Source organism: Martes martes (assembly GCF_963455335.1).
Source record: "Martes martes genome assembly, chromosome: 12".
Lineage (NCBI taxonomy): Eukaryota > Metazoa > Chordata > Mammalia > Carnivora > Mustelidae > Martes > Martes martes.
This window is the reverse complement of record NC_137900.1, coordinates 3,551,745-3,623,083: the sequence shown is the minus strand read 5'-3', so window position 1 is coordinate 3,623,083 and position 71,339 is coordinate 3,551,745. Positions and strand designations below refer to the sequence as shown.

Genomic DNA, 71,339 nt, shown 5'->3' with positions numbered 1-71,339 from the left:
GACAAAGGACAGAGTGAGATCTTGTCATCCCTCCTCCTTCAGCCCACTGAGGGGCGTCTCGGTGTGGTGGCCAAAGTGAACCGGTACGCACGGTTTCCATTCCATCGTCCTGGCTGCAGCTGTGGAAACCACTTCCCACATCCTCTCGAAGCTAGGTTCTCAGTGTAAATTAGGATTATGGGATTTGGAGGAGAAGTGAGCCTGGGGCACAGCTACCAGCTGTGTCTTGGAATCACAACCCTAGTGTGTCTCCAAGGTCGTTCTGTTTCCTTCTGGTGGGAGGCTGCAACAGTTTTAAGCCCTTAGAAATTTACAAACCTAAAGAATTTATGTGTAATATAAATAATGCAGTAGCCATGTTTCCACTGGAGAAACTTGTTTTTCCGTGGAAACCCCATTCCTTTCACAATGTTACTATATTGCTTGGCCGTTGACCATATTTTTACATCGGTATCTTATGTGAGGTCTGCTTCTTGAGCTAGAAGAGTGGCCTTGTCCTCATCTTGTTACTGTTGTCAGCCCTACAGCAGCGTGACCCTCCTCGATTTAGCACACAAAATTATAATCCTTAGTCTCTGTGCTTGGGACGCCGCACAGCAGCTGATACCAGGTCCCTGGGTAGATCTCTAAGCCCTCTCCGTTCTGGTTTGCCACCAGGTATCTGCACCGCGGGGCTAGTAATGCCTGTCTCGGGCTTGTTGGGAATTCATTAGGAAAAGACACGTAAAGCATCTAGTACGGGGTCAGCCACAGAGCATGCACTCTCCCAGGACGTAGTTCAGCACGTGCCCGAGAAGGGCTTGTTTGTACTGGGCTGCGAGATCCGGCACCGAACAAACAGCCCCACGAGACCTAGCGATCCGCTACTCGTCTGTCGACCGCATCCTTCCCTGCTTTTCTGGAAGATTTCCCTGAGGGCAGAAACGTGCTCGGACTCCATTTCCCAGCTGAGTGAGGCGCTAAGTCCGTAAGATGTGGGTAGAGGCTGCCCGGTGGGGCTTCCGCAAGGCCGAGCTCCCAACGTCTCACCCCAGATATGCGGTGGGAAGCCCAGCCGGGAGGCCCGAGCGGGGACAGCCCGGGTGCCGGGGTCCCTGGCTGACCCTTCCTCTCAGGAGGGGGAGAGGCAGCTTGCGGTAAGGCTCGGCCGGGCGTCCGGGGGTTCTGTGACACGCTCCCGCGTGTTGGGCAGCAGGTGCGGGGCCGACGGCCGGGCCCCGCCGGGTGCCAGGACTGCCGCCCGCGCGGGGGTCCCCGGGCACACCGCTGGCCAGTGGGAGCGCGGCCGTCGGAGCGGGATGGACCGAGAGCGGGTCCCAGGTCCCGGCTCCCCGTCCCGCGGACACCGAGGGCCGAAGCCCGGACCCCCCCTTCCTTTCCTTCGGCCGCCGCGCTGCCGCCGCCGCCCGCTTTGAAAGCGCGCAGAGTCGCTGGCCGCCTCCCGGGCCGCCTTGGGCTGCCATTGGCTGGTGCGTCTCACGTGCGGCGGCTCGCGGCAGCGATTGGCTCGGGGTGGCGGCGAGGGCGGGGCGGCGAGTGCGGCCCGGGAGCGACTCTCAGCCCCTGCGCCGGCGGCTGCCGAGGGGGGCGACGGCCGTTGAGGGGCGCGCTGGGGGCGCGGCGCGGGGCGGCGGCGCCTGCGGCTGCGGGAGCGTCCTCTGTGTGTGCGGTGAGTGCGGCAGGGTGGGGAGGGACGGCGGGCGGGCCTGGCGGGTCTCCGGAGAGATGGAGGTCGGCGCTGTGTCCCGCCCAAGCCGGGATCCCGACGCGTCAGCCGCGGGTGGAAAGCGGGTGAGGAGCGTGGGGCCTGACGTGGGGCGGGGGTCGTTCCGCCATCTGCACCCGGCAAGCTGACGCCGGGATAGAAACCCAAGCCCGCCGTCTGCGGCCTCGGAGCCCCCTGCGCGCGACCCCGCCGCGGGCGCCTTGGGACCGCGCCGCCCCTCGCCCCTAGTGCTGGGGCCCTCAGGTGCAGGGGCCCCCAGGTGTGGGTGATCTCAGGTGCAGGGGTCCTCAGATGCGGAGACCCCCAGGTGTGGGAGTCCCTAGGTGTGGGTGTCCTCGGGTGCGGGGGCCCCTACGTGTGGGAGTTCTTAGGTGCCGAGGTCCCCAGGTGCGGGGGTCCCCAGGTGCGGGTGTCCTTAGGTGTGGGTGTCCTCAGGTGCGGGGTCCCTCACCCTCGAGGGTGAGGCACCCCAGAAGCGGGGACCTCAGCTCAGGGGCTGCATCTCTCCCCTGGCCTGACAGGGACACCGCTGCGGGCCTTGCGGGGGTCCCGAGTAGGCGCGCCAGGTCTGGGAAAGCGCTCAGGGTTGCTCCCCTCCTCCCTTCTCTTCGGTCTGTGTAGCGCTTCCTTCCATGCTCCTCTGACCCTCATAAGAAATCCAGGTCCAAGGCGGTTCTTTTAAAGTTCATATTAGACCTCAGCACGTCGTGGAAAGGCGTCTAGAAGCCACCGTTCACCCCCGAGGCCGCCAGTCTGGCTCAGTTATTTGCACGCCCTGCCGCCTCGCTCTGCTGTAACGAACTGTCTCCCCGCTCTCGGTCATACAGATTGTTCAGGGTCACAGGAAAATTCCAGCCAGAAATCTGGAAATTGGGATGCCTGGGTGGCTCAGTGGGTTGAGCCTCTGCCTTTGGCTCAGGTCATGACCTCAGGGTCCTGGAATCGAGCCCCGCATCGGGCTCTCTGCTTGGCGGGGAGCCTGCTTCCCCTACTTGTGACCTCTGTCTGTCAAATAAATAAATAAAATCTTTAAAAAAAAATTTGGAAATTATCCTGCAGACAGACCCTAAATTACGGTTTTCTTAAAGGCACAGCTCATCCTTTTTGCCAACTAAAAATGCCTCAGAATCTGAAGATTTTCTGTAGCTTTAAGATAAGCTGGACAGTAGGTGTGAAAATGTACACGTTGGAATGTTTCTTTTCTAGTGACTTCAGCTATTCTTTCTCACATCATTTCAGTCTTACCAAAAGATACATTTAATTATTTAGTTTACTCACCTTTTCTAAAAAGTTGAATAATCAAAATATTTCTTTGCAAATATAAACTCTGTCATTTAATGCACTTGATGTGTTGTTACTGAAAAAGAAATAGGTATTTTTTTTCTGGTTCCTGTGAGGCAGCATGGAGTAGAGGAAATAATGTGGGTTTTGGTTTAAAGAAGAACTGATATTCTAATCCGAATTCCAACACTTTCTTGACTTTGGGCCTCGGACTTCCTGGAGGATTCTCACTTTGCTTCTCTTGAAGATGGGGCAGTGCCTCCAGGGTTTTATCTGAGACAGTGGGTAGATAACCCTTGGAGAATACTAAGATGACTGTTTTTCTACTGTTCTCTTTCTCCTTCACTGTTTTGTGTGTTTTTTTTTTAAGATTTTTATTTAATTATTTTGACAGGCAGAGATCACAAGTAGGCAGAGAGGCAGGCAGAGAGAGAGAGGGAGAAGCAGGCTCCCCGCCGAGCAGAGAGCCCGACATGGGGCTTGATCCCAGAACCCTGGGATCACGACCTGAGCCGAAGGCAGAGGCCTTAACCCACTGAGCCACCCAGGTGCCCCTCTCCTTCACTGTTTTTAGAGCAGATTTGTGAGTTCCAATCGTGCTATAATATTCAATGTCATTTTCATTTCCAAAAAATAAGCAATTTATTTTTGAGAATCTACTCTGTGTGAGGCAGTAAAAAATCCATAAAAATAATAAGGAGCCACCTTTTACATTTTTTGATAAATTTGAGGGCATGGACTATTTAACTCCTAATCGCTTCCCTTTCTATGACCAAAATCACCCATTTTTTAAGTCAGTAAATACATATGAACACTTTTTAGTATCGGGTCTTATGTTAAGTGGAGGGGATATACCAATGAGGAAGGCAGAGAATGTCCCTGATCTTATAGAAATAGTATAGGAAAAAAAACAATAAAACAAGGTAATTGCAGATTGAACAATAAAACTGTACAGCCTCTGAATGTTAACATGAGGAGGAACTGTGTTTCTCACTGAGTTTAATTTGTAACAAAATAGTGGTTGGAAAATTCTCCTAAAAACTCTTGAGTCTCAATTAAGCTTGTTATAAGTACTTTGTGTGGGATGCCTGGGTGGCTCAGATAGTTAAATGTCTGCCTTAGGCTCAGGTCATGATCTCAGGATCTGGGATGTAGCCCCACGCTGGGCTCCCTGCTCAGAGGGGAGTCTGCTTCTCCCTCTCCCTCTGCCTCTCCCCTTGCTTGTGCTGTCTGTCTCTCTCCCAAGTGAATAAAGTTTAAAAAATCTTTTTTAAAAATTGCCATTAAAAATATAAAAGTAGTTTGTGTGTCAGAAAATAGGAAACTCCAGGAAAATAAATGAGCACAACTGAAGATTTTGCAGGTCTGAAGTATTTTTACAGTTGATCTAAGAGATGTAACTTATGCTTGTTCCATAAGAATGTCAATGCTTTGATAGTTCTTTGGCTTAATTTCTAAGAAGTTATGATGTTATTCTCTCTTGGAAATCATTTCCTTTAATGGCAATTAGAATGGACACCTAGTTTGGTTGAAAATTGTGACCCCAAAAATCTATCTTTGTGGTCTCTAAGATTATCTTGTTAAAGATTTATTTATTTATTTTAGAGAGCATGTGAGCAGGAGTAGGGGCAGAGGGAAAGGGAGAGAAGCAGAGTCTCTGGATCTTTTTACTGGAGAATGGTATTAAAACCCAGGATTCGCTCTGATGTGCTCATTGCTACTGGAGTCTCATTGTTTTTAGGTCCTGTGAGTGAGCAGAGCTAGGAAATAAATATATGTATATTTATTTACCTGTGTATGCATACATCTCTATTATTTTTACTTTTACTCATCAGTTTCTGTATTAAGCTAAACAGAAGTTCCCAGTGATGTCTCAGACTCTAATTCAGAACTCCACAGTTCATTCTAGCCTTTGCCCCTTTACTTACCTGTTATCTGTAACCTCCCACTCCCAGCAGTGAAAAACCTGGCTTCTGCCATTCACCATGTTTTTACTTATTTTTTCAGCCCCATTATATTGTTCACTATCAAAATCATTAACCAGCACCTCCGTGAGAAACAGTGTTTCCAACTATAGTGGGAATGTGTGGTTCCTTTTGTTTTGTCTTTCAGTTTCCAGTCTTTTCCAAACTACACAGGTCCCTTTCTCCTAACCTCCCTGTGGGTTTATGTCATATATTCATATATTTGAAATACAGTTAAATTCTTTTTTTTTTTTTTAGATTTATTCACTTATTTGAGAGAGAGAGAAAGCGAGCGAGTATGAGCAGGGGAAGGGCAGGGTGGGAGAGAGAGAATCTGAAGCAGTCTTCACGCTGCATATGGCACCTGACTCAGGTTCAATCCCATGACCCTGAGACTGGCCTGAGCTGAAATCAGGAGTTGAACACTTAACTGACTAAGCCACCCAAGTGTCCCATAATACAATGAAATTCTTTTGTCATAGTCTGCATCTCCCTTCTCTTCACTCCCCAGTTGATTTTTTAATTTGCATTTTAAAATATTGCATTTAAGTTTATTCTTTAGGCTCTAAAATAGTTCTGGGGGTTTTGACATATGGATAGCATCATGTACCCATCACTATAGCTGCCTTCTGAATGGTACTACCACACCGCACTCATTCCCACCAGCAGGGAAAGAGGGTTCCTGTTGCTTTCCACCGTGACAGCATTTGATATTGGTGGTTTTTCCTGTGTTTTTGTTTTTTGCTATTCTAATAGATGTATAATGGTATATCATTATGCTTTTAATTAGCTTCCCCGTAATGAGAATCTTTTTATATGCTTATTTTCATCTGTAGATCTTTAATAAGGTATCTGTTCAGATCTTTTGCCCTTTTTTTTTGTTTCAGTAGAATCTAGAAAATATAATAACAGGGATTTATTTTTTAATTTCAAAGTAAAGCTCAAACAATACAGAAGGAATTAAAGGAATTAAATTAAATTAAAGGAATAAAATAAGACAAACACTTGCTTTCTTGGTCCAAATCTTTTAAAACTGGTGTTAGCAGATTGACCCATGTGCCGCCAGTTTCCCCCTGTTTCTAATGCACAAATGCATTTTTCTATCATTTTGAAAATTTTTACAGATAAATGTAGCTAGACTAAAAGTATTACTCTGCATTTGCTTTTATTTTTTAACTTATCACTGTATTACAGTCAATTTTCCAGCTCAGTACATGTAAACCTAACTTGGTGGAAACCTAACTGGTTTGTATTCCATGAGAAATATTAGAATGTGTTAGAATTTGCACAACCGTTTCTTACTCTCAAAAGTATTCAAATTAATACCAATTTCTTTTCTACAAGAAAAATACTACAGCAACCACAATTTATAAAAACTGATGGCCTTTTCAGGTTTTTTTCTTAAATAGAAATACTATACGTAGATACCTATAGTATCTCTAATTACCCAACCAATATATGAGCAGGAAACAGTAGTAGTTAGTCCTCTGCAAATGTTAAGTTCATCCTCTCTCTATCCTGGAACCTGTCCTTCCCGCCACCATGTTCTCCTTCCCACCCCCACCCTCTCCCCTTACCCTCTCTCTCATTTTGCCAATTTGGAAAAATTGAGTTGTCTTCTTATTATTCAGCCTTAAAAGTTCTTGGCATATACTGGATGCGCGTCCTTTATCAGATGTGGGATTTGCAGGTATCTTCTCCCAGTGTGTCTTCTCATCCTCTTCACAGTGGCTTTCACAGAGTTCAGGGTTTTCATTTTAATTAAATCCAACTTGAAAGTTTCTTGGTTCATAAATTTGCTTTTGCTTTGTACTTAAAACTCATCACCAAACCCAAGATCATGCAGATTTCCCCCTGCGTTTTCTTCTAGAAATTTTATAGTGTCTGCATTTTACATATAGGTCAGTGATCTGTTTCGAGTTAATATTTGTGTGAGGTTTAGTTTCTTGCATATGTACTTCCAATGTCCGGCATCAATTGTTGAATGGCTGTTCTTTCTCTATTGATTTGTCTTGGCACCTTTGTCAAAATGGACTGTGTTTTTGTGGTCTGTTTCTAAGCTCTACTATGTACCGTTGATGGATGAGTCCATTCTTTTGCCCCTTTGTGGTCATTGCTTTATAGTAAGTCTTGAGATCAGGTAGTATGAATCCTCCAACTTTGTTCTCCTTTTCTAGAATTGAATTAGCTGTTCTAATACCTTAGCTTGTTCATATAAATGTTAGAATAAGGTTAAGTATGTTTCCAAAAAGCTGGCTGAGACTTCAGTAAGAATTTCATGAAGCTAAGGGAGAACTGACATCTTTACTATGTTGGGTCTTCCAATTCAAGAACACTGATTCTGTACATATTTGTTACCTCTGCACCTAGGAACTTCATTTTGGGGACTGCTATTAAAAATGTATTGTTTTTTTAAATTCATATTCCAAGTATTCATTGCTGGCATGTAGGAAAGCAGTTGACTTTTAGATCATGATCATGTACTTTTCAACTTGGCTAAATTCACTTATTATATACAGGAATTATTTGGCAGATTCTTTGGGGTTTTCTGCATAGACAGTTATGTTGTTTGTGAATAAAGACATTTGTATTTCTTTTTATCCAATTTGTGTACCTCTTATTTTTTTTCCTTGTGTGATTATACTAGGTAGGACTTTTATTATGAAGTTGAATTAGAAGTGGTGAGAGAGGACATCCTTGCCTCATTTCTGATCTTAGGGAGAAAACTTATCTCACTATTTAGTATGATGTTAGCTGTGATTTTTAAAAATAGTCTTAATAGGTTAAGGAAGTTCCCTTCTAAGTTTTTTGAGAGTTTTTTTTTTATCATGAATGGGTTTTGAACTTTCTGCTGCATATGTTAATAAAATCCTATCCTTTTTATTTTTTAATTTTATTATTATTATTATTTTTAAAGATTTTATTTATTTGACAGAGAGCAGGAGAAAGCACAAGCAGGGGGAGGTGGGGGGGGAGTGGGGAGGCATGCTCCCCAAGTCATGAGCTGAAGGCAGACACTTAACTGACTGAGCCACCAAACATCCCAATCCTGTCTTTTTTTCATTCAGTCCATTAATATGATGAATCACATTGATTGATTTACAGATGTTGAATCAGCCTTGCATTGGGATGAACCCCATGTGATCATGATGTTTTGCCCTTTTCATGTAGTCAGTTTGCTGGATTAAACCTGAGCCGAAGGCACATGCTTAACCAACTGGGCCACCCAGGTGCCCCTCATTTCCCCTCTTAATCGACATCTTTCCCCAAAAGCATCACTGGTTCCAAGTCAGGTTTTCTGTATTTAGTTGTTTTGTCCCTTGGTGCCAGGGAGGACCTTCCCTGGTTGTCCTGTCCTACGTCAGAGGGAAGATGCTTAGCAGCTGGAAAGCACTTAAGGCCACAGTTGAGTAACAAGGAAGGTGAGAGGGAGAAACTCTCAAGTACTTCCCATCTAAAGTCTGTCTTCTCAAGGTTGTAAGTGTTGGAAATCATCTTGAAGCGTGAGCTAGAGTCACCTTATTGGGCACATCGTTTTTGCAAGAGTTTGACAGGCAATAAAAGGCAAAACTTGGGGCGCCTCGATGGCTCAGTTGGTGGAATGTCCAGCACTTGATCTCAGGACCTGATTTCAGGTTTGTGAGTTCAAGCCCTGTGTTGCATGTGGAACCTATTTTTAAAAATGCAAAACTTAAAAATAATTATACAAACAGAAAAAGTAATATGGCAACTCCAAATTATATTATCGTCTCCACAAATGTTCCCAGCGGAGACTCCGTGACACCGTCAGTGAGCGTGACAAGCTCTGAGCACGGAGGACGGTGTACGCAGGGCAAGTGTTGTAATGCCCGCCGACAGTGCAGATCTGCTGAAGCCCCTACCCAGTAAAAGGGATTCCCCGATCGTGGGGATGTTGGAGAGGGGTCCCCAGGCAGGGATTCTCTTTCTCACGGAATTTTAGCCACACGAGAAGCAGTGGCCTGTCTACAAGGGAACGTTTCGGTCCAGTGACCAAACATACAGACCATGAGTGAAATGTCTGTCTGTCCCTGAGATAGGGGGGCTGTAGGAGATCCACTTGCCAAACCTGGAGTGGCCCAGCAGGCGGTCCAGAGTCTGGGAGCAGAGCAGTTTTCCCCGGACTGGGCTCGGAGCGGGTGGGACAAGCAAGGTAGGCACTTTCTGTGGCCCTCTTAGCTCCCCCCACCGCCCCAGTACTGGTTCGTGAATGCTGTCACGGTGTCAGGAGACCAGTGGTTTAAAGCATGTACAGTGGTAAGTACTGGGAATTTTGGAACTTCTGGTGGGCAGATTGTTATTTGGCCCAAACCAGAGTTCTCCCTTTTTATCAAACCAACAATTATTAGATTTCCAATACTGTTTTTCCTTTTCTGGGGCCAATTTTTGAGGTCTTCGGTCAGTTTTTCCAAATTATTATTTGGCAGACTATTCCTTTGGCCCATGATAGAGGTCTGGCTATTGGTTTCCTTGAGAGCAGCTTCCCCCCCGCCCCCCCAGAATATCAGTGAGGTGGTTTCCTTTGGCCTCCAGGGAGTCATATGCAGAATGCCCAGGAATGTTAATAATGGCCAGAGCAGCCAGTGAAAATATGGCATGTAATAAATTTTGGATATAGCCATTTAAAATTTTATCTCCATTGGAGGTATACCTCACTGTTTCCATAGTATTTCAAAGTCAGAAGCTGCTGGAAGGCATACCAGCTCTTGATGTAAATGCTTGTTATTTTACCCTTGGCTAGGGTATCAAGTAAGGGGTGCAGTTCAGCCTGTTTGGCTGAAGTAGCCAAAGGTAAACATGCGGCCTCAGTGACTTCAAAGGTAGTTCCCATGGCCGACCCAGCACGATATTTAACAGTTTCATCCTTTAATAAGAACCATCAGTAACCCATTAAAAATCTGCATTTGATCTGCAGAGAAATTCCTGTAAATTGTCACAAGGTGTCAAAAGGTGATCTGTCAGTGTTAAGCAGTCTCGAGGGAGGGGAGAAGAGTAGCAGGGTTAAGTCTATGCAGGGAGGAAGAGTCACATGGGTGGCAGTTAGCAGGAGGATGTCAGGAGGTGAGGTGACTGGCTGAAAATCATTGAGTGTGAGGAGAATTCGGGAGGGCTTGTACTGCATGGGGCAGAGGGTTGGTTAGAGGGGACCCTGTGACTGTTTCTGCAGTGGCCTTAACTAAGAGGGCAGCGGCAGGAATGGCTGTGAAGCAAGGCGGCTTATACCTGAGCCATATTCAGGCTCCGTTCGTTGGCTGTAATGCCCTCCGGGGCGACGATGGTCCCTGGTGGGGTGAGCGCTCCAAGGGCATTCCTTCCCTCTCACAGACAAAGAGGAAAAAGGGAAGCTGATGGTTAAGATGTCCAAAGGCAGGGGCCTTATTAGGGTTTCCTTGAAGTCGCAAAAGCTCTGTCATTCTGATCTTTCCAAATATTAGGGTCAGGTTTGTTGATTTTTCAGGAAAGCAATAGAGGTTGAGCTGTAGGAGAAAGTTTGGGATCCAGACTCGACAGCAGTCAGCTAGTCCAAGGAAACCTCATCATTGGGGTTCAGTTTTAGGTTTAGGGATGTTCAGGATGTCTTGAGGTCTCCCTGGATCCAAATCTAGTCCTGGTCCTGAGATCAGGGGCCCTGAGTATCCAACCTGAGTTTGAACACACTGCAGTTTTTCTTTGGAGGTTTTATGTCCCTTTAAAGGCCAAAGTTTTAACAGATGAATGTTCCCTTCCTGTGAAGAGGTCTGAGAAGCAGAGCAGAAGAGCTGATCATTTCCGTACTGGAATAAAGTAGAGCCTGCAGAAAACCTGTCGTCCGAATCAGCTTTTAAGGTTTGTAACAGTAAGAAGGACTCTGAGAAATCCTGGGGCATAACTATCCAGATGGATCTTAATTCTTCCCAAGTGAAAGCAAAAAGATTTTGGCTATCCTTATCTACTGGAATACTAACAAAATGCACTGCATAGATCAGTCACAGTGAACAATTTGGTTTCAGTGGGGTTGGGTGTCAGTATGTGTGGGGTTAGAACAGCAGGGTCCTGAGGGATACCAGTGGTATTTATTGCTCAGGTTCCCGGACAAAGCTTCATCCTCAGCCACTGAGTGTTCTTACAGGTGAGCTAGAGATACTACAGGGTCTGGTGCCGGAGTTAATAAGGCTCTGATCCTTGTGATCTTCTATGATGGACTTGATAACTTGAAGGGCTGCTTTATTTACGCAGTATTGGCTAGTTCTGGGGAGAGATTCGGAAGGACCTGTTTGAGTCTTGATAGGAGGTGCACCGTGGATTCTGCCAATATCTCTTGGAGATTTTGCCCATAAGGAGGATGGCAGCTGATCTAATTGGGACAAATGGTGTGTCTCTGGAATTAGTTCCAATTAGCTCAGAGATGGAGCAAAGAAGAGATGCTGAAGAGGCATTTGATTTACTTCATATAAATGGAGTTACTTGTATGTAATCTTCTCTGTCTGCCTTGTGTTATTTAGTAATTTATCTGATCTTGCTTTTGCATCTTTGTCAAAAATCAGTTGTCCTGCAGGTGTGGGTGTATTTTTGGAGCTTCTTTTTTGTCCCATTGCTCCATTTATCTGGCTTTAAGCTCCTACTTCACTGTTTTTATTATTGCTGTTGGAAACTAAGTAGTGTTAGATGGACAACTTTTTCTTCTTTTTCAGTGGTGTTTTGGCTACAGGGGATCCTTTATATTTCTATGTTTCATGATTGGCTTTCAATTTCTACAAAAAGTTTTTTTTTTTTTAAGATTTTTATTTATTTATTTGACAGACAGAGATCACAAATAGGCAGAGAGGCAGGCAGAGGGAGAGGGAGGGAAGCAGGCTCACTGCTGAGCAGAGAGCCTGATGCGGGGCTGGATCCCAGGACCCTGGGATCATGACCTGAGCTGAAGGCAGAGGCTTTAGCCTCTGAGCCACCCAGGTGCCCCTCTACAAAAAGTTTTATGGGATTTTGGTTGGGATTGTGATGGTTCTTTTGGTCATTAGGGAGAAAACTGGTATTTTTTTTTTTAAGATTTTATTTATTTGACAGACAGAAATCACAACTAGGCAGAGAGGCAGGCAGAGAGAGAGAAGGGGAAAAACAGGCTCCCTGCTGAGCGGAGAGCCCAGTGCGGGGCTCGATCCCAGGACCCTGGGATCATGACCTGAGCCGAAGGCAGCGGCTTAACCAACTGAGCCACCCAGGCACCCCGAGAAAACTGGTATCTTAATTAGTCTTCTGAACTATGAACACAGTAGATCTTGCCCCTCCCCACCCATTTTTTAGGTCTTTAATTTTTCTCAGTAGTGCTTTATAGTTTTCAGTATACAAGCTTATCTCTTTTATCAGCTATATCTCTAAATACTTCATATTTTTCCATGCTAATGTGTGTTTTTAATTTTAATTTTGTTATTCTCATTATATAAGAATGTGGTCAATTTTTATATATTGATATGTATACCATAGTCTTGCTAAATTGGCTTACTATTTCTTTTTCTTTTTTTTTTTTTAAAGATTTTATATATTTATTTGACAGACAGAGATCACAAGTAGGCAGAGAGGCAGACAGAGAGAGAGGAGGAAGCAGGCTCCCTGCTGAGCAGAGAGCCCGACTCGGGGCTCGATCCCAGGACCCTGGGATCATGATCTGAGCCGAAGACAGAGGCTTTAACCCACTGAGCCACCCAGGCGCCCTGGCTTACTATTTCTAATAGGTTTTTTTGTGGATTGCATCAGATGTTCTATGTAGATAATATGTCATCCTTGAATAAACATAATTTTACTTTTTCCTTTCCAGTATGAAAGTCTTTTACTTCTTTTTCTTGTATTATTGCTCTGGCCTCCATACTGTGTTAAATAACTGGATGTGCTTGTCTTGGGGAAGATACATTGAGTTGAACAAAATCTCAACATATCAAAAATTTGTGGGTCTGGGGCGCCTGGGTGGCTCAGTGGGTTAAGCCTCTGCTTTCAGCTCAGGTCATGGTCTCAGGGTCCTGGGATTGAGCCCTGCACCGGGCTCTCTGCTCAGCAGGGAATCTGCTTCCCCCCACCTCTCTGCCTACTTGTCATCTCTGTCAAATAAATAAATAAATCTTTAAAAAAAAATTTGTGGGCCCTCTAAAGCAGTGCTGAGAGAAGGTACAAGGCTGGTTCAATATTCAAAAATCATTCAGAGTATCCACTGTGTCAACAGATTGAAGAGACAAAAATCATATATGTATATCAATTGATGGAGAAAAAGCATTTGACACAATCAAACAGTGATACATTATTAAAAACCCTCAGAAAATTAGGAGTAGAGGGAACTGACTCAACTTGAAAAAGAGCATTTTTAAACAGTTTGTTGAAATAAAACTATAATTTAATTCAAGCTACAGAAATACAATTGGGTTTATGTATCAATCTTATATCTTGCCAACTTGCTGAACCTGCTTATCAGTTCTGTAGTTTTTTTAGTCAGTTCCTTAGAACTTTCTAAATACAACATCCTGTCTACAAGTAGAAATAGTTTTACTTCTTTTTCAATACAGAAGTCCTTCATTTCTTTTCCTTAAATGATCGCACTGACTAGAACCTCCATTACAATGTTAAGTAGATATGGTAAGAGTACATATCCTTATCTTATTCATGATCTTAGGAGAAAGCCCTCCATCTTTCTGTAAATCATGATGTTAGTTGTGGATTTTTCATAGGTGTCATTTATCAAGTTGAGGAAATTCCCCTCCTCCTGCTAGTTTATTGAATATTTTTCCTCTGAGAGCATGTTGGATTTTGTCAGGTGACTTTTCTGTGTCTGTTGAGATGATCGCATGGTTTTTGTTTTTATTATTGATACATTACATTGATCTTAATATTGATATGTTACATTGATTTTTGAATGTTAAACTAACCTTGCATTCCTGAGATAAATTCTACTTGCTCATGGTGTATATATATACTTTTCAATATGCTGTTGGATTCAGTTTGCTAACACTGAGGATTTTGCCTCTGTATTTAAAAGAGACATTGGTCAATAGTTTCTTTTCCTGTGATAGCTTTCTCATTTTAGTATCAGTGTAGTACTGTACTCAAAAAGTGAATTATGACATGTTCTCTCCTCTTCTATATTTTGGAAGAGTTTGAAAAGTGTTGGTATTAATTCTTTTTTAAATGTTTGGTAGAACTCACCAGTAAAACCGTCTGGGCTTGGTTTTTCTTTGTGTGAAGTTTTTGAAATTATTTAATTTCTTTACTTGTTGTAGATCTGTTCAGATTTTTCTATTTCTTCACGAAGATATTTTTGGTAGTTTCTGTTTTCGTAGTAACTTATTTCATCTTATTATTTTTTTGCATACTTTTCTTCATAGTATTTTCTTATCCTTTTTATTTCTATAAGGTTAGTTATAGTGTCCCTTTCTACTCTTTAATAATTTGAGTTTCTTCTTGGTTAGTCTAGCTAAAAATTTGCCAATTTTCTTGATCTTTATTAAAGAATGAAATTTTGTTTTTTTTTATAGATTTTACTTATTTGAGAGAAACTGAGCAAGAGAGAGAGAGAGAGAAGGAGCATGGTGAGGGACAGAGGCATAGGGAGAAGCAGACTCCCCACTGAGCAGGGAACCCAGCAAGGGGCTGGATCCCAGAACTCCAGGGTCATGACTTTAGCCAAAGGCAAGCACTGAGCCACCCAGGCACTCCTAGGAAGAATTAAATTTTGGGTTTGTTGATTGACTCCATTATTTTTTGTCTTCTTTCTTTTGTTTATTTCCACTCTACTCTTTTTCATTTCCTACTTTCTGCTTACTTGGGGTTCATTTTATTCTCTTTTTCCCATTACTTAGGGTGAAATGGTAGATTATTGATTTAAGGTTTCTTCTTTCTTTCTAAGAAGGTACTTTGTACGTTTTAGTTCTTTTTAATTTGTCGAGGTTTGTTTCATGACTTAGCATATGGTCTACTATGAAGAATGTTCTTTGTGCACTTGAGAAGAACGTGTCTTCTGCTCTTGTTGGACTTAAAGTGTTGTGTAGATGTCTGCTACAACTAGGTAGTTTATAGTATCCTCTGCGTCTTCTGTTTATTTGCTGGTCTTCTGCTTCGTTTCTGTTCGTTACTGAGAGTGGAATGCTGAAGTCTCCGGCTATTTCTGTTGCCTTGTGTATTTCTCTCTTCAGGTTTTCAGTTCTACTGTGTGTATTTTGGGGTTCTGTTCCTTTTCTTTTAAGGTTTTATTTGTTTGAGAGAGAGAGAAAGCATGAACAGGAAGAGGGGCAGGGGGAGAGGGAGAAGCGGACTCCCTGCTCAGCAGGGAGCCCAACACAGGCCTCCATCCCAGGACCCTGGGATCATGACCTGAGCTGAAGGTAGATGCTTAACCGACTGAGCCACCCAGGCGCCCTGGGTGCATGGATATTTAGTCATTATATCCTACTGGTGAATTGATTTCTAACCATTGTAAAATGTCCTTATTGTGTCTATAGTAACAATTTTTGTCTTACTCTATTCTATACAGTATATAGCCATCTTGGCTCTATTTAGGTTACTGCTTACTTTGTATCTATTTGACATCTTTTTTTCTTTCAGCCTGTGTCATTGACTCTAAAGTGTGGTTTTGTAGACAGCATATACTTAGGTCATTTTTAGATTCAAATGGAATCCAATTTATATTTTTCTTTATTGTATGCTTTTAGGTCCATTTTTTAAAAGCCTTTATTTTTTTTTAAGATTTTATTTATTTATTTGTGAGAGAATGAGTGAGAGAGAGCATGAGAGAGGAGAAGGTCAGAGGGAGAAGCAGACTCCCCAAGGAGCTGGGAGCCTGATGCGGGACTCGATCCCGGAAGTCTGGGATCATGACCTGAGCCAAAGGCAGTTGCTCAACCAACTGAGCCACCCAGGCGCCCTAAAAGCCTTTATTTAAAAGTTTATTTAAATAAACTTTTATTTAAAAGTTTACAGCAAACTAGAGAGGAAGGGACGGAGATTACCCATATATCCCCTGCCCACACACATGCACATGTGGTCAACCTCACGCACCAGAATGGTTCATTTGTTACCAATGATGAACCTACATTGACACCTCATGGTTACCCAGACTGCTTACCTTAGAGTTCACTCTTAATGTTCTATGGATTTGGACATCCTGCAGGTTTGGACAAATACATAAGGACTTTATCGATCATTATAATACACAGAGCATTTTCACTGCCCTAAAAATCTGTGCTCTGCCTATTAATCCCTCCCTCCTTCCCCCAGCCCCACTGATCTTTTTATTGCCTCTGTAGTTTTGCCTCTTTTGGAATGTCATATAGTTAAGTCATATATCATGTAGCCTTTTCAGATTGACTTCTTTTACTTAGTGACAGGTTTTTAAGATTTCTCTGTCTTTTCATGGCTTGGTTGCTCATTTTTTTTAGTGCTGAATAATATTCTATTATTTTAATGTACCATAGTTTATCTATTCACCCATTGAAGAGAATCTTAGCTGCTTCCAAGTTTTAGGAATAAAGCTGCTGTGAACATCTATGTGCAAGTTTTTGTGTGGCTATAGTTTTCAACTCCTTTGGAAAAATAGAAATGCAATTGCTAGATTGTAGAGTATATTTAGTTTTATAAGAAACCACCAAACTGCCTTCCAAAGTGACTGTACCCGTCTGCATTCTCACCCACAGTGTATGAGAATTCCTGTGGCTCCACATCCTCATCAGCATTTGGTGTTGTCTTTGCTCCACAGTTTTGCTGTTCCAGTAGGTGCGAAGCTGTATCTCAGTGTTTTCATTTGCATCCTGGTGGCATATTATGTGAAGCATCTTTTCACATGCTTATTTTCCATCTGTATATCTTCTTTGGTGAGGTGTCTGCTACGGTCTTGGGCCCATTTCTGCAATCAGGTTGTTTGTTCTCTTACTGTTGAATTTTAAGAGCTTTTTTGGTATATTTTGGATAACAAGTCATTATCAGATGTGTCTTTTGCAAATGTTTTCTCCGAATCTCTGGCTTGTCTTCTCATTTTCTTAACATTGTCTTTGCAGAGCAGAATTTTTAAATCAAGTCCAGTTTATTCATTATTTTCTTCATAGGTTGTGCCTTTGGTGTTGTATCTAAATAGGCATCACTATACCCGGGGTCATCACGGTTTCTCCTGGGTTATCTTCTAGGAGATTTGCAGTCTTACATTTTATGGTTAGGTCTGCCATCCATTTGAGTTAATTTTCGTGAAAAGTGTAGGGTCTGTGTCCAGATTTTTTTTTTTTATATGGGTGTCCGGTTGTTCCAACACCATTTGTTGAAGACACTGTGTTTGCTCCATTGTGTTGCTTTTGTCTCTTTGTTAAAGATCATTTGACTTTGTTTATGTGGGTTTATTTCTGGGCTCTCTGTTCTACAGATCTGTATTTCTGTGCTTTGGCCAATTCTACACTGTCTTGGTTACTGTACTTTTATAGTAAGTCTTGAAGTTGGTTAGTGTCAGTCCTCCAGCTTTGTTCTCCTTAAGTATTGTGTTGGCCATTCTAGGTCTTTTCCCTGTCCACATAAATTTTATTTTATTTTTTTTTAAAGATTTTTATTTATTTATTTGACAGACAGAGATCACAAGTAGGCAGAGAGGCAGGCAGAGAGAGAGAGAGGAGGAAGCAGGCTCCCTGCAGAGCAGAGAGCCCGATGTGGGGCTCCATCCCAGGACCCCGAGATCATGACCTGAGCCGAAGGCAGAGGCTTTAACCTACTGAGCCACCCAGGCGCCCCTCCACATAAATTTTAGAATCATTTTAATGATGCCTATAAAAGAACTTGAACAACCTGTAATTGAAAAAATTTTTAAATAATATGTCATAGAAATGTATTTAAATGTGAACATAATTGTGTATCCACAATATTTATATACTCAGTAAAAGGAATAATTAACAAACTTTTGTTGGTTAAGATTCCAAATTTTGCTGTCCAAAATGGTGTGCTATCTGGTGCTTGACCCAAAAGTGGCTGCTGTGGGGAGCCTTTCTTCCTGCTGATACCACCTGCAGAGCAGTGACCTGACTCCAGGTGATTGCTTGGTCCAGACTAGGATTTGGGGAGCAACATTAGTAACCAGGTCTCACCCAGGAATAGGAAGCTTTTTCTAGGTTTGATTGATGATGTGGGGCTTCTTTGTTGTTGCTGTTGTTGTTGTCAGTGTTCTTGTTTATTTCCCTCAGTCTTTTTTTTCAGTGTTGTTTTTTGTTTTTTTTTTATTTTCAGTGTAATAGTATTCATTGTTTTTGCACCACACCCAGTGCTCCATGCAGTAGGTGCCCTCCCTAATACCCACCACCTGGTTCTTCTTAATGCATTCTGGGATTTTGTGAGGATCGACTAAGGAATTATAAAAGGCAGGTTTTATTATTTACCAGCTAAACAGAACCCAGGAGACAGACCTTCACAGTCACCTGTATGAACACTGGCTGTTAGTTAAATGCAAATGGCTTGTCTCATGCAGCAGTTCTCAAAGCATCACTGGAAACCAGGTAGAAATGCCGATTCTCAGCCCCACCCAGACCTACTAAGTGGAAATTCTGTGGGTAAGGCCCAGCAGTCTGGGTTTGAAAAAAAAACCCTTCTGATGGGTGTTGAATCAGTAACTGTTGACATCTTGATGAGTTTGAAGGATCTGTGGTGGTGACACTGATGTGGGGTAGGTTCAGACCTGTAGGAATGAGCCTCGTGTGGCTGTGGGGAGAGCACAGGGATGGCGGAACCCTTGCTTGCAAAAGTCCGCTCCATCTGCTTTTTACTTTCTTAACATTTTACCCATTTGTTCTATCATAATGTGTTTTCTGAAGACTCTGAACCAAACAGCACATTTCTTTAAATGATGAAAAAGAAGATGCTGCTCTGGTGTTGTTTTTCCCTGATCTGTGATGAGATCCTCCTGAGAGCCCAGGGGCCTTCCCTAAGGTGCGTTCAAGGTGTGAGATCACAGAAGCGGGTGAAGTTCACAGCAAACTGTCAGACATCAGTTTATTCAAGGCAGCCCTTAGTCCTTTCTGTGAGGACTTAGCTTGCTAGAAAGGCTGGAGTGATGTCAAGAAAGAAAAAGCATTTTTAAAAAATATTGCCTGCCTTCCCCCAGGGATGATTTCAGGAGAAAAATAATTTTATCCAGTTTCCTCATTTTTTTTTTTTTTAAGATGCAGATTCAGAAGTGAGGATGTTTCCATTTAAAAGATATTTGGTGGGGGGTGGGGGGCGCCTGGGTGGATCAGTTGGTTAAGCATCTGCCTTTAGCTTAGTTCTTGGTCCCAGGGTCCTGGGGTCGAGCCCTGTGTCAGGCTCCCTGCTCAGGAGGGGTGTTAGCTTCTTCCTCTCCCTCTGCCCCTGCTCATGGGCTCTCTGACTTACTCTTTCTCTCAAATAAATAAATGAAATCTTAAAAAAAGAAAAAAAAATTTAAAAAGAAAAGTTGGGCTTTTTGTTTGTTTATTGTTTTTATTATTTTTATTTGACAGACAGAGATCACAAGGAGGCAGAGAGGCAGGCAGAGAGAGGGGGTGGGGGAAGCAGGCTCCCTGCTGAGCAGAGAGCCTGATGTGGGGCTTGATCCCAGGACCCTAAGATCATGACCTGAGCCGAAGCCGAAGGTAGAAGCTTTAACCTACTGAGCTACCCAGGCGCCCCTGTTTGTTTATTTTATTACATGTGGAATCTTAAAGATTCCTTAAGGACAAAAGACTAGTGTGGTATCAGGAAGCTATGTTTTATAACATCCGAGCCACTAGGTAAATCTTTAGTCAGCCCTACATGATAAGGGGATGTACGAGAATGGATAACTGGTATTAGGGAAGCCATCTTAAAGCAGAAAAAATCTGGGCAAAGTGTTGAAATTAAACAGGCCCACCCCTCAAGGAATTAGAAGGAACACAAGTCTGTCAGGTTGAAGACCTGCAAGACATTGGAGATATACATATGATCAGAAAAAGTAAGATAAGGAAAATACCACTCCTTGCCTTCGCATGGTGGTGCCGTCGTGTCATTTCCGTGGTCTCCGCAATAACCTTGACATAGGGAAGGCATGATTACTGCTTCCCCTTTGAAGATGAAAAGGCTGAGGTTTGGTGAGATTAAACGGTGGTGGTGGTAGTGGCAGCTGCCTTTGACTGAACAGTAATTTGTGTATTCATTCAGTACCTCTTTACTGAGGACCTACTATGTGCCAGGCCCTGTTCTATACAGTAGTTGGCAAAGCAGACAAAACTCTATGCCTTCATGAAGCTGACATTTCTGGTCATGGAAGGCAGACAATAAAAGGGATAAATCAGTAAATTATGTACCATGTTAGGTGTGTTTTCTTCAAAAGTCCTGACGGAAACAATGAAACAGGGAAGGGGAGCTGGTTTGAATTGGAAACAGGGTGGCTAGGTAGGTTTTGAAGACAGGGGGAGCATGACCTGGCTGAAGTTAACAAGGTCACTCTGGCTGCTCTGTTGAGGAGAGACTGAATTACATTACGGTCAGGCACAGAATTCGTCTGTATGTAGGTTTGCAGGTCATCTTTGCAATGACTGTAGGGCAGATGTGCGTCTCAGAGATGCCGGCAAATGTGCTTAAGATGATAGAGCTCGTAAGTGCCAACAACTGTGTCCGTGTGTGTGGATTCATGACCATACAGTCAGACCAGCTGCATTTCTGTTAGGAGGAGGAGGCCAAAATGTGTAAAGGAGGTTTGTTCTTTTTTTTTTTTTTTTAAGATTTTATTTATTTATTTGACACAGAGAGAGACAGATCACAAGTAGGCAGAGAGAGAGGGAGAAGCAGACTCCCTGCCGAGCAGAGAGCCCGATGTAGGACTCGATCCCAGGACTCTGGGATCATGACCTGAGCCGAAGGCAGAGGCTTAACCCACTGAGCCACCCAGACGCCCTAAGGAGGTTTGTTCTTGACACATGTCTTTGGGGCAGCAGTGAATTAAGATTTGGATAAAGGATTAACAAAGTGCACAAAGCAAAACAAATTTGAAAATCTTGCTGTGGAGAGAGAGGTCTGAAAAGCTTAATGCAAGCTAAGGAATTATCAGTGTAGCAGAGTTAAAATACATACAGTGATATTGGAATTTCTTTTATCCAGTTTGAGTCTTTCCTGTTGAGAGGCTGTGTGTGTGGTGGTGAAGAGCACAAATTCTGGAGTGAAGGGTGTGAGTTCAGAGCACAGCTCCACTATCTAATAGCTGTGTGACTGTAGGCAAACTATCTGACTTCTCTTTGCCTTCGTTTTCTAATCCATAAAATGGGAATAATGTATGAAACTAACTACATTTTTACCACATGGTCCAGCAGTCATGCTCCTCGGTGTTCCTGTAGGAGCTGAAAGACCTATGCGCGCACCAACACCCGCAGGTGAAGGCGCACAACAGCTTCATTCATAACTGCCAAGCCTTGGAAGCAAGTCAGTTGTCTTTCAGCAAGTGACTGGTAACTAAACTGTGATTCCTCTAGATAATAGACTATTATCCAGCACTAAGAAGAAATTGACTGCCAGGCCATGAAGAGGTGTAGAAACCTTAAATGCATATCACTAAGTGAAAGGTGCTAATCTGAAAAGGTCACATACTATGATTCCATTAATTTGACATTCTGGAAAAGGCCAATCTGTGGAGACAGTGAACAGATCAGGAGTTGTTGGCATGGGGCAGAGAAGGGGATGACTGAGCAGCAGAAATTCTCTGTGTGATCCTGTGATGGCAGATGCACGTCCTTATACATTTATCCACATCCCGTAGAGTTCCAGCACCAAGAGTGCTTCCCTAAGGTAAACTGCGGACTGTGGGTGATGACGAATGTGTCTGTGTGGGCTCATCCGCTGTGACCAGTGTGCTGTCGGGTGTGGGGGTTGATGGTGAGGGAGGCTGTGCATGTTGGGGTGGGGCAAAGGGTATAAAGGAATCCTCTGTACTTTCCACTTAGTTTTGCTATGAACCTAAAAGTGCTCTAAAAATACGCTGTTTTCTTTTTTAATTGGAATAATAGTAGTACTCACCACATGGTGGTGTGGTGAGGATTCTGAGTAAGGCAAGTAAGGGACTTGGAACAGTGCCTGGCATGGAGTAAGCTTATGTGTTTTAGTAATTACTAATATATTATTTGTGAACATAAAAGTATATAGCTTTCATAAGTTCACTCACGTACTTGGAGATCTCTATTTTTGCCCATACAAACTTAAATTTTTCAACCTCAAATTCTTCTACCACGATTGCTACATAGAAAACAATCCCGTTGGCCTGTGTCTTTACTGTGGGCAGAGGGCCTCTTGCAGCAGGAGAAGGTGGAGGGCAGGTTGACTCCTTCCCAGATGTCCCACCACAGACATCTTGACCCTGATGGCTGCAGAGCGCGAGTGATCTGCACACCCCTGAAGGATGCTGCTGCACGTCTCGCCTGCAGGCACGTCTAACATAGTCCCTACCCACTACCCCCAAAAGTACACGCGTGGGCTTTTTGTCTGGAAGGGGGCAGGGCAGGGAAGGCAGTGTCCTCAGAACTCCTCAGGTCACTGCGGAGCCTGTCTCTCATGTGAAATGGCTTTTTTATGAAGGAGAGCATTCTTTTTGTCAAACTCTTACTTCGTGATGACTCTACAGTATGAGTGATCATCCATTCCTGTTCTGAGTTTTAAGTATTGGGTACTAATTAGTGAGCCTCTGATTAATCCTAAATGTCGAGTCATTTTGAGGAACATCTTGGGATGAAAGCAAATTGTAGGATAGAGCGAGCAAAATATCTGTCATTAGCAGCAGGAAATGAAATTAAAGAAGATGATCGTGCAGTGAAATGACAGGATTACTGTTCAAGCCCTGTTTCTCCTGACTCTGCAACCAGGCACATGAAATGAATTCAGTTGTGAATGAAGTTAATGTTTCATAAATCTTCTTGAGAAAGTCAACCATTACTAACTACCGGCAGGACTGTTTTCTAGGTAGTGAAGGGCCTACTTTACAGTCTTATAAAACACTCTGATACTGGTTTGCAAATTAAAATAACAGTAATATATTGGATACGTGTATGCCAGACATTGTGCTAGAAATACACACGCAATTGTTCTTTATCCTCACAAGAAGCTGAGAAAGATATGATAATCCTCATTTTACAGAAAAGAAAATTGAAGCTCAAAATGGTTCGTATAGCTGGCAATGAACAGAGTCAAGGTTTAAACACAGAACTTCTGACTATATGATATGGCTTTAGCCTAGCGAGGCTGCGTGTACTTGGTCCGTTACCCACAGCTGGGCGACACATCCCTGCCTTCATGCAGAGTTACTGCGCAGGGAACACTCGCAGACTACCCGTGGATGCCAGTTATGCGGAGAAGGCCAAGGGGCTTCTGCTTCCAACCACAGTGAAATCGCAGAGACCAGGGTTACACTTCTGCCTTAAACGACTAGAAAACCAGACAAAATATATAAAAATGGAGTTTTGCGCAGTGGAACGCAGGCAGCTTGGCACAGTGATCCCTGAGAGAAGAGAAAAGACATGGTGAGCCCAAGATTGCGCTGTCTGCCTCCCTGGAAGCAGTTTCCAGGCTGCCGCATGGGAGGAGACCTAGATGGAGCCTCCTCAGAGATGCGCCGAGCGCCAGGGTGGCTGGAATTTGTGGTGAAGGGCCCTGGGGAGAAGAGGGTGGCACAGAGAGGGCCGTGGACGCGCGCAGAGGGCCTGCGGTCTCCGCCGGCCTCGGTGTTTGGCTGAGGGCTGATCTGTGCGCGCTACCCAGGGCCGGGGACAAACACAGGGAGGAGTGGACAGTCCCACTCTCAGGGCTCTCAGCGGGGTGGAAGTGGCTCACGTTCCCACCAGCCTGAGAAGAAAGGCCTCGTGGTACGCAGAGCGGCAGGTAGACGCCTCGGAAAGATGTCACCTGAGCGATGGGACTAAATTAGCCTACGGTGAAGGCCGCTGTCGCGCTGCCGTGCCACACCGGCCGCAGAGCGTTAGTCTGAGGAGACAAGGGAGAGAAGTCAGGGGTTGAGGGCTGTTGGCTAAGTAATGGGGGTTTCCTGGAGGAAGCTGGAAGGGGCAGCGGGACAGGAGTCGGGACTGGCGTTTGGGCGAAGAGGGGGCTGTTTACTGTGTCAGGCAGCGGAGCTTGGGCTGTGACACTGTTTAGATCAAAGCAGGTGGTGAGCGCCTGCAAGGAGTAGCAAGAGGAGCCCGCACTGACGCTTTCGAGTTTCTGTTTTAACTCGGAGACTTTGAAAGGTCTTGGAAGTCCCGTTTCCCAAACCAATGTTTATGAGATGTCTCAGATCTTTGAAAATGAATAGTTTAACTCTAAGCATATACTAACTCTCAGGTAGTTAGACCATTAAAGAAAACTCCATTTTTCCACTGTTTTTGTTAGGATAGAAGAATTACTGTTTCATAAAAAGCATGTATTCATGTTATTTTATTAAATTAAAATTTAATATTTAAACAATACAAATGTAAATGCTTTGCAAATAAACAAAGCTTTTACTATTTTTTTTAAGTTTTTTTATTTATTTGACAGATGGAAATCACAAGTAGGCAGAGAAGCAGGCAGAGGGGAGGAAGCAGGCTCCCCGCTGAGCAGGGAGCCCGATGTGGGGCTCGATCCCAGGACCCTGGGATCATGACCTGAGCCGAAGGCAGAGGTTTAACCCACTGAGCCGCCCAGGCTCCTCTACATATGATATTCTTTGAAGATGGGCCATCTTTAATTTTGTAGATTAACTATTATGTTTTAGCAATACTGTCAGCCTGTAACAAAGGGATAGCATTTATCTATTATCTATTATTAAATTGGGATTTACATGTTACTTTGGAGAAGCTCTCCCTTTTAAAAAAATATATATGTATATTTTATTTTTTAAAAGATTTTATTTATTGGGGCGCCTGGGTGGCTCAGTGGATTAAGCCTCTGCCTTCGGCTCAGGTCATGATCTCGGGGTACTGGGATCAAGCCCCGCATCCGGCTCTCTGCTCAGCAGGGGGCCTGCTTCCCCCCCCCTCTCTCTGCCTGCCTCTCTGCCTACTGGTGATCTCTCTCTCTGTGTCAAATAAATAAATAAAATCTAAAAAAAAATTTTTTTTTAAATAAAAGATTTTATTTATTTATTTGACAGAGAGAGAGAGAGATCACAAGATCACAAGATCATTTTTTTTTTTTTAAAGATTTTATTTATTTGTCAAAGAGAGAACAAGCAGGGGGAGTGGCAGGCAGAAGCAGAAGCAGGCACCCCACTGAGCAATGAGCCCGATGTGGGACTCGATCCCAGGATCCTGACTGTGATCATGACCTGAGCTAAAGGCAGACGCTTAACTGACTGAGCCACCAGGTGCCCTATTAAGTTTTAAATTTTAATTCCAATAGTTAACACACAGTGTTATATTAGTTTCAAGTGTACAATACAGTGATTCAACACTTCCATGCATCACCCAGTGCTCATCATGACGAGGGCAGTCCTTACTCCCCATCACCTGTTTCCCCATCCCTCCCCCACCTCCCCTCTGGTACCACCAGCATGATGTCTGTAGTTAAGAGTCTGTTTCTTGGTTTGTCTCTCTCTCTTTTTCTTTGTTCTTTGTTTCTTAATTTCAGCACAAGATCTCATTCTTTTTAATGGCTGAATAGTACTCCACCGTGTGTGTGTGTGTGTGTCTGTGTGTGTGTGTGTGTGTGTGTGTGTTTTCATAAATGAACATCCCATAGGCAAACTCTCAGAAGCTACTCTTTTTTTTTTTCCCCAACAGACTACCATGCCTGCAGGAATCGGTCCTGGAAATGAAGAACCATATTCCACTTTAGTGAGTAGCGGTGCATATGCTGCAAACATGAAAGGTGAGAGTGCTTTGATACACTTGTTGCCTCTTTGTGCAAAGCGCCATCTAATACAGTGGTGTGAGTAGACATGACAGAAGGCTCGAGGCCTCATACTGGGATCCCAAGTGCAGCTGTTGTTTATGGCTTTTGTTTATTTCTGCCTCCCTGTTTCGACCTGTTGAAATTCCTTTTCAAAATCTGGAATAATGGGTCTTTTGAGAAGGAACGTTGCAAACAATGTTTGTCTCCTGCATCGTCCTCTCAGACTGAAATTATCTGTTCTTATCATCCAACGCCTCCTTGTGAGTCACGCTTTCCTTTCTTTCCTCTCTCCTTCCTCGCAAATGTCACTTAGACGCGCGTGCAGAGGCATGGAACCCTGCACCTCCCAGTCTGTTTCTCTCCTCTGTCCCCTCCCAGGGTTTTGGTCTTTTCCATGGCAGCCCGGGAAGGGAAGGTGCTGTCTGGGGCTCTTGCTACCACACGTGCCCTCACTCCTTCACGCTGCCGCAGGTGCTAAACTGGGGGCACACCCTGACTTCCTGCCACGTTGGCCCCACTGGTCCTGCTGCTACCACCCGCAGTGAGCCAGATGGTGAGTCATTTTTCTTGGCAGTGCCCTTTGCGTGATTTTCCTGCTGCCTCCTCTAGGTTTTTGCTGTTCGCTTCAGTGTTCCTGTGCAGGGACCTTTGACGGACTGTCCCCCGAAGTGGGATTAGATGTTGTGAGGATCTGAAGATAGTAACTGGCTCTGGGTGGCTTGTGCTCTTGTAAAAATCCAGCCACGCCACCAGGGGGAGCTGTCTTTTTACCAGGAAAAGGAGTGTCTCCCTCCTGAGACCTTGCCCAAATTCCAGGTCCTCGCAGATCCTCCTTCATCTGTCTGTGCTGTGCCTGACTCTGGGGGCACCAGGGCGGCTGTTGACTGCCTTTTGTGGACAGCATCTGTGTGCCAGACTTACCGTGTGTTAGCTTCCGTGGTTTGAGAAGGAAGCACTTTCTAAAACCAGTGCAGGAACGGTGCCTACTTGCTGCTTCCTTTGTAGAGTGATGTGTTTTTTCCTAAGGAACTCTCCAGCTAGCGACAAACCTTTCCCCCTCTCCCTTCTTCTGTTGAAATGTCACCACTTAGCCGGGGTTTCCCACCAGGGATTCTCTTGGCTTCTGAACCGGGAAGTCTTCAGTGTACAGGAGAGCGCCGGGTGCAGCAGACAGCATCCCTGCATCCCCCATGGCATCCGGCCGGACCCCAGACTGCAGTGACCACCAGCAAGCCTGACGCGCTTCCAGATGCCCAGGGAGGGCTGTACTGCCTGGATGTGATCCTCTCACTGAGCTGTTTTACCTTTCCTAAAACCATCTTTGTCATTGAAATCTTTCCCATTGTATTCATGTAGCAAATTTTTAGGAAAAATCTGAAAAAATAAGAAACATCTAACTTTTTAAAAAAGTTTTTATTTGTTTATTTGACAGACGGAAATCACAATTAGGCAGAGAGGCAGGTGGGGGGGGGCAGGAAGCAAGCTCCCCGCCGAGCAGAGAGCCTGATGCAGGATTGGATCCCAGGAGCCTGGGATCATGACCTGAGCCGAAGGCAGAGGCCTTAACCCACTGAGCCACCCAGGCGCCCCTGCATCTAACTTTTTTAGAGTGAGTCTCCTCTATAAAGGTAGTCAGTTATACTTTACTGGGTTAACATTGGGATAGGAAGTATTTTGTTATTATTGGCTAATGAATCATGGGGAAATTAGGGGATATGTAAGTAAAGTTTTTAAATTATTTGTAAAGGAAAGTGGAAAACTCAACAAGAACTGTCTTTGGAATGAGACAAACCTAGATTCAAATCTTGGTTCTACTTTTCGAAGAAAAATTGGGGGGAGGCAGAATTTCGAACATTCATAAAAGTATATAGAATACTATATGTGGAGGTACTGATCTTTTTGGAGGTACCACCCCCACACGTGGGTGCCATCCCCCATGGAGGTGCCACCCCGCCACAGAGGTCCCCTTCCCTACCAAGTGCCGTCTCCCAGCTTTAACATTTCAGCTCACTCACTTCCTCCCCTCCTTTCCCCTACTTCCTATTACTTCATTTCATTCCTTAACCATATCACCATTACCATAATTTAAAAAATTTAACAATTGCTCAACATTATCAGTATCTAAACATTGTGCAAATTTCTGTCTCATAGATGTGTATTTTTGTTCACGTCAGGCCCCAATAGAAGTCAATATTTTAGAATTGGTTGGTATGTATCTTACATCTCTCTTGCATGAGGATTTCTCACTCTTTCCTCCAATTTATTTGTTGAAGAAACCAGGTTTTTTTGCCCTATAGAGTTTGCTGCAATCTGTATTTTGTTGATTATATTCATACGTTGTTTCCTATAAACTGAACTGGCAGAGGGACATAGAGTCTAATCAAGTTTTCTTTACTTACAACCACATTTGATGAAAGGTCTATATTCTTCCATCAGAATGCCCGTGATGTCTGGTTGTCTCTCTTGTGACGTTAGTTCTTTTGAAATAATTTCAAACTCACAGAAAAGCATAAAAAAATTTCCCATATACTGTTCACCCAGAGACCCTCATTCAAGTTTTGTAAACTGTCCCAATAATACCCTTTAATAGCGAGAGGACACTTGTCATGTTTTTTCAGTTCCTTTCAGTGACCAGACACTGCTGGTTCTCTCTTGACCTTTAGGAAAATTCCAGGCCAGTTCTGTTGCAGCATGTTGCTCACTTGGCATTTGTCTGCTGTTATATTGTAGTAACATTAAGATCATGCATTTTTGGCAGAAACATCCCAGAAGCGATCTCACTGCATCCCATCGGGAGACCCAGAAGGTCCCTGGAGGCGTTAAGTTTGATCACTCAGGGCAGTGACGTCTACTGAGATTTATGCGTTATGAATCGTGCTTTCTCGCTCACAGCTCCTATTTTGTGGCAAGGTCTTGGAGAGTGTCACCACCCCGCTCTTTTTCCAGCTCTTGCTCGGCACTTTGAGGCTCCGCCTGAATTAACCATCCTGATGGTAGATAACGAAGTGGGGGGTTCCTGATCCTGTCATTGCTTCTGTGTGACTCAGCCGGCGCTTTCCTGTGAGGAGGAACTTTCTCCTCCCGTTTCCGTGTCCGGTTGTATCTCCATTGCAATGTGGATTCGTGTTCTGGTCAGGGAAATGGATCGGTTACTGTCATTTGTTTTCATGTTCAGCTGTCCCACACTTGGCCCGGAAGAGCCCCTCCAGGCAGGGCCATCTCTGCGTGCCTGCTTCCTGTCCCGGCTCCCTGTCCTTTCCCTGTCCTAGCCCTGAAGTCACCTCCATCTGCAAGGAGCTCTGGTCCTTTCAGTGGGGAAACCCGAAATTGGCTCACTGCTGCGAGGATGTTGCAGTTGCCATGCTCCCTGGGGGGTGGAGCTAGGAAGTATGTGTTAGTAAGTGTGCATAGATATCTGCCTGCTTTTACATGTGTATTTGTTTCCATGTGGTGGAAACTCTGAGTTCGTATTGGTACTTCCCATTCTCATCCATCACTATACCATCATCCTAGCTTTTCCCATTAGGTTTATAACTCCCTTCTTCAAGAATGAGAAACCTCATTGTCATTATCCCCAGTTTCCTTCTTTCCTCAGGCCTCCTTCTCTTGAGCAGTCTCCCAGCCCTGGCCTGCCATCGCTCGCCTCAGCTCACCCGCACAGTCCGCAGCCTGCCAGGCCGAGTGCCGTACTCTGCTGCGGTTGACCCTTGGGCACATGGGGGTGGGGAGCACTGACTGCCGCGCGGATGCAAAGCCACAGAACTTACCTACCTACAGCTGCCTGCTGACTGGGAGCCTTACTGATAACCATTGATTAACACACATTTTGTGTGCCACATACTGTATTTTTACAATAAAGTGGAGAAAAAATATTAAGGAAATCACAGGGAAGAGAAAATACATTTACGACATTGTACTGTATTTACCCAAAGACATGCATATAGGTGGACATGTGCAGTTCACACCCACATCGTTCAAGGGTCGCCTGTAGTTACCGTCCTTGTGTTGGGGCTGACCTCTGCTCCATGGCCCTCACTTAGGTCTGCCTCATAGCTGTTTTTATTTTGATTATGTATACACTTTTAATTAAAATTTTGAGATAATGGTACAGTCACATGCAATTGTCAGTCATAGTAAAGACCCTTCACTCAGTTCCCACCACTAGTAACATCTTGCAGATCTCTAGTGCCATATCACAGCCAGGATGTCGACATTATTATAGTGAAGATACAGGACAGCACTGGGTGTGCTTTGGGGGCCCAGTCAGTTACGTGTCTGATTCTTGGTTTCAGCTCAGGTCATGGGATCAAACCCCATGTCGGGCTCTGTGCTGGGCATGGAACCTGCTTGTGATTCTTTCTCCCTCTCCCTCTGCCCCTGCTCACTCATCACTCAGGCATTCTCCCTCCCTCTCTGTCTTTAAAAAAAAAAAAAAAAAAAGGATAAAAAAAAAGCACTGTTGCCCTTTTATTGCCGGACCCATTTCTGCCTGTGAGTCTGGCCCCTGACAAGTACTGTGACAGCAGAAGTACAATCAAGACAAGAAAGAAAGAGATAAATCAGACTTCATCAAAATTTAAAACTTTTCTGCATCAAGAGATGCCATCAGCAGAAAGGAAAGTCATTCTGCAGAATGGGAGAGACTGTTTGCAAGTCACATATCCGTCTGATTAGGGGCTAATTTCCAGAATACAAAGAGAATCCTAGAACTCAGTGAGCAAACACAACCTGATCCAGAAATGACCGGAGTAGATGCTTCTGTGAAAGGACACATAGATGTCCAATATGCACCTGAGAAGCTTATTTTAACCGTTGTAGACATGCAGACCAAAACCACGATGAGATTCCAGTGCATACCCATTTGGATGGCTGTTACCAAACAACCATTCCAGAAAGAAGGATGTCGGGGAGTAGATGGAGAAACTAGAGTCCTGGTATGTTGCTTTGGCATAAATGGTGCAGCCACTGTGGAAAACAATATGGCAGTTTCTCAAAAAATTTAAAAAAGAATTACTCCGGGGATGCCTGGGTGGCTCAGTTGGTTAAGTGTCTGCCTTTAGCTCCAGTCATCCCAGGGTCCTGGGATCAAGCCCCGCGTTGCTCCTTGCTCCGTGGGAAGCCTGTTTCTCCCTCTGCCTGCCTCTTCCCCTGGTTCTGCTCTCTCCCCTCACCCTTGCTGACAAATAAATAAAATCTTATTTTTTTTAAGATTTTTTTATTTATTTGACTGACAGAGATCACAAGTAGGCAGAGAGTCAGGAAGAGCCAGAGGGGGAAGCAGGCTCCCTGCTGAGCAGAGAGCCCGATGCAGGGCTCGATCCCAGGACCCTGGGATCATGACCTGAGCTGAAGGCAGAGGCTTAACCCACTGAGCCCCCCAGGTGCCCCAATAAATAAAATCTTAAAAAAAAGGAAATAAAACAAAAAAATAATTACTCCGTGACCCAGCAGTTCCACTTCTGGGACAGAAAGTGGGGACTCAAGCCAGTGTCTGTGCACCCACATTCATAGCGGCATTCGCAATAGCCAAAAGTGGGAGCCAGCCCAGAGAGGTGGGCACATACGTGCAGTGGATACAATTCAGCTCGAGGAAGCCTGACGCCTGCTACAGCGTGGAGGGACCTTGAGGACACTACGCCGAGTGAGATCAGCCAGACACAAAAGGATAAATACTCCATGAGCCCACGTCTGTGAGGGACCCAAATGGTCAGATTCATAGGGACAGAAAGTGAAGGGGTGGGTGCCAGGTACTGGGCCGGGGGAGAGATGGAGAGTTAGTATTTAATAGGGCCAGAGTTTGGGTTTAGGAAGATGAAGAAACTCTGGAGACGGACGGTGGGGATGTACTCTTAATGCCAGTGAAAGTACTGTACACTTAAACGTGGCTAAAATGGCCTATTTTAAGTCATATGTATTTTACCACAATTAACAAAAGGAAAAAGGAAGGCTCTTTCTCATCCTTTTCTTTTCCCTTTCTTTCCTGAACAAGTCAGTCCCAGGCCTCGGGCAGGGCCGCAGGAAGTAGGCGCGCACACCAGTGGGTGAGCGAGGCTACAGTGCTGGAGGCCGACATGGTGAGCGGGGCAGCCGTCATGAGGCCGCACGGGACGGCGGGTGTGCAAGGCTGGCCCCGCTCGGGTGTTAGAGCCCTCAGGGTATCAGAACACAGGCAGGGCATCCACACAGGTCATGACAACAGCAGCCTGGCTGGGGTGTTAGAGCCCACATTAGGAGGGAATCCACATCGAGGAGGGGGCAACAGCAGTGGGGGGATATCGGTCACGTAGAGGGGCCCAGGTAAAGGTGACAGTAGCAGGGTTCTCACCGTTACAAAAAGGTGGGGGGCTCGTGTGTGTTGGATTGGAATTGGTAGTGTAGGGTGAGCTCTTGCTTTTCTGTTTGTGTATATATGTGTGCATGTAGGAATAAATGTGGACGTGAACGTGTGGAATGTGCATGTGCGCGTCTACGGCGCACGTGTTCTTTAGCTGTGTCTGCTGAGAGGGGCTCCTGGCAGCAGTGTGCTCAGAGCCGGTTCCCAGACTTCCTTCCCGGGGGCCATTCTTCAGCCACGAACACCTGGGCTTCTTGGGTCTCATTGTGGGGAAACAGATACATTCTGCAAAATAATGGGCCTGCACCCTTCAGGAGTCCAGGGAAGACCGAGGAGCTTGCTCTGGAGTGAACGAGCGAGACACGGGGCACCCGGTACAACATGCGGCTCTGACGTGGTGTGGCATGATTCGCCGTGAGGAGCTCTGAGACCATCAGGGAAGCTCGAGCGAGGGCTGAAGGACAGAAGAGACTGGTCACATATCAGCCATCGTCTTCTGATTTGGGGGAATCTAGAGGATGCTTTATGGGAAATAAACGTTAAATTATTTGAAGTTAACAGGGCAGCGTGTCTGTAGCTTATTCTCAGATGGTTCAAGAAAAAATATCTTTTTCTGTAAGTTTGAGATAGCTTCAAAATAAAGGGTAAAGTCTTTTCCAAAAAATTTTTAAAATTAAACCAATTTGTCCAACCACGTTGCATGCTGCTAAGTGGTCCACCAAGACAGAAATTCTCCGGAAGCTGTCAGAGATCTTGGAGCAGTTGCCGGTGGGTGATGGAGGCAGGGACATGGGTTGGGCCGAGACGGGTGAGGTGCCAGTGGCCACTGCCATCAGCTGTTCAGAGGTGTTGCTGTGAAGGGGGACCAAGGGCCCTCCGAAGCAGGGGCTGTGGTGAGGGGTGTGGAGACAATGGTGTATGCAGGAATGCTTGGACAGTTAAGAAGCTATAGCCCAAAGAGGGCGAGTTGTGGAGAAGTTCTGTCTTCAGATATTTGAAGATCTTGCAAAGTTGAAGAGATGCTTTGGTTTAATTTTTGGAGGAAAGAAGAAGAGCCAGTGTCTACGGAGCAGGGGGCTCTGACTAACGCGTTGAGCCATCCAGCCGCTGAATGGCTGGTGTCCTTGCAGGAAATGAACTCCTGTCACAATCAGTGGCAAGCAGAAGCTGCTCCTTGAAGTGACTCCTCTGGTGACTTAGGGCTGAGGCCAGGTGGACCTCCAGCTCCCACTGCATGCTCGGCCCACGGTCATTGTCACCTGAGTTTGTTCAAATAGGAAGTTCTCAGCCCTTTCTGAAATCTTGAGTCTAAGTGGAAATGACCGGTGCTTGGGGTTCTACATCTGCTCTAACCACCGCGTGTGGGGCTTAAGGAGGAAAAGACCAAGCTGTTGGGGTCCTCTCAGCGGGTTTCTTTGTTGCTTGCTGTGCTCACCACACGGGTAGACAGTCTCACGCTTGCAGTGACCAGGGAATCCCTTGGATCCTTGAACGTGATTTTGAATTCAGGAAGGTCCGATTGCCGCCTGCAGGCCAGTGGCCGTGAAGCTGTTAGGGTATGGAAACCGGAGCACAGTGCCCTCCTCCTTTGTGCTTCCAGCAGCCCTTTGTGTGTTGGTGGTGACAGCAGCTTGGGGCGTATAGGATTGGTCACAAGGATTATCCTTTGCATTATTTTCCTGCTTTTTCTTGGAGCCTGGTTTCTTTTTAGAGACAGTATATTTGGGAGTGAGAAGGGTAGAACAGTAGCAAGGTAGCGCACCCGTGAGCTTGCGTTCGTGGGGTGAAGAAAATGGACATTTGTCTTCTTACGTATTTAGAAGAATGTGTTGTCAGAGGAGCGAGAAACCGATGAGTTGTTAGCAGGTAAGTGGGAAAATAGCAGTAGTGTGGATTTGTGTGGCCCGCAAACAAATTTAGAACTGTGGAGGGACGAGGAATTTAGGACACTGACCTTCTGTCTGTGGCTGCCAGAAAAAGTACTCGACCTTTTAAGTGTCTGCAAAAGCATGACCCTTCACAGAATTACTCTAACTCTGGAACACTCCATTTTATATACCACAATATCACATGAAATAGGAATTAAAATAGTATTGTGGCTCCTGTTGACCTGAAGAGAAGGCCTCTATTTTTTTTTCCTGCTGGTAATTTATGTATTAAAATATTACTTGTAAGAGTCTGAACAACTCTTCATTAGCAATCTGTAACTCATCCCAACTTAAATTTTTTAATGGATTTTTAGGTTGTTCTACAAATATGCTTTCTTAACGAATACAGAAAGACCAGTTTGGTACAAGTATAATATCTTCTTTTCTGAGAAATTGAAAATAATCTCTTTAAAGTTATTTCATGATTGTTTTCTGGCAACATTCTGTGAACAAAAACATGGTTTTCAAAGGCCGCAAACTAAGGAGATGCGAGATTTCTGAGGTCAGGGAGATTGAAACAAAGCTTCTTGGCAATGGCTTTTCTCAATCCTTATTTTAATGCTGTATTTCTCTATGAACTCAGAAAAAAACCTGTATTGAGTTTTTAAAAATATTACCTCTTTTAGCATCTTCGTACTTAGTTGTTGAAACCTGTAAAGACTCAGCGATATGAAAATATGAGCTTTGAAAATTCTGCTTGCAGCCACCTCAGCCTTAGGAGTTTGCTGAAGGAGAAATGTGGATATAAAAAGGGTTGGGTTCTGAGATGTTGAGTGTCTTTTTTTTTTAAAGATTTTTTTAATTTATTTGACACACAGAAATCACAAGTAGGCAGAAAGGCAGGCAGAGAGAGGGGGAAGCAGGCTCTCTGCTGAGCAGGGAGCCCAATGCAGGACTCGATCCCAGGACCCTGGGATCATGACCTGAGCTGAAGGCAGACGCTTAACCCACTGAGCCACCCAGGCACCCCTAATGTCTTATTTTTAAATAAGATCATGGATTATGGCCTAAATTCCAACAGCAAGGGAATGAGGACACAAGTTTAGGTGCACCCGCTTATGCGTGAGGACCCTCGTGCATCCATTAGAGGAGAATTGTGAGACGTGGAGCAAACGGGAAGGTGTGGTCGTCTGCTGAGAAAAGCGGGAAGTCCACGTGTCTGCAGACAGAGGCAGGAAGAGAGGCCAGTGCCGTCTTAGGGGTGGGACTGAAGGCACGCTTCCCTGTTGGAAAGCCACTTAGCATAAATGAAAACTGGCTTTCAGAGGTGGATTTGGCCACGATTTGGGCATTTTGCCAGTGAGTGGTCTGGAGCCTAAGACTGGGTGACAGTCCTGCCGTGTGGCTGGGGGAAGGAGGCGTCCATCCCGCCTGTCGTGCCCACACCCGCAGGTGGACAGGGCTCCTCTTGAGCAGCAGGTGTGCCCCCGCACTCTCGAGTCGAGGGTGAGCACTCGAGGGAGGGTACAGCTGCCTTTCAGACTCCTGTCTGCCTTTGGCGCCACTTCCCTGAAGACCTGCACTCGGGGTCCCTGAGCGTCCAGTGACGGAGTCCACAGAGTGATTCTCGGTGTATGGGAGGTCAGCCCAGTGTTTAAGATTCTACAGCAGAAATTGTTCTTGAGATGATACACAGCCAGCCCTTCCTCAGCATCACCCAGACAAGGCTGACTGTCATCAAATTCATTTTCATTCTTGGAGCCTTTGAGAGCGAGCAATGCCACGTGGGCCCTGGGCCGTGGATGTCCTTAGAGCTGCAGAAGTGGGGCATCTCCCACTCGCCGGTGGAGACTTTCCGGCCGCTGCCTCACGTGCTTCTCGGCCCCACTGGAGCTCGCCTGCTGGGTTTCTCCACGGGCCGCGTGAACCAGCTTCAGACAGCTTGTTAGCGCCCTGGCTGCCATCTGTCCACTCCTGCACTGTCTAACACCTCGATTAAATCCATTCACACCGGCACTGTCCCAGCAGGCCCCTGGTCCCTGGCTCCCAGCCCGTGAGCCCCCGCTCAGAGACTTGCTTGGAACTCCTGCCCCACATAGCAGATGCGGACCCCTGAGTTGGCGTACTCAGGGCCGTCGGCCTCCAGGCACCTGCTTGCCCTTGGTGCGGCATCTTCTACTCCTCTCTCTCTTGTGAAGCTCTGTGGAAGCTTTGCTTTTTGGATTGGTAACATTTAAAAAATCATTTTCCATCACAGTATGTGAACAAGGACATGGCCCAGCGCTCAGGTAGGAATTTAGGCACCAAATGAGCTTCTCTGTCTCTGTCTTCCCTGACAGAGCCTGTTCAGTTGGGGTTGCATTTTGAAGGGCAAGTGCTTACAGCATTACTGATGATTAAAATAAAACTGAACAGACAAAAACGAGCCGCACCTGTGGCAGGAGGTTGTTTCTGTCTGCACCTGGCTGAGACACCATTTGGAGAGACTGAGAGAGACACGGAGACACAGAGACGGGGTGGGGCGAGCCTGACATTCACGAGGGAGGAGGCGGACGCCAGTGTTAGATTTCCTGTGTTCTTTGTGTCCTTTATCCTCCAGCTGCAGCCACCTCCTCATCCAGCTCCTGAGAAGAATGTGACACTTAGTGCATTTTTTCCACATGCCTCCACTAAGACATTCCTGAAGCTTCGTTTCCCCCACAGGCAGTGACAAAAGGCACAGAATTGCGTCTTTGAGTGAGAGGCACGGCCACTTAACTGCATGGTGAAGGCATGGCCGGAATCTGTGTTTTCACACTCTGAAAGCAAAAGTGTGGAAGCCCGTGTCTTCTGATTGGATCAGCCCTACAGATGTCTTCATGTGTTCTGTCCAAGTATTTTTTTAGAATAGTTCTGTCGGGAAAATCATAGGGGACTTTCTGCTTTTGAAGAACTGAGTGGTGTTTTAATAATGTTACGAGGTGTGCTACACGTTCTCCTTCGTTACAGTTAACTTCCTGTCCACCCTGGTCCAGGCAGGAGTAGAAAGAGAAGTTTTTTCAGACTGTTCAGAGAATAGATATAAAAGGAATAACGATTTAAACCTTTCAACATGTGTACAAAAGGCAGTGTCTGTGTCATAAACACGTTTTCCTAAATCCATTACAGTGCGTTACATGTAATTCTTTGAGCCGGCAGATCTTTCAGCTGTGTGTGAGAAACAAAATAGAGTAGTTGCAATTTAGTATAATCTATTTAAAATACATGTTCTTCCCTCTCTTTGAACAATCTGTCCAAAATGCAATCCATTCATGTGGGATCTCGCCTGTACAGCCCTGAGTGGGAATCAGTAGTTTCTTTGTTCGTCACTATGGAAACAAGTCAGCCTATCCCCGGTGGCTGTCAGATCTCGCAGGCTGCCGCTGCCATCCCTCGGCCACAGCTCTTCCCGCTGGGAGCCCAGCCATGCAGGACCTGCCCCGGCGGTGCTCAGCCCTGCCCTTCCTCAGCGCCTTCTTCCAGGGCCGCCGGCACTCATCCTCGGACCCCATCCTGCAGCAGGGCCGGCGTGGCTCGGCCGCCCAGACGCTCTCCTCGTCCTCTCTCCAGGTGATGGTGGCAGTGGCCTCTGTCAGCTGTGCCGAAAGAAACCCAACTTGCCTCCAGAGAAAAAGTAAAAGCTTTTTTCCTCCTTAAAGATTGCCACAGCTTTGAGTTTAAATTCAGGCTGTTGACAGTTAATTCTACATCGTACTTTTTACTCTCTGTTATACTAAGAGCTTCAGTGGACGTGTAATAGGAGATAAAGTGATTGAATGTTTTGTGCTTTTGCATTGAAAATGTCATTTTTGAAAAAACTCATTCCGTTATAAAAGATGTGCTTTTATAGTTTCTTCTTCTGCGTCACCTGTATGACATGTAGAGATTACTGTGTGTGAAAGCCTTTTCTGTATTAAGAGATCATGCACTCTGATGAGAAGGAAACAGTTTTATTTCTGACAAAATGAAGGGAATGTAGCACCGGCTCGTCATCTACGGTCCTGAGAGAACATGGAAGCTGTTTCTCATGTTATTATTCCATGTGGAGAGTGGAATTTTGAATCCTCCCATCCTCGTGTGTTCTAGGAAATTCAGAACGTCCGACACCGAAGTATACAAAAGTCGGAGAACGTTTACGGCATGTGATTCCTGGACACATGGCCTGCTCCATGGCGTGTGGTGGCAGAGCGTGCAAGTATGAAAACCCGGCCCGCTGGAGTGAGCAGGAGCAGGCCATTAAGGGGGTCTACTCGTCGTGGTAAGTGCCATTAAGGGGGTCTACTCGTCGTGGCAGGGAGTGGCTGTGGAGGAGGGAGTGTGGGGGCTGCAGTCCCGGGACCTCGCACCCCACGCCCCTGCCTTGCGGCTTGATGAGCTCACGTAGGTACCCGGACCCTCATCTGTAAAGTGGAAATAACAAAACCAACCCACAGGGGTTTTTTTAATTAAGTGAAATGATGTACGTAGAGTACCTTAAAGAAATGGTAGTGAGATAGTTCTTAAATATCAGAAGTTGCCAGAAATAACGTGTTCAGCTCTAAATCTGAGAAGGCAGGAGGTACATACGTGGTTTGTCAGCTTCACACAGGTAATACGTCAGCCTCATTGTTTTTGTTCCCGTCTTGTGTATGAAAGGGCACGCTTCCCTGCAGATACACCGCCCGCGTGCCTCAGTAGAGAGCCGTGCGCGTTGTTGGCTCAGCAGACAGCGTAGAGGTGCGTGTGCGGTTGATGGTACACAGATGTGACTCCTGTGGTGAATCCTTCTGCTTCTTGTTATTCATAGTAAACTGTCAAGTAGACCTCTTTTGATGCAGTGATATCTATGATGAATTCTGATAATCAAGCCAAATCACCTTTGCTTGTTTTGTTTTTTCAAGATTTTTTATTTTTTCAAGATGGCACAAGTGGTGGGGGCGGAGGGAGGAGCAGAGAGAGAAGGAGAAGCAGACTCCCTGCTGAGCAAGAAGCCCAATGTGGGGCTCAATGTGGGGCTCGATCCCAGGACCCCGAGATCATGACCTGAGCTGAAGGCAGACACTTAACCGACTGAACCACCCAGGCATCCTCCCAAATCACCTTTGAAACTCACGAAGAGGAATTCATGGTTTGAAGAGCTCTAGTAGTGAATCATTTTCTGTAGCAAGAATCCATTTCCAAGCTAGACTTTTGTCAACTGGCCTATCTAACTTGCAGCCTGTGCGTGGCGTTAGAGTTGGGGTCTGTTGTCACAGCCATTCCCTACAGATTGTATTCTAGTCTAAAGAGTGTTGTGCGAAATCAAGCACTAGGCCTAAGGTGTGGTCAGACTGTAAATTCCCAATAATATAGCTTGAGATCACAATAATATTTTTGGTTTATTGTTGACCAAACATCTGAGTCTTTTTCATCTGTCATGGTTTCATGGTACTTCTCTCCTAATCTTATGCTAAGTACTACTGAATTTGGGGGAGTCCCCATCAAATTTCAGGGCTTGCCCCAGCGGGGGGCGTGATATCTTTCGGATTGTGCTCTGCTCAGCTGATGTCTCTCTTACTCGTCAGGCTCATGTGACCCATAGCTCCCGACAGACTGCCTGACATGTCTTTCACCAGACCCCTGAGGAGGGGCAGCTGTCTGTTGGGGGCCTCTGTCCATTTGTCCTCAGGCCAGGCACTGTGCTAGACACTGTCAAATTATTATGTCATCTTCGTAAAGCTCCTGGAAAGCAGGCATGGTTTATGTCATCTGTTGATAAAGGAATTGAGGTCCAGAGAGACTAAGTAACCTACTATCCAGCTAGAAGTAGAAAAGCCAATATTTGAAACCAGTCCCAACTGATTCCAAAGCCCATATGTTTTGCCGAATTAGAATAACTCAGCATTTATTCATAACCACATGCCAGAATTTGTGCTAAAGACTTACACCCACATTGTGTTGAATTCTTGTGCCAGCCCTATGAGGAAGGCGTTACCCCTACTTGACATAATAGGTAACTGAGGGGCAGAATTACCTTTGGTGCCCAACAAGGTTCCTCCACCACACCCACTAGAATCTCATGAGAGTCCTTGATATCACACTGCCAGAGTCCATGAATACTTTACATCCTGGAATTTTTCCCAGGGATTCAGGGGTTCTTAGCGCCCTCATCATGATGCAAAATTGAAGCCAGAATCTGTATAAGAAAATTGAGTCTAGAATTGTTAAAATCAAAGCAAAAGTAGGGACTTGATATCTCATTCTCCTAGTTCTTAGAGCTGGAACATTCCAAGTTTTGTGCATCTCACCAACCCCTTCCCCCTCCTAGGGTCACTGAGAATATCCTGGCCATGGCTCGCCCGTCCACGGAGCTCCTCGAGAAGTACGGCCTCATCGAGCAGTTCCAAAGGTAAATGCCGTGTCTCTGACACACTCGCTAAGCCAGTTCGTGTTTTCTCGTCCATTGCTTTTGACTCCAAACAGTCAAACAATAGGCAGTGGAAAGCTTATTTCAATTAGGAAATTGAGGTTTTAAGAGTGATTAATAATGTTTATTAATGCCAAAAATGCTTAATTTTTTTAAACACTTGCTCTCAATATGATAACTTTTCTCTTTTCTCCTGTAAGTCATGGCATAAAAACAGTTATCAACCTGCAGCGCCCTGGCGAGCATGCCAGCTGTGGGAACCCTCTGGAACAAGAGAGTGGCTTCACATACCGTCCTGAAGCTTTCATGGAGGCTGGCAGTAAGTCCCTCCACCTCCCCTCCGTGAGGTACCAAGAAGGGCACCCAGACTTGTCTGCTACGCTCTTTCATCACTGGGTGATAGAATGACCGCTTTCAGGGGGTGGAGGGCACAGTGGGGGCGGCGGGCTCCCTACAGGGAAGATGAGCTGACTGATTCTAGATAATGCCACCGTTCTTCTCATTCTTCTCCTCGGGTGGTGCTGCTGAAAGTACAGGATTTCTTTTGTCCTGGGAGAGGGATCTCGGGAGGAGCCCCGTAGAAACAATGCCCGCATTAGTTACCATAACACGACGCTGGCCCTGCTGCTCGGCCCCCCCACCTCCAGTAGTCCCCATTTTTGCCTCACACATGGGCCTCGCAGGCTTAGCGAGTTCCCACTCGTCCGGGTCACACAGCGTACACATGGCAGCAGGACTGGAACACAGGACTCACTCATGCTTTTACTGCTGCCCAGCTCTGACTCTGCGCAGGACGCAGGGATTCTTCAAGCAACAGTCCCAGAAGCCCCAGTCTTGGGAGGCCAGGGACGGAGTCCGCCGAACGCGTGCCGTTCAGAACCAGGCTGGAAAGGACCAACCCTGGCCCCTTTTGCGACTTGTTTTTAGAATTGTGTCTAGCTCTTTTCGTCACCGCTGGGTGGGAAATCTGAATGTACCCACTTTGTGCAATTTATCAGTCCTTTAAACGCATTTCCACACTTAAACAAGGTGCCATGCTTTCCCTCTGTAGCCGAGTAATTTGGGCCAAGGTCGTGGACTTTATTAATTTGCAATCCTGTTTCACCTTAATTCTTTCTGGCTGAGTTTTAGCAGGAAATATCTTAAGTAATATAGAGTGTGCTTTGTAAGGAATGTTAACAATGAACTTACTGGAAATATAAAAACCCTATTATTTTAGGCCTCTGCATCTAGTCTTACAGCTTTACACTTTTCATGAATTCACTCACCTTCTTCAGGTGGCTATGCAAGTACTTTTCCTGTATGTTAATTGTTTTTTCCTGTTTTCTTTTTTTTCATTGTCCAGTTTATTTCTACAATTTTGGATGGAAGGATTATGGTGTAGCATCACTCACCACCATCTTGGATATGGTGAAGGTGATGACATTTGCCTTACAAGAAGGAAAAGTAGCAGTCCATTGTCATGCAGGGCTTGGTCGAACAGGTAAATAAATTCTAGGAAGTGGATGTATTGTCTTGTAGCATATTTAAACATGTAAAGAATAATATTTCATAATTCTAGAGGATAATATTTTTCAGAATCCTATCAAAGTTTTGGAGTCAAATGGTAGAAGCCACTGAAAAAAATTGGAAATATTGGGGCGCCTGGGTGGCTCAGTGGGTTAAAGCCTCTGCCTTCGGCTCAAGTCATGATCCCAGGATCCTGGGATCGAGCCCCACATCGGGCTCTCTGCTCAGCAGGGAGCCTGCTTCCTCCTCTTTCTCTGCCTACTTGTGATTTGTCTGTCAAATAAATTTTTTAAAAAGTTAAAAAAAAAAAGCCTATGTTTAAAAAAAAAATTGGAAATATCTTAAATAAGTAGTTTCAGTGATCCTTTATTTGTGAGAGTGTTTTTGAGAGACGTAAGCCAGAAAACTCAACATATTTACTGAACAGATGGGTTTCCGCAGCCTCACCAAGTGACCACCCTGGTTTTTCTTCTTCGAAGGAAACAACCCTAATACTTTATTTATACTGGGTAATGTCTTTTAAAAATGTAATTTTCCTTAACCAAAATAATGGAAATAGAAAGCATTGTTTTAGTTGTTGTGTTCTAAGCACTTTACACTCGCTGTTTTTTTTTAAGTCTTTAACAATAATGTGAGTTTTGAAGGAGGTTAAGTAATTTGCTACATTGAGTAAGTGACAGAGCCAAGATTTAAATTCACAGATGGAAGGATTTTAGTTGTGGAGGGAATCTCTCTGTGCCTAAAATTCTATATAAAAATCAATGATTTTACTTACAAATGCAGCACATCTCAGTGCAGTGCTGATACAGGGGCAAAAATAAATATCATAAGGTTAGAATATTGATTGTCATCGGGTCCAGCCAGACTCCTGAGCTCAAAACTGCCCACAGTGTACCTGTGTACCTGCTTCCGGGCCTCCCACCTGCTTGGGAGTGTGTTCGGGGCAGGGGCTCAGTTCTGCCCGAGAATGACAGCTCTTAGGGTCCAGCAAAAACCTCACTATTCCTGGCGATTCCACATGGCAACACTGCAGATACTTCCTACTTACACCAAAGTGCCAAGTCCTGGTGAGAAAGATTTGCGGGACGATGCCCCTGCTGGGAACCACGCAGTTGGCAGAGGTCCTGATTTTCATGTGTAACATGATGAACAAACTTGGTGAATCACACAGATGTCTGCTGATTTGCCTTTCACCTTGATATTAGTTAACTGTCAAAGTTGGATTAATTGATTAATTATCACCATTATGTTATTTGTTTTAATTTAATATTAATTAACAAGAATAATAATGTTTATAACATTAAGGTTGTCTCCTTTAGTAATAAGTATTTATAGAATAAAGTTATATCTTGTTCTGGAGAAAAGCACTGTTAGTATAGACAAAAGTCCAGAAATAAACTGCCAATATGAATAATCCCCAAAGAAAAAAATGCCCGAAAAGAAAGAATGCCAGGCTGGGAATGTGGCAACAATTCTGCAAAGATGGCAGAAGTGGGAAGTAAGTGTGCAGTCAGGGCGGGTAATGGAGTGAACTGTGCTCGGGCTCCTTATCCTCTTTAGACCAACTTTAGCAGGGGTGAAAGCAAATCCTGCTCTATTTCCTGCTCTGAATTGCTTTTAAAATATTCCTTCCAGTCAATCCATACACTCCATTTGGACATTCCCCTAACCCCCTTTCACTCCCTCAGGCCCTCACCACACTCCTTCCTTCAACACCTCACCACATTCTCTCCCTCATCCCTTCACCACACTCTCTCCCTCAACTTCACCACACTCTCCCTCATCCCCTCACCTCTGCTCACCCCTCATCCCCCTCACCATACTCTCTCTCTCATCTTCCTCACCCACATACTCTCCCTCATCCCCCTTACCACACTCTCTCCCTCGACACTTCGCCACACTCTCCCTCATCCCCCTTACCCACATTCATTCCCTCATCTCCTCACCCCTGCTCACTCCCTCATCCCCCTCACCCACACTCATTCCTCATCCCCTGACCACTCTCCTTCATCCCCCTCACCCTATTCTCTCCCTCATCCCCCCACACTCTCTCTCTCAGCACTTCACCACACTCTCTCCCTCATCCCCCTCAGCACACTCTCCCTCATTCCCTCACCAAACTCTCTCCCTCATCCCCCTCATCCCTGTCCACTCCCTCATCCCCCTTACCACACTCTCTTCCTCATCCCCCTCACTACTCTCGAATCCCTTCACCACACTCTCTCCCTCATCCCCTCACCCCTTCTTACTCCTTCATCCCCTCACCCACACTTACTCCCTCTCAGGGTCCAGAGATAACTGTGGGTTCTCAGGGGGAGGAGGGACATATAGACAAGTGAATAAACGCTAGTACAAGAAGTCAGTAAGTTATAATTGTCCTTAAAATGGTCCTTTATATGGTTTCCTAATGCATATTCAAAATTTAAATCTCAGAGAGTGGTAAATAAGTAAGTGATAAACTTTTTCATACCAGTCTTCTCTTCTTCACCCCTAGGCGTTTTAATAGCATGTTACTTGGTTTTTGCAACAAGAATGACTGCTGACCAAGCAATTATATTTGTTCGGGCAAAGCGACCCAATTCCATACAGACTCGAGGACAGCTGCTCTGCGTAAGGGAGTTTACTCAGTTTCTGATTCCTCTTCGCAATATATTCTCTTGCTGCGACCCCAAAGCGCATGCCGTGACTTTAGCACAGTATCTTATTCGCCAGCGGCATCTGCTTCACGGGTATGAGGCCCGACTCCTGAAACACGTACCCAAAATTATCCACCTCGTCTGCAAATTGCTGCTGGACTTAGCTGAGAACAGGCCAGTGGTGACGGAAGAGGTGGCAGAAGTGCCCAGCCTGTCCGCCGAGATTGAGAAGACGGTTTCTGAGATGATCACCCTGCAGCTGGATAAGGAGTTGCTGCGGCAGGGCAGCGACGCATCCGACTGCTTCCCCGCCTCCACGGTGGCCACGGATTTTGAGAATCAGGATGTGATTCTTTCCAGCGAGCAAGGGATTGACCCTCTCTGGAAGAGGCGGAATGTCGAGTGCCTTCAGCCCCTGACTCACCTGAAAAGGCGACTCAGCTACAGCGACTCGGATTTAAAGAGGGCCGAGACGCTTCTGGAGCACGGGGAGACTCCGTGGACGGGGCCTGCCCAGGCCTTGCTTGGCCGTAACCCCGGGCCACAGAAGCCCGTAAGCCACCGTTACACCCCCCAGTCTCCACAGCTTGATCCAAGTAAGGAAATGCTTGTCCGAAATACATTCTCTTTCTGGGATCAGGCTAAATTTGGAGGCCTGGAAGGACTCAAAGATGAGGGGTCACCGCTTTTCCATAGGGAGACTGTTGCAAAGGAAGTACAGCGGAGCAGAACCTTCTCTTCGGGTGTTTCAGGTTCATACAACCCTAGGGAACCAGTTACACCGAACCTTGCAGATACCCCGACGGAATCAGGCAGTGCTCCCCAGCAAGCGCCCCGCTGTCAGTACGAAACTCCCGCCGGTTGCTGCTCCGACACGGCCCGCAGGCCCCCGGACTGTGGCTTCAGCCCCAAAGAACCCTTTTCCGGCGGACGCAGCCAAGCCCAGGACAGCAGAGATGTGTCCGCAGCTGCTGCACACGGTACTGTGCAGTCCGGACTGAGTGCCGAAGCCAGGAGAGTCCTGGCAGCCAAAGCCCTGGCAAGCTTTGATGAATTCGCAGAGAAGGAGGAGGTGAAGAGGAAGGTAGAAATGTGGCAGGTACTTGTTTCTCATTTAATTATGCGTGGGGGGTACTTATGTCAGAGCAAAAACGGAATACATTTTACCAAACTGAAGGGTTATGGGAATTTGAAGACCTGTTTCGGTAATACCTGTCTTCAGAACCTCAGGTTTCTCAGTGTCTGTGTGAAGGAGAGCACGCAGTGCTTAGCACTTAGCCGGGTCCTCCGAGCCGGGCACTGATGCCCAGGCCTGTGGCGGCTTCTTGCTTTCCTGCTGGCTTTGTGGGACAGACAGACCACAGCAGACAGCTTTAGGAACTGACTTGAGCATCTCTAACCTGAGTCTGGTGGGGAGCCACACTTGGAGAATCACTGACCGAGAGACATAAGTAAAATCAGAGAAAACTCTTGTCCAAAGTCCCCAACGGAAGTGTTGAGTGAGGTCAGGTGGACGCGTGATGGCTGCTGTCCGCTCGGCACCCCTTCCTGCAGACTTCCCGGTGCTCCCGGGTGGCAATGGTCAGATTCCACAAAGCAGAGTACCTTTGTGTCGTTAGGTTTCTTAAAGAGATGTTATTTATTTATATAGAGCAAACGAGAGAGGTGTGGGGGCAGGAGCAGAGGGAGGGAGAGGGTCCCAAACTCAGCACCACGCCTGACCTGGGGTTCCGTCTCGTGAGCCTGAGCTCATGACCTGAGCCGAAATGGAGTCAGACACTGAACTGACTGAGCCACCCAGGCACCCCTGTGCCATTCGTTTTACCCGAAGTTGTGTCTTTGGGGTCCATTCCTGGGCTTTTACTTACATTAGAATGTGCAATTTTAAATTTTAACCCCTCTTTGTGGTGTATTTTCATTAGAAACAGTCTTAAATCAGTTGTGCTCTTCGCCCTGAATGAACAACTGGTGTAGACAAAAGGCCTTAACCACCTAGTTGCCAGAAACTAGTCAACTGCCCAAACGTGGGGCTGACCTGGGGAGGCCTGGCTCAGTGAAATCTGGACTCGTTAGTCTGTAACGTCCCACGAATTATCTGTGTGGCTGCTCCTCTGTATTCTGCATTAATTAAGCAAGGCGTGTACACTTTTCAGGAGGGTCGGAACCTTCCAGATGCAGAGGTGGGAAAACTAGGCTAGAGCCTTGCACCCACTTACAGCTGTGGGACTGCAGAGCACGTGCACGTTTGTCAGAACTGTAGGTGTTTGCTGAGCAAATACGTACAGATGCTGATTTCTCACAACGTGAAGTCTTTTTTATTCCAAACTGAACAGGACTTTGGGTCCTTCTGGCTGCTCAGTCTGGGAGCCAGTCCCCTGGAGCACCGGAGCCATGAGAGCTAGTGGTCCGACCCCTCAGAGGTCAGCCTAGTGGGTGGGACTGTTGGAGCACTTTGCATACAAAAGCATCTTCCAGAGGTGAACATGACCCTTTTGTTTGGATAGGCTTGCCCTTTGTTACACTTTCTGGATTTTATTATGAGTCTTTCAGCAGTAAAACAACTTAGCTGAGTTCTGGAAGGAGTCCAGAGGTATGATTTGGGCGGCACCGTGCTGCCCATGCCCCTGCTGGGACCTCTCTTGGCTGCTGTGATCCGAACACAGCTCACACCAGGCTGTCATAAGGCGCCCACCGTACCTTCCTCACGGTGACCCGGAGGGCAGAGGATACCCTAAGATTCTTCCTTAATCTTCCTTAATCTTTACAACCCTTATGAGTTAAGGATCACAGGTAGGGAAGCTGAGGGTCACAGGGGTCAAGACACATGCTCAAGGCCATGTGGCCCGAATGTGGCAGGGCCGGGATGCAGCTCATGAGTTTAAGGTTTGCTCAGCCCCCTGGAGGATTTCAGAGAACAGAGTCACCAGCATTTTCCTGGGAGGGCCTTAGTCGTGCGGCTCTGCAGAGCTTCTGGGTACTGCGGAGCCGATAGGCTGTGTGTGTGACCCGTGGGGACCAGGGCCTCCGCACAACTAAACACAGTGGCTTCTTTATGAGAGAATAAAGAGAAACCAGGGGAACCCAGAGCCGGAGGACCCTGGCAGCAGGGCAGGAGCGTCACGTCAGGGGTCAAGCAAAACCCAGGGAATGCCGCTGCTCTGGGCTCCTGGCCAGGTACCCTCTTCCCTGGGCCCGCACGTCTGCCGTCAGGGCCCCGCTGCGGGTGCTGTAGGAGTTGGATAGGCCGCCTGCTACGGGCTGTCCCAGTCTGAGTCTTGTCAACCGACCCGAGGCGTGAATGAATGAATGTGCAATTATGCTGCTTATGCCTGTAGCACACATACACTTTATTTACTAATGCATAAACCTGAGCCCCATCAGAAGTTAGAATTCTTCCTGTTTGTCGGCTCCTTTCTTCGAGGTACACTGTTAGGGCCTCCTGCTTTTAACTTGTCTCGAGCATTTGGGGCATGGGCCAGACTTGCTCGTCCCCTCCGCTGTCCAGTCTCAGGATGTGGGGCTGACTCTGTGTCCGGGCCTGCGTGGGACTGCGGAAAGGAACGTGAGACAGGTGTGTCTGCCACAGTTGCAGACTGTTCAGCGCTTTTCTGGGACCCGTTTTGAAGGTTTAGTCAGCTTTCCTCGTCCCAGGGTCATTTGCAAATGTTGCCTTACATATGCTTTCTCGTCTGCCGTTCTGCTTCCTCACAGCATGTCTGTTTTGTTCCAAGGAACCTAAAAACGAAGGCTCCCTCTTCCTGAACAGTATCTGTGCTTTCAGAGTGGGGCAGAGAGCTTAGCGTTTAGGCCAACTGAGCCCCATCTCTGAGGGAGCTTTAATGCACACGTGGGGCAGGGGGCAGCTTCACAGAGGGAAACTGAGGCTTGGAGAGACTCAGCGTCTCAGCCCATGTGCCGCCTGGAGGTGGGGGCACTGGGAGGGGTCCCTGTCCACCCTGAGCCTAAGACTGTCACTCGTGGACAGCCTGAGGGCCATCAAACCTCAAATGGTGCTGCCTCCCTGTCCCTCCCCCCTCCCTCCTCCCCACCCCTCCCCTCCCCTTTCTCCTTCTCCCTCCTTCTTCCTCCCTCCCCCCTTTTCCTCCCCTCCCCCCTTCTTCTCTCTGTTTTCTATTTTCTTCCCTTCTTTGTAGAAAGAACTAAATTCCCGAGATGGAGCTTGGGAAAGAATATGTGGCGAAAGGGACCCTTTTGTCCTGTGTGGTCTGATGTGGTCCTGGGTGGAGCAGCTGAAGGAGCCCGTGATCACCAAACAGGACGTGGACACGCTGCTCGGCAGCCGCCCGGACGCCGCGGACGCGCTCTCTCTGCTAGAGAAGGTAAAGAGGCTGTGGGGCGGTTAACGTTAACCAAGGGCCTCAGCATAGGCTTCGTGCACAAAAGTCCGTTCTACAGAAGGGGACTTGTGCGGAATCCCATATCTGGGTCTGATTTAGGTTCCGAGGTAAGGAGAAATGCACGCCCAGCATCACATGTTGAAGATACAAAGCCAGATGAGAACACCCGTAATCCCAGCGGCCCCACTGTGAACATCTGCAAGTCCTTTCTGTCAAACTTAGTGCATTTGTTATTATGGTCAAGGACAACCGTATACTTCAATTTTTTAATGATTTTTTATTTTTTATTGACATATAATGTATTATTAGTCCCAGGGGTACAGGTCTGTGAATCGCCAGGTTTACACACTTCACAGCACTCACCATAGCACATACTTTCCCCAATGTCTATAACCCCACCACCCTATCCCTACCCCACTTCTCTCTCAGCAACCCTGTTTGTTTTGTGAGATTAAGAGTCTCTTATGGTTTGTCTCCCTCCCGATCCCATCTTGTTTCATTTATTCTTTTCCTACCCCTAAAACCCCCACGTTGCATCTCCACTTCCTCGTATCAGGGAGACCATATGATAGTTGTCTTTCTCCGATTGACTTATTTCGCTAAGCATAATACCCTCTAGTTCCATCCACATCGTCGCAAATGGCAAGATTTCATGTCTTTTGATGGCTGCATAGTATTCCATTGTATATATATACCACGTCTTCTTTACCCATTCATCTGTTGATGGACATCTAGGTTTTTTCCATAGTTTGGCTATTGCGGACATCGCTGCTATAAACATTCAGGTGCACGTGTCCCTTCGGATCACTGCATTTTGTATACTTCATTTTTTAGACACAGACACGGATGCTCGTATACATGCGCACGTGCCTCCACAGATGAGGATGCCCTGGATCCAGAGTCTGTTTCGTAGTCTGCCTTCTCGCCCCTGTGTGAGGGAATGAGAGAGGTCACCCCTGGGGCAGCGGCCAGGCCCTCAGGTCTCGTCATTTCCGTTTTCCCCTCCATTCATCTCCACGGCCCAGGATGAGGCCCCGTCTCTCAGGCAAGGCAGGCAGCGTGTGTGAGAGCAGGACTTGAACTCCAGTGGCTCTGCACACAGCTCACACCCGGCTGTCACAAGGCGCCCACCGCACCTTCCTCATCCTTCTCCCCGACCCCCGCACGTGGGGTGTTTACATCATTTCAGGTTTTTACTTCGGTAGCCATCCCTGTAATGACCACTTGTGCTTGCAGGTTTTCTGCATTTCCGATTAGGCCCTCAGAGTAGGTTCCCAGAAACGCAGTCAGTGGCGCTCGGGCGAGTGTGCCGACACGTGGCGGCTCCAGAGGTGAAGGGTTTCTTCTGCTTCTCTAAGTCAGCACTGGGAGTCGAGTCGGACACGTTCCTCGGGCACCTTCCCCTGAAGTTCTGTCCTCCCTCTGCAGCTCCTGCCACAGGCAGGGCGCGCCCGTACTGACGCCGGCCCCCCGCCACTAGTCCGCGTACCGCCGTGGCACGTCAGCACCTGTCAGCGGACCCGAAACAGTGTGTACAGAAACGAGTGGGTCCTCTCATCAGTTCACTGCAAGGAAGACGTTTGATTTGCGATTGCACTTGTGTTCATATCCAGTTATACCTTATGTACGAACTAAGCAGCTTTGATTGTATCTCCCCGAAAGCTTTTCAGATTGTATGAACACGTAACAGGAAGCATTGGCGGAACCCTTGGTAGAGAGTTTGGTGTTTGTGGTTACGCGTACTTGGTTGCACATCAGCTCCCGGCTGTGCAGTTGCTTTGAGCTTATGTCTTAAGGCATTTCTCAAACCACTTGTTTGATTTTAATTTCTGCAAACATAGGGCCAGCACCAGACCATTCTCTGCGTGTTGCACTGCGTCGTGAGCTTGCAGGCGATCCCGGCCGACGTGGAGGAAGCCATCCTCGCCCGCGCCATTAAAGCCTTCACCAAGGTGGGTCACGTGCTGCCGTCAGCATAAGCGTAAATCAGAATCCAAAGGCCCTTCACCTGCTCTAAAATAAAATTCAGTATGTTTTTCCATAATGGAAATGTGTTGGACACTTCTCAAATGTAGTTGTAGACATTGGCCAAAAAATAAGTTTCTCAACAGTGATATTAGAAAAAGCTGAACTGTGGGGTTTTTGAAGGAGAACATTGAAACAAAGAGCTTTCATATAGAAACAAGTGGATGTGGAAAAAATTATTTTAAATCATGTGCCAAGTAGGAGAGATTCTTTTCTGGGTGAGCCCATTCTACTTTGGGCCTAAACACGTAACTGACCCCTGAGAACCCAGCATCAGTGACCCTGGACCCTGCCCTAGTTGGCAAATCAAAGCAGAAGGTAATAAAAGAGTTTCTTTTCTGTGCACACCTTTTGGCTTGCAGCAGCCCGTCCTGGATGAAGCAAGAACCAGGGCTGTGCCGGGAGAAAAGGCTCCCGTCGGCCTTTCGGTGTGGGGACGTGACCCTGTCCTGAGGCCCAGAGCCCAGCTTCTCCCCATCTGCGGTAAATGGGAGTGATGCTGCCACTTACTGTTCGTGTGGTTGGCCGTGGCTCCCCCCAGCGCTCTAGAGCGCGCCCTTGCAGGCGTCCTGCCATCGTCTGGGTCACTCTCGGGAGCTTTGCGGCTTCAGGTCTCTTCTCAGCAGTTTCCACAGCCAGCAGCTCAGTTGTCCTTTGCACCTTACACGGATGTCGTCACGGACCGCGAGGCCACCCGCCCTTGGGGAGGGTTGCAGTTGGGTGCTTAGCAAAGTGAACGATTCACACCATTATTAATGTTAATGAGAGGTTTTTCAGATAGGATAAACAATGTAATGAAATTTCTGAATTTAATTGAAAAAATCCTTAGTATTGGTTTCTCTGAATGTGGTAGGAATTCTTTTTAATTTCTGTTGGCCTTTCAAGGGGATCCTGATGAAAAGTTAAACATAGCAGTTGTCCCAAATCCAGCTTTGAAGAGGTTGGGAGACATTTATGGCCATTTGCCCTGTGCACAGTCTCATGAGCAGAGGCCCCGGCCGCTCTCGTTCTGGGCAGCTCTTCAAGGAGGCTGTGCAGCAGCTCCTTCCAGTGTGACGAGGGTCCTGTTTCCCCTCGGCCAGAGCTTCCCAGGCCTGCGGCCCCTCAGCAAACACTGGGGTCACCTGCGCTCGGAGAGACCAGCTAGGATGCAGAGTCCCTGCTTGTGCGGCCCATACCTCTTCGGGGGATGGGGGGCGTGGAGGGCGAGGGCGACCGTGTGATTGTGACACACATGCTGCCTGGTGTCATAGAGTTGTTTGTCTCTGACCCGGCCGTCTCGTGTCCACAAACGTGTTGGCCAGGCCCGGACCCTCTGCAGCACTGCCCAGGGAGCCATTGTTTCTGTGGGAGTGGGAGCGGGTAGACGTGTGGGAATTGCTCTGGTTCTCTGTCCTCCCATCACTCGACCCTGCAGCCTGCTGAACTTGGGCAAACAGCCCAAATACAGGGACTCAGTGTGTCCCCGCCATAGAGCAAAGCAACGAACTTCCATGAAAGTTCTCCTTGGCCAACAAACACGTGAGCCTCTCACGTTCACTGCTCCCAGAAACGCCAAGGCGGTGGGCATTGTGGTGTGCACATCACAGAGGTTGGGTGTGAACCGGGCTGGCGGAAAGCGGGGCTCCGGGCGGGTTGCCACAGGGCAGCCCTTATAGCTGGTGAGTGTTTTTTGATAGACGCCTTCCCTTGTACCCACGGCCGTTAGCTCCAGACTCGACACTCTGCCCTCACGGCTGCCTGGCTTCATGACAACCTATGAAGACACATGTCCAGGCTGGGGGTTTCAGTTTTTGAGTTTTCGTTCATAAGTTTAGTATTGACATGATTGGCAGTTCTAATACAGTCTTTCAATTAAAATTGATGTGTGAACTGTGTTGTGTATGCTGTTCGTTGTATATAATTGTGTTTGGAAGTCAAGAGTTTTTCTCCACCCTCCTTTCTTTATTTTTTTTTTAAAGATTTTATTTATTTATTTGAGAAAGAGAGAATAAGAGAGAGAGAGAGCATGAGAAGAGAGAGGTCAGTGGGAGAAGCAGACTCCCTGCCTAGCAGGGAGCCTGATGTGGGACTCGATCCTGGGACTCCGGCATCATGACCTGAGCCGAAGGCAGTCGCTTAACCAACTGGGCCAACCAGGCGCCCCTGCACCCTCCTTTCTCTTCTCCCCAAATCAGCTGATTAAAATTCTGCTACTGTGTCCTGAGTCTACTCATTCTTTGTCAGCAGGTTAATTTTGACTCTGAAAATGGACCAGTAGTTTACAACACCCTGAAGAAAATATTTAAGCACACACTGGAAGAAAACAGGAAAATGATGAAAGACGGTCCTCAGCCTGACGTTTAGTGATGCTTCCCTGGTGGCGGACACCTCAGACCCGGGGACCCAGATGGCTTTTCTGTGCACAGATGAGCAGGTTGGAGCCTGGAGCCACTTCATCTCATAGCACTTTATGTCAGATGCTCTTGGTTTGGTTTGTGCTAAGAATGCTCATTTCTGTTGGAAGCAACTATTTATTTTAAAACATCCTCAAGCTACATTTTTGTGCTGAAAAATTGCCATAATGTTGGTGCCACTTTTTTGTATTTATTTAACTGAATTAATATTGTTTTATTAATATGTAAGTATGTGGTGTTTACATCTTTATTCTTATGGACATTTTGGAAAAAGTTGTAACTCTTTTTTCCAAAACAGTTATTTTGTTAGTGGAATCCTTGCTGGAGCTTTTACCAAATAGGTAATTCTAGTAGTAAAACTTCACTGTGGATCCATCCCCCTGATCCAGGACCTAAGGAAGTCACAAAGTGTCTTAAGCTGTTTTGTATTTGTTAATAAGAAGGCTATTGATACGACATTTTTTAAGGATTTTTTTTATTTGCAAATTTTTTGTTTTTTTCTTTTTCTAAACACATCAAAGGATTTCTCAGAGTGATTTAGTGATTTAGTTCTGTGTTGAAGGTTGACTGAGGTGGTGGGATTTTTTACCACAGGAAGTAGACTTGCTCTCGGTTTGGCTTCCAGAGCCCCGTGCCGACCCCCGCGGTCACAGGAAGCAGGAGCGCCTCTGAGCACGTCCAGCCTGATGCCCACCAAACAGCGTCCACGGTGGGCAGTGTGGGCAGCTGCTTCGACTCCACAGGGAGGACCGTTGGGCAGGGGCAGGCTCAGCGCAGCAGCGTGACCACCAGCCCACACCTCCCACGTCTGCCCTTCCGTGGACCCCGTCGTCTCAGGGCCCTGTCTTCGGCCACTTGTCACTCAGAGAACTAAGAGTCTTAAACTAAATGTGGTGCACGTAGACCACAAGCACCCTGTGGGCCCGAGATAAGAAACAAGTGAACTAGTTACTGCCTCACTAGTTCTCTGTGGACCGAACTGTCTTTCAGCAGTGGAAGCTGTGATGAGTGTGTGCAGTCCCAGGGGTCAGGTCACAAGGAGGGTCCTCATTTTTCCCCAGTAAATGTGATACTCATCTAACCGATTTCATGCTAAGGCAATGACCTAATTTTAGAGACAGAATTTCGGGGGAAGCGAGGCTAACCACGGATGAGTCTCCCCACCTCCTGCACCTCCTAATCAGGCGCTGGCGCATCGGGAATATCGTCATCCTTGTCGGTCTTATGAACTCTGGTGGCAAGTGCTGTTGCCTCCCACACTGTTTCAGTTTTCTTAGGAAACCAGATCCAGTGAATTTTAATGAACTGGGTTACCCGTTCCTGAAATGTCTCATTTTTAAGTGCCTGAAAGGGAAAGGAAGAAAAGATTACATTTTATCCAAAGGTACATTATAAAAAATAGGGTTTTTACCCAAAAAGATGTTTACTGTCATTTCTGTCAGTCTCACATGGGCAGGTGCCAGCACGGCTCATTGGACAAGTGGCTGTGGGCCTGTGTGTCTGAGATGGTCCCGTGCAGCCCCGATGTGACCATGGCATTGCGCCAGACTGAGGAAGAGAGCTGTGAGAGAAGTAAATCAGGCTGTCTGCAGGCTTTGTATGTATTTGAATAAAAGTGAAAAGAACAACCCATAACCCTCGTATATCTTTAGCTTGGAGCGCCTGATGACACAGGTGTGGCTGGTGATGGGACGATCCTGACGGGCAGACTGGGTCATGGGCTGGACGTCAGCCAGGCTCTGGTCGGTCCCAACTCTGTTGGTCCAGATGAGCAGGCGGGGACGGGAGGAGAGAGGAGAGCTCGAGGAGGAGCGGGTGAGCGGAGTCTTAAAGGCCAGCAGGGTTCCTGCCTTTCTACATTTGAGTGGATGAGGAGTTCTCTGCAGCCCAAAGGATAGTTCCACTGACCAGAAGAACTTCGGGATCCAGCTCAACAGAAGCGTGAAGGGTCAGGAGCACACACTCACGCCTGATGGCCGTGGCCACGCCCGGGCATTGTCTGGGTTCCTTCCATACCGGGGAGAAGTATTGTTCATACCTGCCTGTTGAAGGAGTCCCAGACTGACGGCTCCAGTCCCGCCCGCCCCCCTCCCCAAGCCACCTGCCTGCCTCTGGTGCTCCTGACAGAGGGCCCGGCTGGGACAATGGGCCCCGTCACCCCTGGGCTCCGTGGTGGCTCCCTAGAGCATCGTGTTGTTTGTCACTTAGTGAAAGTCTCTGTCCTCTGGAGCCGACTGAGCTGCTGTGTTACTGTCGCATGATCTCAGCCTGTCTCACTTAGGAAGTGCAGGACTTGCGGCCACTTACGGTTTTCCTTCTATCCGAGAGCTCGCTGACGCCCTCTGCGCCACAGTGCTGCTGACTTCGAGGTTGCTTTATCTGTTTGCAGAGCTCAGAAACGCCCTGTGATGTGCTTGGTCGTGTCTTGGGCCAGCTTATCTCAGGAAGCACGTGTGCTTCCATCATGCCAGGGTCCGTGCAAAACAACGTGTCATACTTCAGAGAAGTTTCTGTTTTCTCGTAAATGGAGGATTCCTGCTCATGAGCTTGCCTGCGGTTTCCGCCAGTTCGCCAGACGTCTCAGGACATCTCCGGAGACAATATGCTGCAGACAGTGTGCACACCCCGAGTTCCCGGTATCTGAAGGCCCGCAGGTGATTTTCGGGATTGATTAAATCTGACAGTTTACTCAGGACATCTTTGTTCTTGCTTCACATTAACAACGGTCGATATATTTTCAGTGCAAGTAAATCAAGAATGACATTCCCTTTGGTGCTTTTTATGAATATGGCTCAAGAGTATCGCCTTCTCTAAAGGAACCTACTCAGGGTGCCTGAGTGGCTCAGTCGTTAAGCGTCTGCATTCAGCTCAGGTCATGACCCTGGAGTCCCAGGATCGAGCCCCATGTCAGGCTCCCTGCTCAGCAGGGAGTCTGCTGCTCCTTCTCCCTCTGCCCCCGCTCTATTTCTGTCTTTCTTGCTCACTCTCCCTCTCTCTTAAGTAGATAAATTTGAAAGAAAATAAAGGAGCCTTCTCAATGCTAGATGGTTGAAAATTGTTTACAGATAACGTGGCAGGGGAAAAATTCAACAAACCCTGGGACACAGTTGTATGTTCTGTTTTAGTTATGCTTTTAGGCATGAGCTGGCCTCTGACTAGTGCAATACTGGCCGTAAAACTGACTTGTGAGCCATCACGGTGGAGGCCTTGAGCAGCGTGGCTTGGGGAAACCTTCGCTGTCAGCCATCGCTGAAAACATCCAGTCATGGAAGACCATGTCCCAACCAGACTTTACGATCATAAGGCCTTGTTGTGCACTGGAAATAAAAGTTTCCTGCATCCACGGCAGCTCACATCACAACAAAAGGCTGGTATGTGCTTGCCTCCTGGCTTTGTTGATTAAACTGAAAAGACGTTTGACCCTTAAGAGTGCCTGTTTTGGGGAGAAGTTATATTTTTGGAATAGTTTCCTACTTACATGGCCATTTGATTACAGCCTGAAAATACTCCTTGGCTTTGATTGAGTGAGTTGCTTTCTCGTTTTCTTTCTTCTCTTAAAAATTAAATTAAATTAAAATTACTCGGACATTGAATTAGACTGAACCATGGGGAATAACCTGCAGGTCAAAAATGACCAAATGTGGCCATTTTCTGTGGTTCAACCTAATATTAAATTTAATGCTCCTGAGACGAGTAGGTGACAGTTCCTGAATTACTTTAACAAAGTTTTAATTAGGCGACCAGTTATTGTCTAACAGTATTCTATGTGCTCAGAGTGGGCTTCAAAACATGTGGAAGAGACCAACGCGAAATTCCTTTCAGCAGGCGAGGCCGTGCCTCCTCTGTGCGTGGCGCTTCGCTGATTCTGGGGACACACGGGGTCCTTTTTTCAGTCATTCGCCCTCTGTCAGGACCCAAGTTTAGCACATGCTTGGAACTAATGCTGGAATCCTGTTCTCAACATTGTCCCTCACTTAATTCTGAACATCCTTCCAAACTCATCTCTAATTCCTTGAAACAGAATGTGTTAATTGTAGTCAAATTCAGCTACTTGACATACAGCCCAAGGAGATAGAGGGGTATTACAGGCTGGATTAGGTCCTGAAATTCATGATGAAGTTCTGACCTCTGGTACCTACAATGTGACTGTATTTGAAGGTGGGGTCATTGCAGATGGAAGATGAGGTCACTAGGGTGGCCCTAATCCAGCATGACCAGTGTCTCTCTGAAGAAGAGGAGATGAGAACACGGACATGCACAGGACCATGACCGCATGAGGACACAGGGAAGATGGCCGTCTACCTGCCAGGAGATAGGCTTCTGGGAAACCTGTCCTGCCCACACCTGGACCTCAGACTTCCCACCTCCAGGGCTATGAGAACATAAATTTCTACAGCCTGGGCTGTGGTGTTTGTTAGAGCAGCCCGAGTGGACCAGCGCAGTCCTCAGTGCTTCCGCCGTCCCTTGTGTGTGTTTCTCTGTCGCGTCACCTCAAACAGCACAGTGCTTGGATTTGCATGTCTCTCAACTTCATACAGATTGCAGAACGCAGTGTGTGTTCTCCTGTGACTTGCTCACATTTGTCCCTGTTGGATAACGTTTACCCTCCCTGTCTCAGGCTCTGGGGACTAGGACACAGACATAATGGAGCAGGGGGAGGGAGGGTGGCGTGATTCCACTCACCACACCTACACATGGAAACTACAAAATATTTCCAAGAGAGACTTAAAAAGATGGAGAGATACACCTGTCCATGAGTCGGAGGAGTCAAGATTGTTAATATGCCAGTTCCTTTCAGATTGATCTCTAGAGTCCATACAATCCTAATCAAAGTCCAAGCGAGTTTTTCTTGAAGAAATTGACAAACCGATTCTGAAATTCCATATGGAAAGGCAAGTGACCTAGAACAGCCAAAAGAACTTTGAAAAAGAACAAAGTTGGCAGGCTAACACTACTTGATTTCGAGAATTATTATAAAGCCGCACTAACCAAAACTGTGTGATTCTCATACAACAATAGGCAGACACATCAGTGGAACAGGATAGTCCAGAGAGAGACCCACACACACATGGACTCCTGAGTTTGGACAAAGGTTGAAAAGGCAATGAGGAGAAAGGACAGTCTTTCAACAAATGGTGCTGGAACAATTGGACAGTTATAAGCAAAATAACAGCAATGGAAAATCCTTGGATCCATATCTTGCATTATCTACAAAAATCAATTTTTAAATGTAAAGTCTAAAACTATAACATTTCTAAGAGAAAATATATGTGACCTTAAGTTAATCAGAAGTTTGTTGGATATAACACCAAAAGTACATCCATTAAAGAACAAGCTGATAATCTGAACTACATCAAGATTAAAAACTTTTGCTCTTCAAAAGACACCGTGAGGAAAATGAAGGCAAGCCATAGGTTAGGGGAGACTCTTTCTCAAAGCATGTGTCTAATAACAGACTATCTGAAACCTCTCAAAACTCAACAAGATAAAAGAAAAGCAACCCAAACTTATAAAACTGCCAAAGATCTGAATACACCACTAAAAATACAGGATTGGCAAATATGTGAATGAAAAGATGCTAAGCAATATTAGTCATAGAGTGCGCCTGGGTGGCTCATTCTGTTGGGCGTCTGCCTTCAGCTCAGGTCATGATCCCAGGGTCCTGGGATCGAGCCCCACATTGGGCTCCCTGCTTAGTGAGGAGCCTGCCTCTTCCTCTCCCTCTGCTGCTTTGCCTGCTTGTGCTCTCTCACTCTCTCTATCAAATAAAATCTTTAAAAAATATATTAGTCATAGAAAGCCAAATGAATCTGCACAGCGAAGGAAACAAAAACTAAAAGACAACTACAGAATGGGAGAAGATATTTGTAAATGACATATCTGATAAAGAGTTAGTATCTAAAGTATATGAAGAACTTATATAACTCAATACCAAAACAAATAATCCGATTTTAAAATGGACAGAAGATAGACACATGAAAAGATGCTCAGCATCTCTCAGCATCAGAGAAATACAAATCAAAACCACAATGATACCATCTCACACCTGTCAGAATGGCTAAAATCAACACAAGAAACAGCAAGTGTTGGCGAGGATGCGAAGAAAGGGGAACACTCTTACACTGATGGTGGGAATGCAAACAAACTGGAGCAGCCACTCTGGAAAACAGTATGGAGGTTGCTCAAAAAATTGAAAATAGAGCTACTCTACAACCCAGAAGTTGCACTACTAAGTATTTACCCACAGAACACAACACTAATTCAGAGGGGTACGTGCATCCCTATGTTCATAGAATCATCATTTACAATAGCCAAATTCTGGAAAGAACCCAACTGTCCATTGACTGATGAATGGATAAAGAAGATGTGGCGTACATATCCAATGGAATATTACTCAGCCATTAACAAGAACAAAATCTTACCATTTGCAACGACATGGATGGATCTAGAGAGTATTATTCTAAGTGAATTAAGTCAGAGAAGGACAAATACCATATGATTTCACTCATATGGAATTTAAGAAACACAACAAATGGACAAAGGAAAAAAAGACAAACCAAGAAATAGACTCTTCACTACAGAGAACACACTGCTGGTCACCAGAGAGGGGTGAGAGGGTAGGTGAAACGGGTGATGGGGAGTAAGGAAGCACTTGTGATGAGCACTAGTTGACGTAAGGAAGTGTTGAATCACTTTATTGTACACCTGAAACTAGTAGAGTACCCTATGTTAATTGTACTGGAATTAAAAGAAATGCAAATGAAAACCACAAAGAGATATCACTACACACCTTGTAAAATGCTGACAGTGCAGAAGCCGGGGTACCCCAGGTGTTGGTAGGGATACGGAGAAGTGGGAGCTCACGCTGCGAGTGGGGACATAGAGTGGGGCGCACTTTGGAAGCAATTTGGCTGCGGCTTCAGAGGGGGGTGACCCAGCCGTTCCGTTCCCACACGTGTGCATCCCGACAAAGACTTGTGCAGCAGTGTCTGTAGCAGCTGCGTGTGGAATACCCAGAAACTGGGACAGCACAGATGTCCGTGAACAGGAAGGTGGAAAACCACATCGTGGCAGATCCACATGTGGAACGCCATGTGGCAATACAACGAGTGGACTCTGATTCACGCGACAGCAGGAATGACTCAGCCTCACGGCGCTGAGCGGAAGAAGCCGGACGGAAGGAGTACGTGCCATGTGACCTCCTGTACACAAAACTAGGGAATGCAGAGCAATGTGTCGTGACCAGGCACAGATCTGGCCGCCGAGGGCCAGGGGTGGCCCGGGGGGTGTGGGGGGATGCACCCGTCACGGTGGTGACTGCACCATTGGGTTCGTGGGTGAAGTTCATGGTTTCGTGTCAGAAGGTATCAAGTTGCACACTTTAAATACTCTGTGCCAATTTTTCTGTTCCAGAAAATAGACTACGTTTGTAAAAGAGGAAACGGTGCCTTGGAAGGAGGAACTGGAGTGGTCATGTGGGTTTTCTCTGGGAGGGGACACACGGGCCATCATGTTCCAGGGGCACGGGAGCTCTGACTGTACTTGAATTTCTATAAACACAGGTTTGCCCACAGCGTAACCGTGCTGCGTTTGCATGTGAGAAGGCAGCGGCTCGCTCACGGCTGGTCTCTGGCGCTCGTGGAGCTGGACCTGAGAGCCTTGGAGTTGTGTTTTTGCAGGGGGAGCTCTGTTTCTGCAACCTGAAACTAGCTTTACATGAAGTGAAATGCGTTTCTCGTGTTAAATGTTTGTTTCCTGAGGATTTCTAAAGGACTGATTTGGGGAAATCTGCTCTTTGACGGATGTCCCACACTCCCTGCTGCGCAGCTCCAAGCGGAAGGCTGCTCTCGCCTCTGACTCCCGCTGGACTTCGGTCGCCGCCCATTCGGAGCACACTCTCCTGCCAGATGTTTGTCTTCCTGCTTTCTCTGGGTGAAGGTTCAGAGGAGACTTAGCAGCTTTAGCCACGTAATTACTTTTTCAACAGTTCAGAGCTTTGGCAGGTGGCATCCGCAAACTGGTGTGAAGACGCAGAGCCCGCAGTTCAACCGCAGAGCTTCCCAAGCGCCGACGGAGCGGGTTCGGGCCGCCGCCCCCTGCAAGGGCGCTGCTGGTGCGCCCGGAAGTCGCCCCCGGGAATTCTGACAGCCTCCTGGCCGCCGCCCAGGGACTGTGAGTCATGAAGAAACCCCGTGTGCAAAAGAAACTGTCGGCAGACAAGAAATGGCTCCTGAGAAGGTCTGTGTCTGCGCGGGAGAGGAGGAAGTTGAATTAAACACGGGACCACGTTCATTCTTCCCCCTGCCGTCCCTCATGCGGGCCTCCCTGCGGCCCCTTCCAGCCCTGGCCCTGGTGACACGGATCCAAGGCCGTCTCCCTGAGGATGCAGGTGGCCCTGGGAGGCTGGACCGGCTCCTTCTGGGGAGCGGTGGGCCCTCGGAGCCAAATTCCTCTGGGAAGAGGGAGGACACAGGCTCGGCCTATGGAAAGTTGGGTAATGGAGGGACGGGAATTCTGGACAAAGTGGCAGTGTGCAGAGGTGCTTCTGGCCCGTTGTTCTGAGACCAAATCCTTCTTTGTCCCTGGACTGTTGGAGGGGGCTGGGGTCATTCTGCTGTCAAATTTCAAAGGGGTCTCCCCCACCCTGTCCAGTATTTTAAATCCACAAGCACAGGTGAGCACAAACGGCCTCTGTCTTGACTTTCTTTCCTCAGTGTGGACACCAGGCCCTTGTCTCCCCGAGGCTGGGCCCCTGACTGTGCCCGAGGTCCTGGAGAGGCCTGGGCCCTCTGCGCCCCACCCCCAGCTGCCACAGGGCTCCGTAAGCCTGGAGTGGGCACGTGTCTCCCCTGAAGATACAGAAGTGTGTCCTGGAGGCCGGCCCCTCCCCAGCAGGCAGGGTGCTGCCGTCCAGCCAGGCCAGGGCATGTCCCCTCCCCGAGGAACCGAGGAACCCGGATGGACGAGGTTGTGTGCTGTGGAGCGGGGCTGCAGGCAGGTGGGGCCTGCCTTCTCGTTTGGGATCCTCCCTTGACCCTAAGCCGAGGCTGGCTAAGGAGGTGGCTCTTGGCACTCTGGGGAGAGGGGGAGAGGAGGGGCGGGAACCATGGCCCACCTTGCTGCGGATGCTCTGGGCTTGTTGCGCTGGCAGGGTGACCGGAGGAGATGGAGCGCCAGGGTGTGTCCCTGCCCAGCTCCCAGGGCCAAGCTGGCCTGGAGGAGCCCCTCCCCGCCGTCCCCAAGAGCTGGGCCTGGTGGTCCAGCCCCTCAGCTCCGCAGCTCGGCCACCCCCCATCCAGAGACTGCTTGTTTTAAAGGCAGGTATGTTGAGATGATGTAGTCAAATGCCCTACCTTTCACGTTCCAAGTTTTGCAAACACGCAGTCCTGTAGCCACCACCACGGGGGCGGCCAGGTCAGGAGGTCCCTGCTGTCCCCACACAGCTCACCGCTCTGTCCTCCGACTTTGCCTTCTCAGCTGTCACACAGCAGCAGGCTCTGGGTCCCCACCGTGTGCCTGCGCCATCGCGTGTGTCGGCAGTGGCTCCTGTTTGTGGCTCAGAAGCTCCTGCTGCATGAACTGGCCACGGCCTTGGGTCTGTTCTCCCAGGAACACTCAGGTTGGTGCCAGTTTGGGCGATTGTGAATAGGACATGATGCCCTAGCCAAGCCCTAGCAGGCTCTCCTGGGATCTCAGCCTGGATTTCTGTTGGTGAAAAGTCAAGGCTTTTTTTTCAAACCTGTCTTTGTGGCCCTTGCCTCGCTCCTCGTCCACAACCACCATCCATTTCCTCTCCGGCTCGTGGCCCGTGTGGTCTGTGCTCCCCCCACATACTCAGCCTTTTTAAAGAAAGTCTCCTCACATCCTCCGCCTCGCCTTCCAAGTCCCAGGGTCTCTCAGAGGTGCAAGACCCCCACACCTCTGAGCCCCTCCTTCCTTCTTCCAGTGACGTCTATCCTCCTGGGCCCGTCCCAGGGATCCCCACCCCCACCCCCTGCATAGCCTCCCAGGCTCCAGGCCGAGTGGCCTCTGGACCGGTTCTCCTAGGACAGCACTCATGGCTGCGGCAGGGCCTAGGGTTCTGCGTGTTGGTGACCCCACTAGACTCCGGGTTCTTGGAAAGCAGGGCACCTTCTGATTGAAATCTGACTCCCAGACCAGCAGGCACCTGGTGGTGGCGTCCAAGGGGGACACAGACAGAGAAGTCTGTGCCAAAGAAAGGGGCTGGTGTACCGAAGGGGCAGAGGGAAACCCAACAAGCCAGAACGCCGCGAGGTGGGAGGGAGGACAGAGAGGCAGGAAGGTGTTGGCCTCTCTCGGGTCGGCGCCTGGGCCCGTCCCCGCAGTGCACGCTCTTGCTGCTGGCCTGCACGCCCCGTGCACCCCAGAGGCAGCATGGGCCCCTGCCCTCTCTCCTTGGTGCTCTGCATCCCCTGCCCCTGCCTGCCCGGAGGGGCTCACTCTCCTGCACCCACCCCCTCCAGCCCCCGGGTTGCCCCCTGAGTGACTCGGTCCTGGAGGCTGTCCGGCCTGCTCCGCACACTGTTCAGTGGGAACAGAGTTTCAGTTTGGGAAGGCGGGACCGTCCTGGAGACAGTTGGTGTGGATGGCTGTGCACGTACAAATGGCCCAAATGGCCACTTCAGGGGCACCTGGTAGCTTAGTCGGTGAGTGCCCCGACTCTTGGTTTCAGCTCAGGTGATGATCTGAGGGTCTTGGGATCCAGCCCTGCGTCGGGCTCCGTGCTAGGCGCAGAGTCTGCTTGAGGTTCTCTTTCCCTCTGCCCCTCCCCCACCTCAAATAAATAATTTTTTTTTCATTTTTAAATTCTGAATTCAATTAACATGTACTGTATTATTAGCTTCAGAGGCAGAGTTTGGTGATTCATCAGTCTTCTGTAACACGCAGTGCTCCTCACATCACGTGTCCTCTTAATGCCTGTCACCCAGTTACCCCATCCCCCACCCACCTCCCCTCCACAACCCTCAGTTTGTTTCCTGGAGCTAAGAGTCTCTTATGGTTGGCCTCCCTCTCTGATTTCATCTTGTTTTCCCCCCATTCCCCTTCTGTTTTGTTTCTTACATTTTACACAGAAGCGAGATCATGACTGACTTAGTTCACTTAGCACAGTGCCCTCTAGATCCACCCGCGTCGCTGCAGATGGCAAGACTTCAATTCGTTTGATGGCTGAGTATCAGTCCATTGTATATATATACCCCATCTTCTTTATCCATTTAACAAATAAATCTTTAAGGGCTGAAGGCAGTGGAGTGGCGGGGGAGAGGAGAGCCCGCAGAGTGGCAACACCACGGTGCCCACGTGGCCGTCGCATGTCTGCATGTTGGGCGCTAGCTCTGTGCCTGTCCAATGGAGGCCAAGGGCTTACAGTGGGTTTTCATGGCTTTCTCCCCGCTGCCCGTGGTCCTGCAAGCACGTTCAGGAGTGCGAGGAGGCCGTGCATCTCCCCGTCTGCAGGCCCTCACTCGTGAGCAGTGCGGCCTGTCAGAGGCGAGGGGAGAGCCCGCCCGGGACCCCAGCAGCCGGAGCCAGAGCAAGCCGGCCGTGCACATGAGGTGGGGCACTGTCCCGTGGTGTTCTTCTGCATCAGAGAGGTCCACAGTTTCACTGAAGAGCTCAAAGTAAGTATTTTAGACTTTGCAGGCCATATATGGTCTTTGTTATATAGTGTGTGTTCCCGTTTTTGTTTCTTACTGTGTCTTAAAAATATAAAATGCACCTGCGTCCAGTGAGCTCTGCAGTAGGAAGCTGTGGGCGGGCCACAGTTGGCCCCCATACATGCCGGTGCCCTAGGCGTCTGGGGGACAGCCTGGGAGGAAAGCCTGGCATGTGTGTGGTGATGTGTCTCTCGTGGCTGTGTCCGTGGCCTGATGTAGAGGCCTGGTGGGGCAGGCCCCGGGCACCGTGCCGTCCTGCTCCGTGTGCGTGGCGCTGTTCACACCCGTGCTGCTCCTTCTTGACTCCCACAGGCAGGTACCAGGGCACAGTCTGTGGTCCCCGGGTCAGAGAGAGAGAGGTGTGGGGCCCTCTGTGGACTCTGTATTTTGTCCTGTGGGCAGTGGGGAGCCAGCAGTGTGGACCTGGGAACCATAATCCACGCCACACATCTGGGATGTGTGGATGTGGGATCTGATCTTCGTCTCTCTCCCGAGCTGGAGCACAGGAACCATGACTGGGGCTTGTCCAGATCCCTTTGGTATTTGTGGAGGGAAGGAGGGAAGAAAGGCAAATGGAACGGATCACCCGGGAGCAGAGGGCGACTTATTGCAGACGGGGGCCGGCCCCCAGCATTCATCAGTCGGGCATGGGGGCGGGCGAGACTGCCGGCTGGGACAGGGGTTGCAAAGCACCAGATGCTTGGATTTATTTATGCTTTTCATTTTTCAACTTGGAATTTTCACTTATTTTGTATTTGTTGGTTTTTTTTTTAAAGATTTTATTTATTTATTTGACAGACAGAGATCACAAGTAGGCAGAGAGGCAGGCAGAGAGAGAGGAGGAAGCAGACCCCCCGCTGAGCAGAGAGCCCGATGCGGGGCTCAATCCCAGGACCCTGAGATCATGACCTGAGCCGAAGGCAGAGGCTTTAACCCACTGAGTCACCCAGGCGCCCCTATTTTGTATTTGTTTTAAAGTTCTCTCAAAGTAGCACGTACCAGGCTGAAGAGTCAACCTTAGACAAGATGGAGAGCAAAAGCCATGGCCTCTGCTCCACCTCTGCCCGCCCAGGCCTACCTAGGCATCCCCTTGGAACTTGTTCTAGAGAGTTCTTCCTGTGGTACCTCACAGTCCTAAATAGTATGCTCAGTCCTTAATGTCCCCACACCCCCAGCTGTGGGCGTGGCTGGCGCTGGCTTCCTCTGCCGTCTGAGCCCCCGTCTGGGAGGCTTCACACCACCTCTGGTCCTGCCGGTGTGGGTCTAAGTCACACGCTGAACAGTAGGGACAAGGGGATTCCCTGTAAAACAAGATTTCTCCGATGTTTGTCCGCCAGACTCAGGAAAATCGAGGGTGCCCACGCTGAGCCTGGGTGTGGATGTCCCCCAGAGGAAAGTGCGGGAGCAGGGCTAGCCCAGACGGCTGGGGCACGCGCACGTGTTATTTCTAACCAGTTTCTTCCACTCGACGTCTTTCTCGGCTTCTTCTCGCTGGGTCTCAGCCGTTCCTCTTCCTGCTGCCGGGCCCCGTGCACGCACACCTCCTATCCACTGGCCTCCTGACAAGAGCTCCGCGCAGCTGGGCCTTGGCGCGGGGCGCTCCCTCCCGACCCCGGGCTCGGCTACTGCGTCTCCTCCGCTGAGACGCAGACGCACATACTCGCTCACGCCAACCCCCGAGCAGCGCAGGTGGGAAGGGCGGCTTTGCTGGTCCCGCCGGAGACCCGAGGGTGGCGCTGGCACGGTGGCTGTGTGGCATGTGTGTCCCCCTCAACGTTCAGAGCCCAGCCCCGAGGGGGGACCGGGGTGACTGTCCCCTCCCCTCTCACGTCCCCATATAGCCCACCTGAGTGCGAGTGTGCTGAGCAGGTGGATTCTGAGATGCTGGACTGTGACGGTGGCACTGGGCTTGTCTGTTGTGCTTTAAAACCTGTTTTATTACTAGTCAGGTGGCAGGTGACAGGAGGCCATCAGATCAGAAGGTAGCTCGCTACCCACAGTCCCTGAGGGGTGGCTTTGCCACGGGGGGCCACACGGTGAAACACTGGTGTCAGCCGGCAAATTACCTTATTTCCACGGGCAGGAACAGGCAAGGCAGAGTGCAGTAGGTCTGGGATTAGTGGGTGAATGACCTCAGTGGGCTCTGGGCCCAGGGGCTGAGGACCCTGGGTGACCAGGGCGGGCGCACTAACTGGGGGGCGAGCGCCGACCGAGGCTGCAGTGTGGCTCCGTGTGGGCTGGTCTGCATGTGGAGGCAGCCCCCAGGTGAATCCTCCACCGTCTCCAGGCATGGCCCGTCCCTCCAGGGTCTGCAGGGCCCCAGATGCCAGACCGAACGTGGCAAACGAGAGATGCAGTTAATACACTTGTGTCCTCGGTGCCTAGTTGAGGCGCCCTCTCCTCAAGGCTGCAGCCCTGGTCTTCGCGGTCGCCCCGGGAGACCCGCTTCCTCCCTATCCGTGCTCCCCTGTGCGTCATCACCGTCACCTGGGAGCATCCCCGGCAACAGGCGGGGCACAGGCTACCCAGGAGAGGGCTGGAGGGCAGTGTCCCCTCCCCGCGGTGACATCACAGTTGGCGATGGGCACTTGCCACAGGCTTGCGCCTCTGTGTTTTAGCTCATCTCTCTGAAGGGAAGGGGAGGAAAAGGGTTGCAGAGGGACATGCTGGCTGAAAACACGCGGCACAAGTTTGAGGAGGTGCCAGAGGCAGTCCCCACCACGGAGCACAGCCAGCTCGCTCAAATGTGCGAAGAACATGGGGACGCCACCATCCCGGTGCCCAGTTACAACTTTCTTCTTGCCAAGGTGCCCAACGGCCAAATTGCTCAGCAGCCTTACAGCTGAAATCAGGTGTTTGCCGAGGAGTATAGCATCAGACTCCTCTCCAAAAATATTCCACACCCGCGCTGACTACCCTTCGCTCCTCACACTGGAGACCAGGGACGGGGCGTGCCTGTCATTCCGCCACGCAGCCCACGGCAGGATTTAGGGGACCCCAGAGAGCGGGGCTCAAGCAGTTGGTCTGACGTTCGGAGGACTTGGCTGCCCCTCGTCATCCCAGTGACAGAGGGTGGGGGAGGGGGGCCAGCGAAGCCGCTGGTCCTCCTGCTGCTTCCCGCTCTGCTTGGAGAGCTGAGCGTGTTGCTCATACCGGCTGGCACGGAGCCCTCGCTGTATTCCATGCAACACTCAGAGCGTCATGCGCGTACGCGCACGTGTCTGCACACAACCCAGGCAAAACCCTGTGTCCTCTGCACCCCAGATCCCAGTTCTTCAAAGGTAATTCGATGCATATAGTCTTCCCCTTTGTAAAGACCTGAGGACGAACCCGTGCCAGTTAAAACTCGGGTGTGACTTGGACATAACACCAGTCAGCTTCAGTTGTAGCGCATCCGAGGCCCTCAACGACCCTGGAGGGCCAGGGTGCTCCTTGTCCACCGATTCCGGGGCACCGCCCACCAGCTTTCGGCAGCTTTGTTAACTGCAGGGCGTGAACTAAGCTGGTGATTTCTTTGAAGGAAGTCAGGATGATTCCCTGATCTTCATAATTTGGCTCCGGCTTGAAGCTCTGCAGCCAACTCCAGGAGCACAGTTGCAGCCCCAAGACATAGTCTCGTGGTGCCAGGGGCTCCCGGCTCTCCAGTGCAGGGTCCTGGGTTTCCACCCTCACTGAGCAGGGTGTCCCTGTGACTCCCCACTTCAGCCAACCTCCTGGGCTGCCAGGCCACTCCGGCCTCTGCTGTGTTCCTTCAACTGTCCCTCCTGCTCCGAGAGCGTGGTGGCAGTTCTGGGCAGGCCGGCCGCACCCGTGAGAGGGCCCGAGAGAAGAGTGTGCGGTTCAGCGTTGCTGTTTGGACTCTGCCTCTGAGAGTCAGTTTCATCTGCCACAAGTTCTCAGTGGTTCTGCAGCGCAGTCAGTGGTTATCTCCCCTGCCGAGGCGTGAGTACTCGTCCTGGCCCCCCACTAGTGGAGGGAAGGTGAAGGGTCCTCCTTCCTTCCACCCATGTGGCGCTCACCACGAGCCTGCAGCGGGCCTGACGTTGTGAAGGCGTATGTGTCTAATGTGCCTAATGCCGCCGACTGACGGGCGTCTCACCAAGTGGGCTACGGACGCCGCAGCCAGGCCTTCTGGCAAGCCCCAGGAGGCTTGGCATGGCAGAGGGGAAGGGACTCTGCTCTTCTTCTAATCCCAGTGCTGCCCCTTCCTGGTGGCATGTCTGTGGGCACATTACCTAGCGTCTTGGAAGCTTCCCAGCTTCCTTGCACAATTACTGTCTAACCTGGTCGTTGTGAGGATTCCGTGGAGGACCCAGCATCGTGTGCTTCTGCTGAATGACCAGTTGAGCATCCCGGGACTACCATCACCTCTGTCCTCCACCTTCCAAGGCGTCCTGTGCAGGTGACCCTTGATACCTGCTGAAGAATGCTTCTCGCAGGTGTCACTGGCCAGGGACACGACAGGTCCTGAGCACATAGCGCCGGGACATGGGGGGAACAAGAGGCAATCAGATGTGCAGCCTTTTGGGGGACCACAAGTCTCAGCAGGTGACCAATACATAAAATTTTTTAAAAAGTGATGAAAACCAGTGATGAAGAAAAAAATCTTAGAAGCGACCAAAGCGGGGAGAAAGTTGTTCCATACAGAACAAAAATAAGGATGACATCAGATTTCTCATTGGAAACAATCCAAGCAAGAAGACAGTGGAGAAAAATTTTAGAAGCAGTCAATCTAAAATTCTATATCCACTGGAAATATCTTTCAAAAAGGAAGGTGCAAAATAAAAGTCTTTTCAGACACACAAAATCTGAAAGAATTCCTCACCAGCTGACCCACCCTTCAAAAAGTGTTAAAGAGAGTCCACTAGGCAGATGGAAAATCTGGATCTGCCCATAGAAACGAAGAGCCCTGAACTTTCACAGAACTTTCAAAGGTTTTTCTTACATTATTTGAACCTCTCTAAAAGATAATCTGTTTAAAAACAACAACATATCGTGGGGTTTACAATATGTAAAAGTGAAATGCAGGACAAGAAGAGTACAAGGGCCAGGAGGGGCAGGGTGGGAGGGCGGGGGTGTGAAGGGTGGCAACATCCCTCCGAGGCAGATTGGGACAAGTTAAAGACAAATTCGGTCAGCCCCTAAAGTAACCACTTACACTGGCAAAGACAGAATTATACAGAATAAACCAGCAGTGGAAATAAAACAAGAGCACAGAAAAATACTCAATCCTAGAGAAGGTAGAAAAAGAGGGAAAAGGGAACAAAAAACAGATTAAACAAATAGAAACAAATACCAAGATGAAAAAGCTCAAATCTAGCCACATTGCATGCAATGAAAATGATCTAAATCCTCCAATTATAATGCTGATTGCCAGAATGGATTAAAAAAATCAAGACCCGGGACACCTGGGTGGCTCAGTTGGTTAAGCAGCTGCCTTCGGCTCGGGTCATGATCCCAGCGTCCTGGGATCGAGTCCCACATCGGGCTCCTTGCCCCATGGGGAGCCTGCTTCTCCCTCTGCCACTCTGTCTGCCTGTGCTCGCTCGCTCTCTCTCTCTGACAAATAAATAAATCAAATCTTTTTTAAAAAAAATCAAGACCCAACTATATGCTGCCTGTGATAAATACACTTTAAAAAGGAAGGCACACACACACAGGTTAAAAGTAAAAAATGGAAAGGAACATGTCCGAAAAGAGATCTTACACCAAATAGTATTACCAAAGGTAAAGAAGATCACTTCATTTTTTTAAAGATTTTTATTTATTTTGAGAGAAAGGGAGGGGGCGGGGAGGGGCAGAGGCAGAGAGAGAGAATCATAAGTAGACTCCTTGCTGAGTGCAGACCCCAACTTGGGGCTTGATCTCACCACCCTGAGACCATGACCGGAGCTGAAATCAACAGTGGGATGTTCAACCGACTGCACCACCACGCCTTGAAGGTCACTTCACTCTGATGAAGGAATCAACAAATCAAGAGGACATAGTGGTCCTATGTTTGTGCATCTAATACTTCAAAAAAGTATAGAGCAAAAGCTGATAGAAGTTCCAGGAGAAATAGACAAATCCATAATTTTCGATACGATTCTCCCGGTCACTGGCAGAGCAAGTAGGCGGGAATTCAGCAGGTGCCTCGCAGACTCAGACCAGACGCTGCCCAGCAGCCGTGGAGTGCACAGTTCACCAAGACAGACCATGGAGACAGTCCCCCTCTTTGAAGGGCTTGAAACCACGCCAAGTGCTTCTCCAGCTGCAATGCAATTCAGTTAGAATTCAACAACAGAGATCTCTGGGACGACTCCACGTATTTGAAAACTAAAGAA

General features: G+C 47.8%; 1 protein-coding gene across 2 annotated transcripts; it reads left to right on the top strand.

Moving 5' to 3' along the window:
• Nucleotides 1-25,706: 25,706 nt before the first annotated feature.
• Nucleotides 25,707-54,968, top strand: PTPDC1 (protein tyrosine phosphatase domain containing 1; the record flags this gene model as incomplete). Of its 2 annotated transcripts, none has more annotated exons than XM_080820148.1 (9): nucleotides 25,707-25,788; nucleotides 38,119-38,290; nucleotides 40,319-40,399; nucleotides 40,618-40,736; nucleotides 41,763-41,900; nucleotides 44,421-45,661; nucleotides 48,717-48,902; nucleotides 50,762-50,872; nucleotides 53,175-54,968. In XM_080820148.1, the coding sequence occupies 9 exons, from the start codon at nucleotides 25,707-25,709 to the stop codon at nucleotides 53,289-53,291; spliced, it is 2,247 nt and encodes a 748-aa protein (XP_080676274.1). In that variant the 3' UTR covers nucleotides 53,292-54,968. The 2 variants fall into 2 exon arrangements, with proteins under 2 accessions (XP_080676274.1, XP_080676273.1); XM_080820147.1 differs by lacking the exon at nucleotides 25,707-25,788 and adding an exon at nucleotides 37,459-37,666.
• Between the last annotated feature and the right edge of the window lie 16,371 nt (nucleotides 54,969-71,339).